Consider the following 72,089-nt stretch of genomic DNA (forward strand, 5'->3'; position numbering starts at 1 on the left):
CGTAGAATCATTGGTAGTTATTGCCAAACTTTATAAAAATGAATGCAAAATTAAGAAATGAGTATTAGGAGATAGTGACAATCATGACTAGATGTTAGCATATTAACAATCCATGTGACACTTTAAACACCATTGCAAAATGTGTTATGTTTCCTTTTTCGGCACAATGGTGAATTGGCAAGTAATAAGAGCAAACAAACTTCCTTTAATGCTCCTATAGTGGTGAATTGGCAAGTAATAAGAGCAAACAAACTTCCTTTAATGCTCCTATAGTGTTGGTGATTGGTTAATGATCTATTTGTATTAAACAAGACCTTACCATCTTCTGAAAACTACTTGAGAATTCATGATTCTCAAGTAGGTTTAATAGAATCCTTTTTGTTAAAATTATCATTGTTCTTATCTTAATTAAGGAAGACAATTTAATATATAAAACTTAGATGTCTCTAATATGGGGCTAATAATGATAATAACATATTTATTAGAGTATTAAAGAACCATTATATGATAATATAAATAAGTTCAAGTTTTGTCTCTTTATATGTGTTGTATGTGAATAGTAATTAGATTATTTACTTGTATCCAAGTTCTTTAGTAGTTAACGCCCAATGCTTCTATTTTGTGGAAGCAAGGCCCATTCAATAGAATAATATTGTCATCTTAAATTTCTTTTTCATGTTTGTCCATAGGATTCCTTGATTAATACATGGCTATTTGTTTTATTAGAAAATAACCTTCATATTATAAAAGAGCCTTCAATTCAAATTGCACTAGTGCAATTGTGGATAAGAGTAAATTTCGTTGAAGCATGGATTGTTCTTTGATTTGGAATTTCATTTAGGTTTGTAGGTGTGAATTGTCATTTTTCAAGTTTTCTTTTAGTTGAACCTTTAAAAGTGTGGTTATAATTGATTATGTAAGTTGAATTGCATGTAGAAATGTCATCTCAATTCCAACCCGTTTGAAATTAGTTTGCAATACGATTTTCTTTCTAGTTAAAAGTACAATTTCTTTCCATAGATTCCATGAATAAAAATGCTACACAAGAACCTATAATGTGCATGATATTTCATTAAACTTCTAAATCTCAAATTAATATTTAAATGTACAATTAATTTAATCATTTTTTCTATAATATGGAGGTGATTAAAATAACTCACATCCTCCTTTTTCTTGTTAAATTATAAAGGTATTGATGTTAAAATTTAGCAAAAGGATTAAGGATGGACTATGACAGGGAAGAGAGAAATCCCCTTTCCCAAAAGCCATAAATCTAAAAAAAATCTACATATGGTAAGAATAATTAAGGATGGACTATGAAAGGGAGGAGAGAAATCCTCTTTCCCAAAATCCATAAATCTAAAAAAATCTAGATATGGTAAGAATAATGAGTTTGTTGAAGTTTATAAGTAGAATGATTTTTTTGGAAACATGAAGAAATTCTTGATAACCATTTATCTTCAAACTTTATTAAAGAATTAAAAAAATCACATGCATACCTTAGTATTGAAATTTATGATATTAAAGCAATTTTACTACACTATACTAGAACGGATATCCAAGCATGGAGACTTATCAAATTTCATAAAGGTAATTCTCCAACATATAAGCTACCTACCAACCCTTACATTTTAATAGAATAATGATATATGTTTTATAATCTCCCTCCAAATTGAATATTTTGATTATCTTTCTGGACATATTATCAACGAGGGCACGTCCTTTCATTGGTCTATTTATGGAGGATAGGAGGAGCCATATATTTGTATTTTTTCGATATAATGAAAGTATAAAAAATACAATGAAAGCCTTTATAGATTCTTTGTGTTAAAAATATGCAACTATGGTCAAATTCCACTTTTGACAAGTCATTTGATGGATATGATTATGGAATTGAATTCCTCTTTTCGAGAGGACCAAAATCGACCTAAATATCACTCAAATCGGATAAGAGAAAGTATACTTATGAAGGAAAGCCCACATATGCACATTTGAACAAGGTTAGCCCCAAAGACAATTGGATACCCATGGAAGGATATAAATACAAGTGACCTCAAGCTCATTTCGACATTACCAAGCATATTCTTCTTCTCTTCTTCATTTATTGTCTTGCATAGGTATAAGGCAGGGACGACAAAAGAAGTTCGCAAAGGTTTGAAATTACAGGGTTCGAGGCTCGCATTTGTTTTAGGGTTTTGGTTATAGTCGTTGGTTTCCACAGGTAAAATTAGACCATAGTTGCAGGCATCATAGGCTCAAGGGAGTTAATGGAAGCCTTCAGTCACATGCATATCTCCTCATCCATGAGACCGGGAAGTTTGACTCAGATTTGACCGAGGACTGAAGTTGACCGCAATTGACTGCATACGGGAAAAGTTATCTTTGATATATTTTTATGTTGGAAACATATTTTTGAATATTCTTGGGTTATTTTTCTAGATGATATTGTATTGGGCTCATTGTACTCTATGTTTGACATTTTATGACAATCTAATAGAAGAATATTTTTCAAAGGGTTTCCCCCTAATGAGTTTTTTTCCCTGGTCTTTGACCAAATCTAGTGTCTCTTGTTGTGTGTTGATTGTCTCCTTTGTCATTGCATTTATTGTTCTATATTCAATTATTGTTGATGAATGGAAAGACTAATTGTATTTGGAAATATTTTTAATTGAAGTATTAAATTGGGCTAAAGTAATTAACACAACATAGAACAATCTGAAACATTAACATGGTATCAGAGCTAAGGTGGAGGACGAGCCCAAAAGGAGACATGCATTGAATAAATCATCTTTGGAAAGTTGAAGGATCTAATCTAGTCAAGTCAATATGTCTTATTACTTCAAGTAAAATGAAAAGTTGGGTGACTCATCTAATTTTTTTGCATGGAAAGTGTTGGAGATCATAGCTTATAACAATGATGTTCTGGATTACATTCAAGGAAAAGTGCTCGAGCCTCTGGAGAATGCTTCCGCTGTTGCCAAGAAGAAGCACAAGAAAGGTGAGTTAAAAGCAAAGCAAATTATAGCTTATGATTTACAATATATTCTACTTACATATGTTGGAAATTTTAGAAGATATAAAGACATGTATGATAAGATAGTTGGCATGTATGAAGTCAACAAGTTGAATGAAATCATATCCTTGAAAGATAAACTCAAAAACATGAAAATGAACAAGGGAGAATCTATGAAATCCTACATTATGAGGATATCTTGTTGTAGAGATCAATTACAAAGAGTTGTGGAAACTATGTCTGACAGGGAATTTGTGATCGTAACTCTAGGAGGTCTCCCTCTTGTTTTGGAAACCTTCATCACTACCATAAGCAACAACAATGTCCTCCCATCATTTGATGAAATTGTTGGAAAGCTTACTCAAGAAGAATCAAGGATGATATCAAGAGGAAGGATTCAAAATCATGAAGAAGGAGAACCCGCTACATTCATCACACAAAATAAGAAGAAGAAAGGAAAATGAGGTCCATCAAGAAAGCCTCCACCTCAAGATACAAAAACAAGGAATGATAGGACATCATCTCACATTGAATGCTACAATTGTCACAAGAAGGGTAATTATGCCTGAGATTTCCCTGAAAAGAACAATGGTCCACACTACAACACTATAAGCAACAATAAGTTTGATGATCAAAGAAGAAGAGATGATTGAAGGAATGACCGCAATGGAAGATATTGAAGAAGAATAAGAGTTGCTCCAAGTGACCATGAAGAAGATCGTCATCCTCAATAGAAGTTAAGATACTCCAGGTATGAAAGTAATCTTGGAAAAAAGTTTGAATATATTCTTATTTCATCTCCTCCGAATTCGTGGGATAATTGGTTGGTTGATAGTGGGGCCACTAATCACTTCTCTAGTTATAAGGAAGTTCTCTATAATTTGGTGGAGATGGATTCAAATTTCAAAATCATTCTTGGAGAAAACTCAACTCATCCTGTTAAAGGTTTTGGGTCTTTCAAATTTCATTTGAATTTGGGAGAATCTATTTTTCTCCATGATGTGATGTATGTGCTAGGGTTAAATAAGAATTTTGTATCAATATCCATTTTGATAAAAGGATGAGGGTTTCCTTCATCATGGGAAAGGTTCTTACTTGGCCTATTGGATCACCTACGAGAGATGCATTCACTTTAGGATCAAGATATGAAGGACTCTACGGGGTTACTGGAAGACCACTTCTAGCATCGGTCCATGATATTAATCATTTGAGCAAGCTATGGAACTGAAGATTAGCCCATCTACATTATGATTCTCTTCCGAAATTGGAGTAATTGGTCTCATGGATTCCCAAGGTTCAAGACCAACATGATGGAGTATGTCCAAGATGTGTGAGTGGGAAGAAAACAAGGGGACCATTTCCCTCTAGTGAGAATAAGACAAATGACATCCTCCATCTCATTCACTCTGACTTGGGAGGTCCAATGCCTTTACACTCTCTTGGTGGCCATCTCTATTATATCACCTTCATTCATGACTCTTCAAGAAAAAAGTGGGTATATTATTTGAAGCACAAGGATGAAGCCTTCGAAATGTTCAAGGAGTTCAAATCTTTGATCGAAAATCAACATATTCAAGCCCGACAATGGTGAAGGGTACACTTCGAATGAATTCATTGATTTTTGCAAGAAGGAAGGTATCAAGAAGGAAACGACGGGAAGAACAAAATGGAGTAGATGAAAGGAATAACAGGTCTATTGTAGAAGCCGCTTGTGCCATGCTCCACGATCAAAAGTTTCTAAGTTCCTTTGGGGAGAAGAAACATATTGATGTCATCCTAAGCTGCAAATACCCACAGTATGCAAATAACATTTCATGTCACAATAGGTGTGTCCCCGGAATTCCAAAGTATTCCTTACTTAGGAAAATTTCTCTTACATTAAGGTTTTAGGCTTCTTAATTAAACTTCATGCGGAAACGTTTCATATGACTAACCCAAAGTCTAAACTTTAATAACCCTTTGATTAATTTCACCTATGCGCTTATTAACCATACCCTGGTCTTAGACTTTGGTTAATTCTTATTACCCTGAATTCACCAATCCTGCTTATTTCTGTTATAACTCTCGTATAATAGAAATATTACATAAACCACTTAAACCTTACCTTTTCACCATTCCACAGACTTTTTCACATTTATCGATGCTCCCTTTATCGCGTTCAACCTCCACCATCGATATCACTCCTTCAGATCAACGGCTATCGCGTGATCTCCAACCTTAACCCATTCACCTGACGGAACTCAGAGAAGTTAAATTTATTTGAATAACTCATCAGGTGCACCCGAAATGTTAACCTGTGTGCTCTTTTCTACTTGATTACCATCCGATTAGTCAACGAATGAATGGTCTGGATGGCTGGAACTCAACAAGGTTTTAACCATTTTGTATAACCCTCATCGCGTATGTTTCCTGAATTAAGGTCAGCGCTTGTTTGCATGTGATATCCGTCCGATCAATCACCCAACAGGCGGCTGTGATCTATCCGAACTTCAACTGGATTTAGTAACATTTCATAACTTTCTCGAGTCAGTTTTTTAATTACCGCTTACGACTTTTAGACCGCGCGAGAAACAGCTTCCTACCTAAGAAAACCGCCTTTCCATTTTGATTAACGCCCATGCATATTCACCATGCGATGACCATGGATCTCTTTCCATCGGACAGCTACGATATTTTCTCCACCTTTCCTCGTTCATCATTATTATCTGTCGATCTAGACGATCCGAAGGTTTCCGCTATGCTAGTCAATCAACCCCATTCTCGATTGAAACTCTCCTCCGTTCGCTTATTGGTGGAATTTCGATAAACACACATTTACCTCTACGCTCTATCCCTCTCGATTTCGTTTGCACACACATATCTTATGCAACAACACTTTGTTTATAAATAATTACAATCTAGTCACATATGTACTCTACACAAGGTTGAAATTGAATTTATGTATTTGTAAACAAGTATTACACATGTTCTTCTCTAAGGCCTGATTTCCAATATCAGTGGCCTCTGTTTCCCTATCTGCCCATAGGCTTACAATCAAGCTATATCTAATCTCAGAATTCTAATTCACGCTCTAACTAACTAACTCTTCCTATGCCTTTTAGGCCTACATTTATACAAAAGGTTCTATGAACCAATTCTGGTTCATATCCTTGATAATTTCAACTAAATCCTAAGAATCTTCTCAATCCCAAAAATTATGAACTAATTCCTAATTTAAAATATACAATTAATTTCCAATCTATCAATCCCTATGAACTCTCAACTATCCTAATTCTCTCATGTTCCCCTTCATTCGAGAACATTTACAATATGCCTCTCAATACTTAATTAGATCCTATTCTCATAAAATCACTCAAAAACATTAAAATTACATTAATTTGATGCATAGGAAACCAACTTCCTTAAAACACAAGACCCTCTATGTCTACTAAAATACAATGATAATTCTAAGTCGAATGCTCCTGCATCAGACTCCCAAGGTTGAAAACATTCATGATCTCCTGATCATGTGTTCTCATGTGTTAATAAAAAAACCTCCAGGGTCCCAAACTTTAGCTTGTAACTGCCCAAATGCCTTGCACCTTTGTTGTTGTTGTATATCTATTGTCTTCTGGTTCATCTTCCTCTCTTCAATCAGTTTCAAATTCTAATTGATCACTCCTCCTGCTGTCATTTTCCTCAACCATGATTGTTTCATCATCAACTTGCATAATTATTCAATCTCCATCTCCAGCACATCCTTGAGCTGGTAACAAATCTTGCTTTTATTACTCTTCCACTTGTTGTTGTACTCTATCCACTCATCTTCAACCTGTTGTTTACTTTCTTCAACTTTTTCTACTTCAACTTCTGCTATTACTCTTGAGATTTCTCTAGGTACTGTTGTAGATATTTCTTCTACCCAAACTTCCTAAATATCCTTGAAGATATATCCCTCTGCAACATTTATTTTCTGCTCCTTGTCTGCAAATTCACTTTCCAATGATTTAATGTTTTTGTTCCATGGGCTAAGTACTATCATGGAATCTTCCTTTTCCTCCTTCATATCCTCAACAACTAATTATTCTGACTATCTGTCAGTCTCCTCATTAACCAAATGTGCATGTGCTCCCCCTTAGTTGTCCTCATGAGACAACATAGTCTCATTCTCCATCAGAATGTAATTCTGATCTTGCCTCTTTGAAATGTCTTTGTACATTTCCTTCATCTTCATGTCAACTTCAAGTGACTTCCTATCACCTGATTCTCCTTTATCCATATCACAATCTCTGTGTTTAACTTCATCTCTTTGGTCTTCATGCTGAACTTGTCCTCTATTAAGCAGTGCATCTATATATGTCTTTTGTATCAGTTCAAAATTGTCTTCTTCTGAGAAGTACTCATCATCATATATGGGCTTACAATCTTCTTCAATTTCTATGATACCTATAGAAGATTTTCCATATTTATCTACTTCAAAACCTACCTGCTTACACCAATTGTGAGAAACATGATATCCTTTTACTAGCATCATTTTTAACTTATCATTACACATGGGACATTTATTAGGCTTCTCATCTTCCTTAACATGTATAATAGTTTGCAATAATTGTTCTTCATTTGCTAAATATGCAACCACACACAAAATGTCATAAATAAAAACATTAGGCATGTCAGCCTTACTTATCATCATATCCATTTATTGATCTAAACTCTTCAAAGAGCTCATGAGACTTCCTACAAATCTCTCTTCCTCCTCATTCTCCAAACAACTTATAAGATCCTCAATAGATCTCTTCTCAACATCATCTGCTTCAATGATGTCTTCCTGCTCTTGTCCACTATAGTGAACTTCTTCATTCTCATTCAATTCTGATTTTACAACCTGAACACTTACTCTTTGGTTTTCTAGCCTTTTCTCCAAAAGACTTAACTCATGCCATAAATTTTCCATCTCACTTGGGATTCCTCCTAAAAGCTTTGTACAATCCTCACTATCTTCTTCTTTTTCACAAGTATAATTTCTTGGTGACACTACTTCTTCATTCTCGATCAGAATAAAATTCTGACCCTCCATCTCTGTGATAGTTTTAGATGTCTGTCCATCACTCTTCCTTTGGCCATCTAAGAAAATCAATTCCTCTTTGCCCTTACCAATAACAAATTCTTTATCATAAGATATAACTATCTCATCTCTACTGGAGATATTTCCTTTACTAATCAAGGAATTTATGAACTCCTACTATAATAACTCAACTTGATCTTCATTTAAAAGACAGTCATCATCATACTTTTCTTGGCAACTTTCAGCTTCACTCAAGGCAGTTCCATAGGATGGTTTGTCTTCTGCAATACCTGCATTCACACACAACTTGCCAATTTTAAAACCACCAGACCTCATGATCTCACTTGATGATTCAATCACCAAGTCCTCCTGTTGTTCCAAGTCCTTTACATGACTCAGAAATATTTCGATGGTCTGCTCTTCAATCTCATCAAGTCCTTCACTTGGTTGCTTGATATCCTTCCCTACTTCTTCTTGCTTTTGGCAATCATCGTGAGTCAAACTTCCTCTGCATTCATTCTTTGCAATATTCTTAAAAGTAAAACTTTTTCCCAACTGCGTACAGGCATTTACATGAGACCTATCGATCTCATCCTCTTTCATAACAGAATTTAGATTTTTCCTGTCTTCTTCCTCCTTTATGAAAATATCAGCAAATTTTCCTTTTTCACATGTTTCACCTACAAACATACACAAATTATCAGATTTAAAATCATGTGTCCTTTTGGTCTCACTTGAAGTTTCAGTCTTCAAGTCTTCATCTCCACCCAGAACTTCACCTTGTTCTGCTTCACAAATGGAAACTTCCATTTCCAACTCAACTTCTCTGAGTTCTTCCACCAGCCACTTCACTTGCCTCTGTTGTAGCCTTCTCTGTAACTTAGGCCATTTCACTGCCTTTTTCCTCAAGACCCAACCTTGTCTTTGGTTTTCCTCTAGTATCATCCTTAATACATTGAGTTGTTCTTTTAACTCAGCAATCTCCTTGTCAATCTCCTCTTGACTCATCCTCTTTCCATTTGCCTTGGCATCCTCCTTCTTCACTTTTCTTCTGTTGTGGTCTTCCTTAGAACCTATGCTATGACTATCAATAGTCATCTTCTTCTCCATCTCTATGAGTTCTTCAATCACTCACTATGAGTTTCACAAGTCTCTGTAACAGTAAGTCCTCCCTGTTGCATGATACCTCACTAAGCTTCTCTCCTCTAAGCTCAGTCTTTTGGCATCTTTATGGTTGTCTCTTCTAGAACCATATGAGCACTCCATGCTCTAGACTTCAACTCATCTGCACTTTTGAGAACACAATTGTCCTCTTGTATTTCAAACACAAATGAAATACTAGGTTCTGCCACTCTCTCTCAAAAACTCTTATTGGCTTCCTTCATCACTGCTCTTCAGGTTGTGATCTTCTTGCTGAGGTGCTTCACTAATTACTGCTACTTGCATATCAATGATATTTAAACAAAGATCATTCCAAGCTTTCAAAAGTTTGTTGCTGCCAAATTTCTATGGCCATTTTAAAATGCTTATGTTCAGCGTTCTTCTGAGAACACTCTTGTCCTCTCTGTCCAACCTTCAATCGGATTCTTTAGGTTCACTGCCACTTGTTTTTCTAGTCTTTCATTCACTTTGTTCTTTAGAACACATACAGCTTTCCTTGTCTATCTGCTTCTATCAATCTTTACTCTGTCTTTAACCTGCAAAAGTCAAACTAGAGTTAAATAAAACAATACATGTATGATTTCAAAAGCAGTCTCCATCCACTCTTCACATTTGAGTGAACCTCCATTTTCCTAAAGAAAACAAACATCACTGGGTTTTCTGTATGCTTTTGAAATCTCTTCTTAAGTGTATCACTTACTCTCATCTTATGTCATGCATTTTACCTATCAGATTCAAATAACCTGATCTCCTCTTCCTTTCGCAATCACACTTTCATTTTGCACAATTTTGCTTTCGTTAAAAATAGCTTTAACCAGCTCTTATACCAAATGATGCCAGCCTAAGCTAAAAATACCCACAGTATGAAAATAACATTGCATGTCACACTAGGTGTGTCCCCGAAATTCCAAAATATTCCTTCCTTAGGAAAATTTCTCTTACATTAAGGTTTTAGGCTTCTTAATTAAACTTCATGCAGAAACGTTTCATATGACTAACCCAAACTCTAAACTTTAATAACTCTTTGATTAATTTCACCTCTGCACTTATTAACCATACCCTGGTCTTAGACTTTGGTTAATTCTTATTAACCCGAATTCACCAATCCTGCTTATTTCTATTATAACTCTCGTATAATAGAAATATTACATAAACCACTTAAACCTTACCTTCCGCCATTCCACGGACTTTTTCACATTTATCGATGCTCCCTTTATCGTGTTCAACCTCCACCGTTGATTTCACTCCTTCATATCAACGGCTACCACATGATCTCCAACCTTAACCCATTCACCCGCCGGAACTCAAAGAAGTTAAATTTCTTTGAATAAATCATCGATTCTGCCCAAAATGTTAACTTGCGTGCACTTTTCCACGCGATTACCATCCGATTAGTCACCGAATGAACAGTCTGGATGGAAGGAACTCAACAAGGTTTTAACCTTGTTGTATAACCCTCATCGCATTCGTTTCCTGAACTAAGGTCTGCGCTTGTTTGCACGGATATCCGTCCGATCAATCACCCAACGGACAGTTGTGATCTATCCAGACTTCAACTAGATTTAGTAACAGTTCATAACTTTCTCGGGTCTGTTTTTTAATTATCGCTTACGAATTTTAGAACGCGCGAGAAACAGCTTCCCGCCTACGAAACCCACCTTTCCATTTTGATTAATGCCCATGCATCTTCACCATGCAATGACCGTGGATCTCTTTCCATCAGACGGCTACAATATTTTCTCCACCTTTCCTCATTCGCCGTTATTATCCATCGATATAGACGATCCGACAGTTTCTATTGTGCTAGTCAATCGTGTAGAAATTCCCATTGTAGATCACCTGGTAATGCAATGTACTAAAGCAAAACACTTGATCTACTTCTACAAACAATTTAGCAGAAGCTTAATCGAACATGAGCAACATCAAGCATGACCAGATATAACTGAAAATGAGAAGTAATCAACCATAACACAGAAGATATATCACTGGGGAAAGCACCAGCCTAAAACCCCAACTCTGTATTATCATACAAGTGGAAATCTTGTTCAAGTTACAAAAAGAATCAGCTCTCAAGCTATCCTACTCTCTCTGTAATCAAACAATATAGCTCACAGACTCAATAGACATAGAATATATCTTCCTCAAGCCCTCCAAGCCTCCTATTTCCTTGCGCAGTTTTGATTGGGGTCCAATGATATCACATGTGTGAATTGGCATCATCACATTCACTGTAACCTCAAGTCCAACTGCGCAATCCATAAGGAATAATATTCCTTCTGCATGCAAGGAATATTCATAAAGGAATATCCTAGCAACTGATAGTACACTTTCCCTCCATTTGATCTCAACTGGGTCTCTGATTGAACTGACATGCATGAGTTATCTATGAGTGAATACTCAGTTATCTGAAATATAGTAGTTACATGCATGCGAGCATAATATAACTGAACTCTCATTAATTTAACAAACTATTAAATTAATCTAACTGGACTTGACTCAGTTAAACTAAGTCAATTGATTACAACTCAATATTACAAATCATCCTTATCTCTTTAACTGAAGGTTAAATTCCTCAATTAATAGAGAAACTGTTGCATGTCCTCACATAGACTTCAAGTTTGATTTTCCTTAACTAATTAACTCAAGATGAATTAATTAATTAATTTACAAACTGCTATTAATATCAAATTCAAATTTTACTTCCTATGTTTAGTCCAGGGACTGACTAAAGTAAGAAGGGATCCCAAAATGCTATTTTTAGAAAAGTTATTTTTAGCACTTTCACTTTTCACCCATTGTTGCGAAGATCACCAATGGCTGAACTGCTATTTATAGTCGGGCTATTTATAGCAGTGCTATTTTTAGCATTTCTTGTTGCACACTTTTCAACACTCCCTCTCAACAAGAAAGGGATTATTAGTAACCCTGATCCTGTCTCTGTGTAACTTGAACTTGCATTTTGACAATGCCTTAGTCAAAATATTCAAGCATCCTACTCCTCAGTCGAAACATACTACAACATCATGATCCTCTTGACCACACAGTCTCGTAGATGATGGTAATGGATATCTATATGCTTTCACCTGTCATGAAACACTGGATTCTCAAAGAGTTTTATGCAACTCTGATTATCACAGTATAGCACTGTAGGATCCATCATCTGACCAAATAATCCCACTAGAATCTTCCACATCCAAATGGCCTCGCATGCTGCCTGACTGGCAGCCATGTATTCAACCTCTGCTAAGCTAAGTGCAATTGATCTCTATTTCCTACTATACCAAGAAACTGCAGTTGAACCAAGGTTGAAGATTCCTCCAGAAGTGCTCTTCCTGTCTGATGGACTACCAGCCCAATCCGCATCCATGAAGCCTTGTAGCTTCACTCCCTCTGTCTGTCTATACCATAATCTATACTATGTAGTGCCTCTGAGATATCTCAGCACATGCTTCGCTACCTTCCAAAACAGCTTGGTAGGCTGAACCATAGCTTGACTCAGTTAGTTCACCGCAAATCATAAGTTGGGTCGAGTGTTCACCAGATATATAAGTGAACACACCAGCTGCTGATAAATAGTAGCAGCTACTACCTCACCTAAAGTAGCATCCTCCTTCCTCCAGATCCCAGCTAGAGGAGTTTGCATGGGCTTGCACTTCTCCATGTGAAAGCACCTAAGTATCTCATTTGCATACTTGCCTTGAGACACAAATACTTCCCCATCTTTCTGCCACACTTCCATGCCTAGAAAGTAGTGCATGAGGCCCATGTCCTTCATCTCAAACTCTCTTCCAAGGTCCTCCTTGCAAGATTTGATCAGTTGATCATCACCTGTCAAAATCAGATCATTGACATAAAGTACAATAATCAATGGCTTACCTTCTACCATGATGTGGTAAAGATTCACATCTGCTTCACTCTTGGTGAAGCCCAACCCGGTGAAATAGTTGTTGATCTTGGTATACCAAGCACGGGGTGCTTGCTTCAGCCCATACAGTGCTCGCTTGAGTCGGAAAACATGTGACTCGCGATCGAAGGTCTCAAATCCTTTGAGCTGCTCAATGTATACCTCTTCCTCAATCTTCCCATTGAGGAACGTCGTCTTCACATCCATCTAATGGATCTTCCAACCCATCTGAGCTGATAGAGCTAGCATCGATCTGATAGATGAGTACCTTGCTACGGGAGCAAAGGTCTCATCGTAGTCGATCCCCTCAACCTATGAGAAACCTCGAGCAACAAACCTTGCCTTGTGTTTCTCAACACTACCATCAGCTGCCTACTTTACCTTGTAAAGCCATCGGGAACTAACCACTGACTTGTCCCCAGGTCTAGGGACAACATCCCACACACTGTTCCATATGATAGAATCGTACTCTTCTACCATTGCATCAACCCAGACTGGTTGCTGCACTGCCTCCTGAAAAGAAGAAGGTTTGGTCGCTACACACTCCCCAACCAGGGCAATGTAGCTAGTGTATCTCTCAGGAGATCTCCTCTGTCTGCGCTGAGAGGATGGCTACCCCACATTCTCTCTCGCATCTAGCATCAATCTGTCAGCTTCCTGCGATCATTTCCGCCTGTCTCTGGAAGACTCTCCAGGAGTGGTGGATCCTCTGCATGTGGTTGATCCACATCATCAAGAGGCTCCTCCTCCTTTGGAACTAAAATTTCCTCATTACCATGCAACTTGAGCTCCCTCTCAAGTGACACTCGCATGGCTCTCTTCTTGTTGAACTTTAGATCCCTGGGCACTACGGTCCTCTGACTGGCAGGCAGAAACACACGATAGTTGTGGGGTGTATTTGTGTACCCCACAAGCATCCACAACTCAGTTGTTGGGTCTAGCTTCTTCCAAGAATCATTGGTCACATGATAGAAAATTGGTGATCCAAAGATGTGGAAGTGACTCACATCTAGTCACTTCCCCGAAAAAGCCTCCATACGTGTCTTCATCCCCAAGATACGATGAGGACTTCTGTTCTGAAGGTACACTGTTATATTGCATGCCTCATGATCCAGATTTAAACAGGAATGCAACAAATTACAGAGATAACCATAAACACAAAGATGCAATGGAAATAATACTTCATTTCATTAATGTAAAATACTGAAATATGCTTACAAACAGAAATGGAAATAACCCAGCTAGGGCAATGGTAGCTTATCTCTGGGGAGAGATGTGGCGGCTACATGCCTCTGAATTCTATTCAAATGAGGCTTGAAGGCCTATTTATTGTTGAGAAATAGTGGAAAACCCTTAACATCCCAAAACCTAACCCTAGAAGATGAAACGCCAAATTGTGGGCCCCGTTTGGGTAAATTGGTACATCAATTTCCCGGGGTCGTAACTTTGGCACCCGATCTCCATTTAACGCGTACAATAGCTCGTTAGAAAGGTCTATCCAAGAAATATAACTTTGGGAGAGCAACATGGGTCCATGGACCCATGTTGCTTCCAAATTTCCCAAAAAACCTAGTTTAGGGCCTCAAAACGACTCCGGAAGTTCAGGGCCCGAAAAAACTGCTAAAAATAGTAAATTGTGCTACAATTACGGAAACTGAAAAACTGAAAGAGATAGTCGTGGGGGTCCAAATGGGATAGGTGGGTGGCCACCAACATCCACCTAGATCATTCCTCCCCCCTTAGGAAGCAATGTTCCCCATTGTGTTGAGTTCCTCCATCTGCTGAACTTGGCCCTTCATGAGTTATTCTGCAATCTCGGATGTGTCCAGTAATGGTGGGAATCATGGTCGAGGCCAGTACACATTGAACACTTGGTTCAGGTGAAGGAATGGAGGAATGTTGTGCTCCAAATCATTATTTCCCACAGCCTTAGTAATGGTGTAAGGACCATGTCGACGTGGTTGGAGCTTCTGATGGGCTCTTATAAGGTGTTCTTTCTGCAGATGCAACCAGACTTTGTTGCCCACCTGAAACTTGTGTGGTACCCCTGTGGGTGAGGAGAAGTTGTTCCTGTGTTCTTTCATGGCCGTATCCCTCTGTTGTTGCTGCTGCATGGTGTTATAGACATTTTTGTGCCTTACAGCATAGAGCATGAAATGTCAATAATCTAAGGGATCCAAAGTCCCTAAACATGTTGTTCTTACCCTTAGAGGAACAAGGTCAGCGAACCACAGCACTGCAAATCAGTTCTCCACTGAAAAACACTCAAAAACAGGTCAATTTTGGATCAAAGCAGCTGCTCCAAAGGCTACCTGCGCTGCATAGCAGGTACAACAAAGGCTACCTGCGTTGCATAGCAAGTAGGACAAAGGCTACCTGCGCTGGGCGTACTTGGACATGTGGAGGAATCTTTTTCTCAAAGTGCCAGTGTCCAAGAAGCTTCCAAAAAGACACTTGATCATAAGATTCGCCTAATGATGAGTTAAGAGCTTCTAAAACTCCAAGTGGAAGGCAGAAACTCTGAGTGAAGGACTGAAGAACAACTGGAGTTGAAGAGGACAACAAGTCACACATCAAGCTGACTTATCTTCACTCCAAAACTCTATATAAGGATCTCATCCCATGGGATCTAGGAGGCCGGAATTTTGTGCAAAGAATTGCTGTTGGTTTACAGTTGTGAGTATTGGGTGATTGCTTGAGGGAGGTGAAGAAGAGATTTCTCTCCATCGGGAAGGTGATGCTGGATTGGACCTCTCATGGTTGTGTCACCGCCTGAACCTTACTTCCATATATTAATAAAGCATTTGAGGTTCTTCTATTCGCATGTGTTTCAATGGTGTATTGTCTTACTTGCGTCTTTGATTTATGCTAATCCTTGAATCAGTTATGAATGCATGCTTCTTGTAGTTTCCTTTCTTTGTCTTGTTTGCAGGATCTCGTGTAGCTGGGCCCGTGAAAAGACTTGGATCTGGGAGCAAGCGGCAAACGAAGGAGATTGGATCGACCATTTGCGCAAGACATCGGTAAGTGGATCTCTTCCTTCTATCTCTTGCATGTCATAAAGAAGAAACTTTAGATAGCTTTGCTTTCAGCTGTTGCTAAGGAACTGTCACCCTTAGAGTGGGTTAGGGTCATTCCGAGTTGGATACTTTCCCCCACAACAGACTGGTGACTCCGCTGGGGAATCGTGTCTTGTTGGTAGCTTGTGTTTATTGCTATTCATTTCTTAAACAAAAAGAGTACCGAATCGAACTGCATGCGAGTCCTTCGAATGCAAAGTAGAGGGCAGCTACTCTAGCCCAGTGCTGGGCATGTTTATGATTTGAAGAGCTCATCCACAAGGACTCTTTTTAGCTCTTTGTGATAGTGTTCATCTTCCTTTAATCATCCTCTAGAGTATACTTGACTGATAGCAACTGATTTGGCCAAAAACCGTTCATTTTTTAGCAAACTGTGAGCCGGAATCTGAGAGAGACGAGAGTTGTCTCATCAGTGCAGCTGCAACAAAGGCTACCTGCACTGCAACGCAGGTCCCGAAGGGGCTACCTGCGCTGCATCTCAGATTGACAGTGCAGCACCTGCGCTGATCCAGTTTTGCCTTGTGCAACTTGGATTCTCCACTGTCTGTTGCCCAGTTTTCAGTATTGTTTTTTGCAGCTTGTTGTCAACCTGTATACCCAGCTGAAACCACTTCTCTTTGCCTTCATTCTGCCTCAGTTGTATGAAGAAACCGTGATTGTTCTTATTGTATTTCTTGCTGTCATTCACAGTTTCCCATAGCGAAAGTGAACTAGTCTTGCTATGACCTCTTGGATCTAGACCTGTGAGAAAGTGTCGTTGTGATTCTAAGAGCTAGTTTATTGTTGTTCATAGCTGCTTGAGCATTTGCTTTCGTTATATGGTTCGAATTTCCGTATTTCTTGTGTTGAAACGAGTGAATCTTAAGGTGTTCTTTTGATTATTGGACAAAAACTTGTTTTCTTTCACTTGAAATTGAATTCGAAATTATACAACAGCTTTCTTTTTGTAATACATCAACATTAAGGAAGAAGAAAAGAAATACTTGCATTGTGCATGTGCATTTTGATAGTTTGCATGTCGATTTAGGAAAAGTGCATCAGTGAGTGCTCTATGATCTGTTTGAAAAGATGATGTCTTTCTTTTCCTTCAGTAGTTAAGGTTTTCATAAGTTAAAAGAATTGAAAAAGCTTGCTTATCATTCTTAGACTGCATTTAGGAGTTGTATCATACATCACGTGGTGATCCGTAAAGGCAAACTGCTAAGCAAGATCAACCTAAAAAGAACTGAATTTATCTAACAACGCTTTGAAACATAACGAAACACAGTAGAGGTCTAGGTAGAGACGTGAACCGGCGTCGTTAAACATAGTGACTGTTGATCTCTACGAAGGTGGGTGATTCCTCCTGAGGGACGATAGCACTAATACGGACTTGTGCCCCCGCGTACCATCGCGTATATTGGGGGACCCCTATAGGAACAAAGCCTTTATCCATAGGAAGCTGTGTCGGCCGCCCTACTGATCGCGATGCAGTGAACACAGCATTCACAAAGATCGACCACTCGTACCGTAAAACGTATTATGTGGTTTCGCGAAAGGTTTGGCACACCCTTGCCTAGAACTCCAGAGTAGTTTCTTTTGGCCTTTTTCAAACTCTATAACTGAAAAAGTCCATCCGAGCATTTGTCACTTCGGGCTCGTTAATACATCGAAGGAGACTAGAGTCATCTTTAGCTTTTTCTCGACTCTTAAAAAGTGAAAAAGCAAGTTGTGTCTTAAAAAGCGTCGTCATATAAAATTCATTCTAAACGGAACATAATCACCCCTTATTCCTACGTTGATCTTAAGGTTGAGAACATGGAACACACCAACCAAGGGATTCCACAGCATGGGACCCCTAGCCCTTTCTCCTCTTGGGGAGAAGTTGGTGTGCCCCACATGGCCACATTGTCGCTTCCAGGACTGACAATTGGCCTGCCAGTTTGGCTATTCTCAACCGCTGTAGTTCAGACCACCACGATTCCTGAACAGTCGAGTCAACAGTTAGACCAGTCTAGAGCTACCCTCCAGCCTTCCACTTCTTATGAGCCTTCCTCCGATCCTTCTTCTTCGAAAGGTCAAGCCGCCAAAAGCGGAGCTCCCATAGAAAAGAAGAAGGAAAAGAAGAAGAAACAAAAGAAGCAAAAGGAGCCAAAGGCGCCTGGGGGCAAGCAAAAGGCATCTAACGAAAACCCACACACAGCACGGACCGGGCCCAAATCGTCATGTGTCATATGTAGAGGAGACCACTTCCACAGTGATTGTCCCAGTATTCCCCGGATACTAAGGGACTGGTCCCCTCGTTTGCACGATTCGGAAGCGTCAACCTCTGACAACCAGGTTGAATGCTTACCGTCGACCAACGAAAGTGAAGGTCGCAGACGACGAAAGGGAACGAGATTCCCCTGCGAACTGTGTGAAGGCAATCACACCCTCCACCGTTGTCCCTTTTTAGACGAAGCAAAGAGAGTTTTGGAAGATCAACCGGTTGCACCGGTGCTACTTCCTCCTGGATATCAAAAACTCGCGCCAAGTCCTTCGTTGGTCGAAAATACAGCTGTCCCGCTCATAGGGCCAGCTGAAGTGTCAGTCACTGAAAGTGAACCTACTGAATCCGGACCGAACAAAAGTCCAAAGGTCGAAACGGCAGTTGACCCGGTTCTCCCTTCAGAAGTTTCATCTTCAAATACCACAGTCACTGAGGATTCATCTTCAGTTGACACCCTCACCGAAGAGAGTAAGGATGACACCGTCCAGGTTCTCTTCATCAACACCGATTCTGATGAACATCAGGGCAATGTGCCCACTCCTTTATCGCAGGAAGGAGCGTCGTCAAGATCATATCCGGCCGTATATTCGGTCCCACCACCAAGCAACCTAGTTGTGTCCTTTGATTGGAACCAACTAGGCAGACCTCGGTTACCAGCCAGCATACCATTTAGAATTATAGTCCAAATATACAAAATGGTGATGGCTGGAACTATCATTGATGAAGGGGCATCTGTGAGTATCCTATCCTCTATTGCTTGGAAAGCACTGGGTTGCCCGGCGCTTTTGCCCGAGACAAGGCATCTCTCGGGTTTCGACAAAGGAACCAGTCGACCATTAGGGATTCTACCTAATGTGCCTATTACACTGAAAGGGAAGGCTATCAAGATAAATTTGATGGTCGTCCAAGGACCCTTGGATTATAACCTACTCCTTGGACGAGACTACATATATTGCATGGAAGCAATAGTCTCCTCACTCTTTCGAATAATGTGTTTTCCATACGAAGGAAGAATGGTCAAGCTCGTAGACCAACTTTCATTTCCGGGATCACGCATCGCAAATAGTCACATGCCTATCCTGAATGGTTTATTTGATCAAGAAAGGTCTCTACCTCCGGTTCTTCTTCCTGATGAATGCGAGTAATTCGGGAAAGTAGGGCCGGAACCCAGGGGGCATGCATCCTGGTCTGCTTAGGTCAGAGAAAACCTTGGGTGTAAAGTAGAATTTCCGCGGGAGAATATGACTAGTCCGTACCCCGTCCCCTCCTTCATCCTCGTAAAACAGAAGGGCCGGTAAGAGCTCTCATGCGGAAGAAGGGGCTGTTAGGAATGGGGTTGTTCTGGAAAAAGATTCTTTTGTTAAAGTTAAGTGTGTGGCAGAAGCGCCGTCATTCACCTTTGTCTAAATAAGTAGGCTCTGCCAAAGAAGGGGATCCGTTTGCGGCAGCAAGTAGTAACCATCTTTGGGTAAAAGGCAAGCCTCACCCATTAAAACAAATGTTTTGGAGGATAAGTAGGGGCAGCCTCCAAAGAAAGAGATTCTATTGCTGCAACAAATTGTAACCATCTTTGTGTATCCTAATGATAGACATCGCCGAAGAAAGAGTTTCCTTTGCGCCAGCAAATAAAACCAATCTTTGGGTAACCTGAAAGAGGTAAGCCTCCCTCAAACCCACCAATGTTTTGTCTATTGAGAAGTGTTCTTCTCTTGTCGCAAAGATCCGTTGAAAACTGGGCTGACGAGAAGACAAGTACCGCGTAAGACCCGCTAAAAATAACGAGAAGACAAGTATCGTTAACATTAGGACTGACAAGACGACAAGTAGATGAGAACACCCAAAGAAAAACAGAAGTGGAGGAGAGGAGGGGCAACCTTGAAATTATACTTTATACCTGGGGGCATGCAAACCTCTTGGAAGGCAAGCACGGGCGGCTTTTTAGTTTTAGGTAGGACTAACCCCTCTAACCCGTAGGATAGGCTGATACCCAGCTTGCATGAAGAGAGGATATGGAGCAAAGCGTAGGAAGATGAAGCTCCTTAAAAAATAGGAATCTTCCATGAGACCTTACTACTTTATGACTGGTAAAAATGAGGAGTTTTGGCAAAGTTCATGCTCGTTAAAAAATAAACGCAAGATCCGAGCAGTTTTAATGCGGAAATTCATGCTCGTTAAAAAATAAACATAAGCTTGTGAGCAGGCTTCCCCCAGTGTTCAAGCTCATTCAGAAAAAATGAACCGGTAAATAACCATTTGAGACCGTAAATTCATCAGCCATAAAAGCCTTGGTCGTGTTTGTGCACCGTCACCTCCACTTTTCATTTGGCCGATCATTCACATCCACTTGATTGTTTACCTATTTTGAGGAACAGCTGCGAAGAGTGATCCCACTTAGCCATCCTTGTAATACTGCCGTGATTGGAAAATTCCAACCTGTACCTGGAATCTGCTGCTATCCCTGTTTATCACTCGTTCCTCAAAATACGAGTCTTCTTTGAGCTCTTTTCACTGACTCGTAAAAAATGAAAAGTTTGCCGAGTTTTGGCCTTCCAGCTCATTAAAAGGACCGGAAGAGCTATCCCTCCTCTAGATTTTAATCTTTTTGGACCTGAGGGATTAGTGCACAAAAAGATCGAGCGCTTGTCTAGTTCGGCTCGATAAAGATATCGAGCATTCATCCCTTCTGTATTGTTTTATACTTTTTCGGACTTAAGGGATTAGATGACAAAAAAGGACGCCTGGAGTCTACTTTATGTACCCTTTTCAGACTCTCTAAAAATGAAAAGGACCGAGTTGTCTTTGTCGCTGGGCTCGTTAAAAATATTAGATAGCGACAAACTTGTCTTTAGACAAGAACGAGTTTCCCTATCGCTAGGCTCGTTAAAACATAGCGATGGGCTTGCCCGAAGGGCAGGTTATAGATCAAGCATATGTTATCCTCCTCAAGCTTGACAAAAATAAAGAGGTACTGGTCAGAAATGACTGGGGAAAAATTGGGAAGAACCTCAAAGCTTAATGGTAGCAAGTCGCTCTTGAACATGACACTTTTGCCTCCGTAAATATCGGGTTGGGTTATTATCATTCACCGGTCCCTTCACCATGGTCTCGCCATACCATCCATACATGGGGTAATGCTACCGATCCATCACATCAGTGTCGTTATATGTTCAAGAGGTGTCATTCAGAAAGTGTCAACCGGGTCCCATCCACTACCATACATCATCTTTCATCCTTCCATGACTGCCACCCTGAATCATATTTCACAGATCGTTTTCACCATCATCACTAGCTCCGTTCCGTGTCACTGATGTGGGATTCATTAAGGCCCTCCTTTGACGGATCACTTCTTGTCGACATCAGCTCATTATCCAAGAAGTTGATCTAGGAACACCCCCTCAGTACTTTGAAGCTTGCATTCCTCAATGGCAAGTTTCTCACTTCCGGCGATAGGTATACATTAATGACCTTCGACCGGGAGACTTTGCGTGGTGTTCGACGTCAGATCCTATATTCACGCCACGTGAATTGTGCTGCAGTACCTTGAGGGTCATCATCATTATCGGTGATTCCTCTCGCGCTTGTTAACAGTTTACATTATTGACTGGTAATCAAGCGATGTCTTTCCATGTTCGACTTCAAGAAATTCTCACATGGATCGACTTGTACTAGAGTGAAGATCGGACAAGTTTGAAGACCCCGGATCTAGTTTCATCCATCCGGGCTGCGATATATATTCAAGAGATAAAAACATAGACATGTGCAGCAGATGAGCATCCTACTAAAAGGATGATAATTAAAAGCAGAGAATTATCCGTCTCTTATCAGACGATCGTCTATTTATGTACGGCAAATGTATTTATAAAGCTGATCATGGGAAATGCCCGCATCAGCTAGATCATGAAAAGAAAGTATGAAGAGATAATGTATTGTATTGTATTTTGTTACAGGTCACCTCCCGGCGATTGAATGAACTTCGGATCCTCCTAATAAAGCATTTCACCCGATAAACGACCTCATACTTTAGGGGGCAACTGTTATAGACATTTTTGTGCCTTACAGCATAGAGCATGAAATGTCAATAATCTAAGGGATCCAAAGTCCCTAAACATGTTGTTCTTACCCTTAGAGGAACAAGGTCAGCGAACCACAGCACTGCAAATCAGTTCTCCACTGAAAAACACTCAAAAACAGGTCAATTTTGGATCAAAGCAGCTGCTCCAAAGGCTACCTGCGCTGCATAGCAGGTACAACAGAGGCTACCTGCGTTGCATAGCAAGTAGGACAAAGGCTACCTGCGCTGGGCATACTTGGACATGTGGAGGAATCTTTTTCTCAAAGTGCCAGTGTCCAAGAAGCTTCCAAAAAGACACTTGATCATAAGATTTGCCTAATGATGAGTTAAGAGCTTCTAAAACTCCAAGTGGAAGGCAGAAACTCTGAGTGAAGGACTGAAGAACAACTGGAGTTGAAGAGGACAACAAGTCACACATCAAGCTGACTTATCTTCACTCCAAAACTCTATATAAGGATCTCATCCCATGGGATCTAGGAGGCCGGAATTTTGTGCAAAGAATTGTTGTTGGTTTACAGTTGTGAGTATTGGGTGATTGCTTGAGGGAGGTGAAAAAGAGATTTCTCTCCGTCGGGAAGGTGATGCTGGATTGGACCTCTCATGGTTGTGTCACCGCCTGAACCTTACTTCCATATATTAATAAAGCATTTGAGGTTCTTCTATTCGCATGTATTTCAATGGTGTATTGTCTTACTTGCGTCTTTGATTTATGCTAATCCTTGAATCAGTTATGAATGCATGCTTCTTGTAGTTTCCTTTCTTTGTCTTGTTTGCAGGATCTCGTGTAGCTGGGCCCGTGAAAAGACTTGGATCTGGGAGCAAGCGGCAAACGAAGGAGATTGGATCGACCATTTGCGCAAGACATCGGTAAGTGGATCTCTTCCTTCTATCTCTTGCATGTCATAAAGAAGAAACTTTAGATAGCTTTGCTTTCAGTTGTTGCTAAGGAACTGTCACCCTTAGAGTGGGTTAGGGTCATTCCGAGTTGGATACTTTCCCCCACAACACATGGGGGAACCCTTCACGGGGATCATGGATGTGGTGATGATCTTCCCCTTATCTTGGGAGCAAACCAGACAGAAAATGAATTTCCTAGTCTGGGAGATGAGCTTGCTACCTTTCTTCGCAGTGATCAAAGAGGTGGCAGTAGGTGGGGCTACCTCTAGTATCTTGTATGATGAATTATTCAAAGAAATAATGACAGCGAGAGGCCTTTACTCATACAAAACATGTCGCCTCCACAAGTATGGTTGGCCTAATAGTACATCACAAACATCCAGAGGTGTAACATCACATAATAACTCGTCTGTGAAGGGCTTGATGCTGTAGGGAAGGTGGAATTGCTGGTGAACTTTGAGATCTCTTCCTTCATGAAGCCACCCAATACTATACGGTTGTGGGTGTGGTGTAGTCGTTAGGCCCAACCGCTTCACGACTTCTGCCGAAATGAGGTTCTTTTGGCTGCCACTGTCGACAATGAATTGTAGCGGCAAATCCTTCACCCACATTTGTGAGTGGAAAAGACGCTCCCCCTCCCCTGGGTCTTCAGGTTCATTCTTCTGGATCTTAGCAGTGGCAACAATGGCATTGGGCTCCGCATCAATGATCTGCTTCCCTTTGCCATTCCCCTTGTTGGGTTCTGAATCAGGGTCGAAACATGCACTTGATTCGGAAGCCTTCAACTCTGCCACCAACGACTGCTTGGTTCGTCACTCACTTGTGTTGTGAGTGGGGCTCTTATGGAACTCACACCACTTTCCTGTGTCCTTATTCGACTTCGTGGTGTTGTTATTTTCTTGTGGCTTCAACGTGTTGTCTTGGGTCACCCCACCTTGGCTTTGTCCTTTGGTCTTCGGATTCGTAGATCCAAAGTCTCTCTTCTTCTGTTTGAACTTTTGCTCGATTTTGACAGCGTATTGGTATGCTATGTCGAGCGAGGAGATGTTCAGGAACTCCATCTCTTCCTAGATGTATCTGTGTAGGCAGCCGTGGTATTTGAGTACCAGATGCAGCTCAGAATCTTTGATACCCAACTGTGTGCGAAGGGTATGAAAAATGTTGGTGAATTCCAACACATCTTGGTCCCTTCCCTGTCGCAGCGTGGTCCAATTTATGTATTTGTCCTCGTAGCTTTTGATAGGGTAGTACTGCTCCTTGAAGGCATCCCGGAATGAATCCCAAGTGTGTGCGGATGAGAACAGTGAGCCCGTACTTTCATCCTTCTACTCGCAGTAGGTTTCCCACCAGTGCTTGACGTGGGGGGCTGCTTTGAGAAGAGCGAAAACAATCTTTTCCCGACTTGAAAATTCATGAACAGAAAAATACCCTTCTAGCATATTTAACCATTTATCTACAGCATCTGCATCTATCTGACCCTCGAATATGGCTATCTCAAAATTAACTTGTACCTTAAATGGTGTGGCATTTCCAGAGTAGCTGTTGGGAGCCGATGTGTCGCCTCTAGGTAGCCACTGAAGGATCTGTGCAAAGTTGTCCATCATTGCGTTCCATTCTCACTTGAGGGCTTCTTCGAGCAAGATTTTGATAGGATCCCCTACCCCCTCATCTTTCTTTTCATCCACCATGGGAGGCCGTCAGGATTTGTGAGGTTGGTCTTGCAAAGGTTTGACCAATTCAATCCCTAACTCCTTATATCCTGACCTCGTCGGGGACATGCAAAGAAAAACAGAGAAAAAAATGCAGACCGCTCTGATAACACTAATCCGGATTTAAACAGGAATGCAAAAAATTATAGAGATAACCATAAACACAAAGATGCAGCGGAAATAATACTTCATTTCATTAATGTAAAATACTGAAATATGCTTACAAACATAAAAGGAAATAAACCAGCTAGGGTGATGGTAGCTTATCTCTGAGGAGATATGTGGCGGCTACATGCCTCTGAACTATGTTAGAATGAGGCTTGAAGGCCTATTTATTGTTGAGAAAAAATGGAAAACCCTTAACATCCAAAAACCTAACCCTAGAAGATGAAACACCAAATTGCGGGCCCCGTTTGGGTAAATTGGTACGTCAATTTCCCGGGGTCGTAACTTTGGCACCCGATCTCCATTTGATGCGTACAATAGCTCGTTAGAAAGGTCTATCTGAAAAATATAACTTTTTGAAGAGAAAGATCCGCCCATTGACCCATGTTTCTCACAAATTTCCCAAAAAATGTCGTTTAGGGCCTCAAAACAGCTCTGAAAGTTCAGGACCCAAAAAAACTGCTAAAAATAGTAAATTGTGCTACAATTATGGAAACTGAAAAACTGAAAGAGACAGTTGTGGGGGTCCAAAAGGGATAGGTGGGTGGCCACCAACATCCACCTGGATCACCTCAGAGCACAGATGAAGTGGTAGGCTTTAGTCATGCAACATCGCTCGAGTCGCTCCCACAATAGATCTGTTCTTCCTTTCGACCACCCCATTCTGTTGTGGGTTATGAGGTGTCGTCAGTTCCCGTTTAATTCCTTCTGCAGCACAGAATTCTTTAAACTGCTGGGAAACATACTCTCCACCATTGTCGCTACACAAGGCTTTTACTTTCTTTCCAGATTCTTTCTTTGTCAAGGCTCTAAACTCACAAAAACTCAAGAAGGTTTGATCCTTATTTTTCATAAAGTAGATCCAACATCTACGAGAAAAATCATCAATAAAAATAACATAGTACCTTTGTTTAGTGGTGGAGGCTGTAGAGAATGGTCCACATACATCTGAGTGAACTCGCTCCAGGATTTCTCTAGCTCTACTATCCCAATCCTGAAAGGAAGATTTCGCATACTAACCCAGGGTGCATCCTTTGCATGTATTTGTTTGCTCCAGTTTTCCCTCGAGTAAGCCGGTAGAAATTTGTTGCATGATCTTCACCGTGATGCAAGTGGCCTAGTCTTATATGCCATAGCTCGCTAACATCTTGGCTTTGCACCACCTCTGATTTGGAACTCAGTGCAGCACAGTCTTCTACCTCCAACTTGTAGAGATTCTTTACTCGAATCCCAATTCGTTTGGTCTGTCCGATGTCGATATGCCTCAGGAAAGCTTTTCCTTTACTAAAGACTACATCATAGCCTTTATCTTCTAGCATAGCAATAGACACAAGATTCTTTTTCAAACCTGGTACATACTTAATAGTAGATAGGGTGAGAGGAGCACCATACTCCCTCTGAAACACAATTGTACCTTCACCTGAGACACAGTACTTTCCATCATCGCCCATCTCGATCTGCATCTGGAGATCCTTCTCCTCCAATGTACTAAAAATATTCTTATCACCCGACATGTGGAAAGAAGCTCCACTGTCTAGGTACCAAACACATCCCACCATGGATGAAACCATGCATGCGATAAGCGATAAATCCAACTCAAAATATGAAGCTAGTGCATCACCATCAAATCCCTTTGAGGAACCCTTCTTGGATTTCTTCTGTGGACAATTCATAGCATAATGGCCCACTTCATGCCAGTGAAAGCATCACATCTTCGACTTGCCAACCTTATTCCCACCATGAGAAGAATTGTATTGGGACGCCTTCCCTTTCCCTTTCTTAGCTTTACTCGCTAAAGCTAGATTTTCTTCATCATCTTGTTTTGATGAAGATCCATCCCTGGTGCTCCGCCTTATCTCCTCCTGCATTAGGTCCAACCAAAGTCATTCCCAATCTGGTAGTTTCTCTCTTCCATTAACCGAGTCCTGGTAGCTATGCCAACTCTTTAGAAGACCTAGTAGTGATAGACTCACCATGTCATCATCAGCTGTCACAACCCCTAGGCTTGCAAGCTCATCCCTACAGGTGGTGAGCTTGTTCAGGAACATAGAGATTGCGTCGCCCTTTTCGCACTTTATCTTTCGAAGTTTCTCTTTCAGCGCCAGCTTCCTCTGATCACTGCTATTCTGATAAATATATTTCAATGTTTTCCACATCGAAAACGGAGTCTCCTTCCCACGGAGGCTCGAGACAATGTGATCTCGAACTCCCTCTAGGAGGATTCTCCTTGCTCTAGCCACACACTTTTTCCATTCTCCCAATTGAGTAGCATCATTCAGCTTTTGGACTTCTTGATCAGTGAAGTCCTTGAGACCGTTATCTTCCAATACTGCCTCCATGCGATCCTTCCAGGCTATATAATTCAAACTGCCATCAAGGGCATATTCGAGTCTTAAACCACTGAACGCCATAAGTGAAATAGATGTGATAAGAACACAATTCAATATTCAGAAACCAAACTTCGTACTTCTCCTGCATGTATATTGTTCTTCCTTGATCACCTTTTCTCTAATACAATGTAGAAATTCCCACTGTAAATCACTTAGTAATGTAATGTACTAAAGCAAAACACTTGATCTACTTCTACAAAAAATTTAGTGGAAGCTTAATCGAACATGAGCAACATCAAGCATGAACAGATATAACTGAGAATGAGAAGTAATCAACCATAACACAGAAGATATATCACTGGGGAAAGCACTAGCTTAAAACCCCAACTCTATATTATCATACAAGTCTTGTTCAAGTTACAAAAATAATCAGCTCTCAAGCTATCCTGCTCTCTCTGTTATCAAACAATACAGCTCACAAACTCAATAGACATAGAATATATCTTCCTCAAGCCCTCCAAGCCTCCTATTTCCTTGCGCAGTTTTGATTGGGGTCCAATGATATCACTTGTGTGAATTTGCCTCATCACACTCACTGTAACCTCAGGTCCAACTGCGCAATCCATAAGGAATAATATTCCTTCTGCATGCAAGGAATATTCACAAAGGAATATCTTAGCAACTAATAGTACAATGTCCCTCCATCTGATCTCAACTAGGTCTCTGATTGAACTGACATGCATGAGTTATCCATGAGTGAATACTCAGTTATCTGAAATACAATAGTTACATGCATGCAAGCATTAACTAACTGAACTCTCATTAATTTAACAAACTGTTAAATTAATCTAACTAGACGTGACTCAGTTAAACTAAGTCAATTGATTACAACTCAATATTACAACTCATCCTTTTCTCTTTAACTGAAGGTTAAATTCCTCAATTAATAGAGAAACTGTTGCATGTCCTCACATAGACTTCAAGTTTGATTTTCCTTATCTAATTAACTCAAGATGAATTAATTAATTAATTTACAAACTGTTGTTAATATCAAATTCGAATTTTACTTCCTATGTTTAGTCCAGGGACTAACTAAAATAGGAAGGGATCCCGAAATTCTATTTTTAGAAAAGCTATTTTTAGCACTTTCACTTTTCACCCATTGTTGCTAAGATCACCAATGGCTGAACTTCTATTTATAGCCGAGCTATTTATAGCAGTGCTATTTTTAGCATTTTCTATTTTTAGCATTTATTTTTGCACACTTTTCAACAAATTGACCCCAATCTCGATTGAAACTCCCCTCCATTCGCTTATTGGTGGAATTGCATTAAACACACATTTATCTCTGCACTCTGTCCTTCTCGATTTCGTTTGCACACACATATCTTATGCAACAACACTTCATTTAAAAAGAATTACAATCTAGTCACATATGTACTCTACACAGGATTGAAATCGAATTTCTGTATTCATAAACAAGTATTTACACAAGTTCTTCTCTCAGGCCTAATTTCCAATATCAGTGGCCTCTGTTTCCCTATCTGCCTGTAGGCTTACAATCAAGCTCTATCTAATCTCTGAATTCTAATTCACACTCTAACTAACTAACTCTTCCTATGCCTTTTAGGTCTACATTTATACAAAAGGTTCTTTGAACCAATTCTGGTTCAGATCCTTAATAATTTCAACTAAATCCTAAGAATTCTCTCAATCCCAGAAGTTATGAACTAAATCCTAATTTAAGATCTACAATCAATTTCCAATCTATCAATCCCTGTGAACTCTCAACTATCCTAATTCTCTCATGTTCCCCTTCATTCAAGAACATTTACAATATGCCTCTCAATACTTAATTAGATCCTATTCTCATAAAATCACTCAAAAACATTAAAATTACATTAATTTGATGCATAGGAAACCAACTTCCTTAAAACACAAGACCCCCTATGTCTACTAAAATACAATGATATTTCTGAGCCAAATGCTCATGCATCACAAATGTTGTTGTATATGTTCAAAACAGGGTGCCTCATAAAGCATTGGAAAACAAGACCCTCGAAGACGTGTTCACAGGTGTTAAGCCTGATGTTAGCCATCTCCGTATTTTTGGCTGCCCCATATACTTTCATGTGTCGAATGAAAAAAGAAACAATTTGGAAGCCACGGGAAGAAAAGGAACTTTTTTTGGATATTGTGAAAATTCTAAGGCATTTAGAATATATATTCCTAGTCAAAGGAAGGTTGAAATTAGCAGGGATGTTACATTCGATGAAAATGTTGCCCTTGGAAAATAAAGAGACATTCCTTTGTCTCCTCCTCCTGAGAAGAATGATGATATGATATTTTGGATGGTTCTTTTGTGCTTGAATCTGAGACAAATATTGTTGATTATCCCTTGGAGCCCATGGATCCCTTAGGTCCTCCCCCAGGTGATCCTCCCTCCAATAAGAGGCCACTTTGGCTTCGAGACACATTATGGGATTATGAGAGATGAGATCTCATTCGAAGATCATTTAGAGAAAAGAAGAAGCCATGAAGGTATCAAGGATATGTTGCAGCCATGAGCACTATGATTCAAGTTGAACCTCCCACATTAGAAGAATCAATAAAAGAACAAGTTTGGAAAGATGTTATGGTTGAAGAATATGAATCAATTATGAAGAATGATGTATGGGATGCCGTGTCGAGACCGAAGGGGAAATTTGTGGTGACTTTGAAATGGCTATTCAAGATCAAGCATGGAGTTGATGGTAGAATTGATAAATACAAGGCAAGGTTCATGGCTAAAGGATTCTCCCAAAAGGAGGGAGAAGATTATGATGATATATTTGAACTTGTGGCTCTATATGCAATCATTCGTTCGATAGTTTCCCTTGTTGCAAGTCAAGGATGGACCCTTCATCAAATGGACATGAAGACTGCATTCCTCCATGGAATGTTACAAGAAGAGATATACGTTTAGCAGCCACAAGGATTTGAAGTATAGGATCGAAAGACACATGTTTATAGATTGAAAAAGGAATTATATGGTTTGAAGAAAGCCCCCAAATCATGGTAAGCACGCATAGACAGATATTTGGTGAAGCTAGGATTCACAAGAAGCAATGTCGATCCCAACCTCTACTTCAAGGTAGTCCAAGGTATGTCATTGATTTTGGTTTTATATGTTGACAATCTATTCTTGATAGGAAGTGAGCCTCTTATGATCAATTGTAAGAGGGAGCTAGCCTCTGAATTTGAGATGAAGGACCTTGGAATCATGCACTACTTTCTAGGCCTTGAGGTGTGGCAAAGGCCTGGAGAGATTTTCCTTTCACAAGGAAAATATGTTGTGAAGTTGTTGGAAATATTTGGAATGACAAAATGCAAGTCACTACCCACACCAATGGAAATGAACTTCAAGAAGTTATGTGGAGAAGTTGTAGGACCCGATTTGGCGAATCCATCTGAGTATAGATAGTTGATTGGGGCTCTAATGTTCCTAGTGAACACCCATCTAGACATATGTTATTCAATGAATCTGTTGAGTCAATTCATGACTGAGCCTCTCCATGCACACTAGATTGTTGCCAAACACATTTTGAGATATTTTCATGGGACTATCACACTTGGTCTGAGATATTCTACCGGATATGTTCACCTTCATGGATACATCGATGCTGACTAGGCAGGCAATGTTGTTGATAGGAAGAGTATGTATGGATTTTGTTTCAACCTTGGATATTCCATGATATCATGGATGAGCACGAAGCAAAAGTTCATAGGATTGAGTACCGTCAAGGCAGAGTATATTTCCGCATGGCTAGCTATGAAGTAGTTTCATTGAGGAATCTCTTTGGAGATATATTTGAGTAGGTCCTAGATACTATAGTGATATATTTTTACAACAAGATTGGGATCTGTCTCATAGAGAATCTTGTATTTCATGACAAGTCCAAGCACATAGAGATTCAATATCACTTCATTCGAGACATGGTGCAAAGAGGAGCCATTCGACTCCATGACATATCGACAAATGAGCATACTACATATATTCTCACCAAGGATTTGTCAAAAAAGAATTTCTTGGTCTTGAGAGAGCTACTTGGACTGATGGATGTGACCCCTCCTAACAAGGGGCATCATTGATCGAGAACATTGAGTCAACTCATCCCCCCCTATCTGAGCTCCTAGGGTGAGGAATTGAGATATAGGGCTCCTGGGGTTGAGGGATCTCTATACAATATGATCGTAGATGTTTCTCCCCTATCTGTTACCCATAGGGATGGAGATGTTTCTCCCCTATCTTGGTCTTTGCAAAGTATACCCTAGTTTGAATCATACCCACAATTTCTACCACATGACTCTTGACGGTCATCATTGGGAAGATCAGTAAGCAATATGATGGGTTGATATTCTTAAAAATATGAAACTACGGCCAAAATCCACTTTGGACAGCTCACTTGATGGAGATAATGATTTCATTGAATTCCTCTTTTCGAGAGGACCAAAATCGACCTAAAGATCACTCAAATCGGATAAGGGAAAGTGTACTTATGAAGAAAATCTCACATGTGAATATTTGATAAGGTCGGCCCTAAAGCAAAGTGGAACACCTTCAAAGGTTATAACTACAAGTTCCCTCTACCTCATTTATACACAACTCTGAAACACTCTTCTATTTTGTTTTTGGATCGCACAGGTCTAAGGCTCATCCATGGAGGAACAAGTTCGCTCTGAGGTGCAATTGCAGGGTCTGAAGCTTGCATCTTTGATTTAGGGTTTTGCACCCCAGTCGTAGGCACAACACGAGATGAAGTTGACCCCAGTGGCTCACACAAAATCTCATTCATGTAACTGTAGCCTTCCAGTCGCACAAACAACTCTCCATCCATGTGACTAGGGGTTTAGGGTTTCTGCAGTCCAGATCTGACCCCAGTTGCTCGCATGTCAGCCTTAAGGGAGCGATTGGGAAGCTATAGTCGTTCACATATCTCCTCTTCCATGCAACCAAGAACTAAAAGATGAAATCTTAGTCTTCTGAATATTTCTCTCAATCACCGTAGGGCTCGGTTGTTGACTGTAGATAATGAAAGTTCATTACAGACTTCAGATTCAGATTTTTGAGTATAAGCATTGATGGGTTCATTTCATGGATGTTGTAGTTGTTTTGTTAAAGAGTTTCCTAGATGAAGATATGGATCATTGTACTCTCTTTTATTGAATCATTTGATGACTATCTAAGAATAATAATTTAAAATGGTTTTCCCCATAGTGGGTTTTTCCCTGGTCTTCAACCAATCCTGGTGTCTCTGTGTGAATGTTTTTCTTTTATTGTTCCTTTATGTTCTGCTGCATTGATGATGATGATATTTTGATTTCTACATAGTTGCATATGATGATGAATAGTGATGTAAATCTTAATAAGATTATGATGTTATGGGGTGAACTTAATGTGTTAATGAAGAAATGAAATTATCAAATCAAAGAACAATATATCCCTATGAAAAATTAACATGGTTTTAGAGTCGGGATGAAGAAAAGGCATGGAGATACCTTTGATGGAAGCAAGAGAAGATAGGTAAGACCTAAAATAATTCTAAAGTTTGAAGAAAATCTTAGGCAATTTGTGTATTAGGGTTTGATGGATATTATGAGGTTAGGGTTTGAGAGAAACCCTAGTTTATGGAAAAGATTTGAGATATGAAACCTTGCATAGTCAATGTAAAGATGCTCAAGAACTTGTGATAGATTTGATGAAGCCTTAGATGGGATAGTCTCTAGTAGGATTGGTTGTTGATAAACTTGATTGAAGAAAACATTGTCATATGGACAATGCAGAGTTATGGATCTTGAGGGTTGGTTCAAGAGGGAGAGGATCACCTCTCATTGAAGATAAGTATTTCTTGACTTATGATTCTCCTTGTTTTGATCATTACTTATACTTCCTGCATGTATATTTGAGTATATGGATGTTTCTAACCTCCTTAATGAGATGTGATAAGTGGATCCTGCTTGAGGATCATTTGAGATGTAGGAAAGAAAATCTAGAGATGGAAAAAGTTAACAGGCACCTAATGAAAACATGACTAAGTGCTACAAGCTACCAATGTCAAATGAAAAGTTTCATAGGTATTTTAATACTACAAGTTATGCATGGTATATTATTTCAATGTTATGTTTTAGCTTTAATGGCAAGATAAGCCCTAAGGTATGATGAGAATGTCTCGTTCTCAAATGGTTCATGCATGCATATGAAAGTGATTTGGATTCATGGTTCATGAATGCATATGAAAGTGATTTGGATTCATGGTTCTTATGATGAAATGGTGTACTTGATATCGAACAAGTATCTTACCTTCTAGACATAATGAATTTCTTGATTCTATGAACTTGCTTGGAAATATTGATTTCTAATATAGTGGTATACTTGATGTTTGGCTAACATATATCATTTTGGATATATTGATCCCATAAAGAAAGTTAGCACCTTGATTCTAGTAGATGGTAACTTGAAACTACTTGTTTGTGAAAAGCATGGCAGCCATGGTGATAGAAGTATAACTATGAGACTGATACTCGTGATCTTTTGTTGACCATGGTTATGTTTTGATGTGTTTAGTAATTATGGAATTTGGTAAAACTGAATGCCCAAACTTGATGGATTGAGTTATGTGACAAATAAGTAATGTGTGTGTTCATGATTCTTGAATTCTACTCCTATTAGCTATTTGACACTAACCCCTTATGATAATTGGTGTCATGATGAAATAGTTGATGATAACATCATATAACCATGATAAATATATGATATGGTGTGACTTTATGATCTAATAGATATGTTGATGCATGATAACATTATAGATAGGTTGATGGCATGAATGAAGATGTCTGAAGTAGATTCCCATTTAGAGGGAGAACCTCTCCATAAGATCCCTTCTCCTATTGTCATTTTCATTATATACTCTTTACTGTTGAAGTATTATTTATGGGCAGGAATAGATAAATATCTGACATTGTTGATCTGCAGCAAAGTTCTAATAGTTTTGGGCAGATCTGACTATAGTCGCTCACTTACAGTTCTTTAGAGAGCGACGGGGAAGCCTCGGTTGCTCACACAACATCTTGGAGGGTGTGACTATATTCTCCCAACCGCACAGAGGAAGGTCTATGAGTGCAACTATGCATGCAAGACACAAATGAAGTTTTTGCATGAAATCAAATGTTCACCTGAAGGAAGTCAATCCTACAGACATAAAGCAAACAACATGAAGTTCTATGAATAGGGAAGTTTGAATGACTTTCTATAATGTGAAATGTTGACTGAACTTGTGTTTTTTAGGTGATCGGGATATGCATATGTCATTATGATTTAACCAGTGAGGTTTGTGTTGCAAAATTTTTGGTTGTGTTATATTCTTTCCACGTAGTTAACAGGGGGTTTGAGGGGCACCTGTAACCCCACTTTATGGGGTCCGGGGCAGTGCCCTAGAAAATTTTCGTTTTGGACCCTATGTTAGGTTGGGCGGACCCACCTATGGTTTTGTGCATGATTTTCGCACATGTTTTTTGGACGCGATGGTTTTTGGTCCATGGTATTGGATGCTTCAACATGTATAAATATGTATTATAACATTGAAAGGAACATAATGAAAAATCAAGCTAGTAGTCTCGGTTTTGGGATCCAGGAGAAAATCTTTGTGTATATGTGTTTTATGTGTTCTGCTCTCGCATTATTTATTTTCTGTGTTTTAGAATTCGTATGCAGGTAATTTTTGTACGGGGTTAAAACCTACATTTGGTATCGGAGAAAATTTGGCTTCAAGGGGATGCCTTTGTTGCTGAGGGGTTTCGCTTGGGCCTGTGGTAGACCCTGTTTAGTGGGAGATCTGCGAGATCGATTCTAGTGGTGAAAGAAGATGGCGAGTAGTGGAAAGATAGAGATTGAGAAATTTAATGGTTAGAGTTTTGAGTTGTGGAAACTCAAGATGGAGGATCTGTTGGTGGATAAAGATCGGTAGATCCGGGTACTAAACCAACGGGAGTGTCTGATGAAGAATGGAAGAAGTTGAATCAGAAGGCAAAGAGCACAATACGATTGTGTGTATCAGATTCAGTATTGTTGAATGTATCAGGGGAAGCTACAGCAAAGGCTTTGTGGGACAAGTTAGGGACTTTGTACCAATCTAAGTCTTTGGTGAATAAACTGTTCCTGCGGAAAAATCTATATAACATAAGGATAAAAGATGGAGACTCGGTGACACAGCATCTAAACGCATTTAATACTGTGGTAAGTCAGTTAGCATCTGTTGATATTAAAATTTCAGATGAAGATAAGTGCATTAGTTTGTTGTGTTCTCTACCAAATTCGTGGGATAATCTGGTTATTGCAATAGGTAGCAATGCAACTGCCTTGCAGTTTGATGAAATAGTCTCAGCCTTGTTGACTGAGGAGATGAGACGGAAAAATATGGAGAGCCAAAATGGTGATTCCTTGTCTGTACGAGGACGGTCCCAGAACAGAAACAAAAATAAGTCATCGAGTGGGAGATCTAAATCTAGAGGGAGATCTAAATCTCCAGGAAAACCTGAAAAGGTGGTGTGCTGGAAATGCGGAAAGGAAGGCCACTTCAAAAGGGACTGTAAATCTAAAGTTGCTGACAAAGGAAAGGTATCTGATGAGGCTCCTTCTGCAGAGATGAAAACCACCTCAGATGAAGGTGGGGATGTGTACTTGGCTTCTTCAAGTACACATGTAGATCATGAGGCGTGGTTGATTGACTCAGGTGCATCCTTTCACTTCACTCCCCATAGAGAGTGGTTCTCTGAGTATGAGAAATATGATGGTGGTGATGTCTTCTTGGGGGATGACAAGAAGGCTAGAATCGTTGGTCACGAAAAAGTAAAGTTAAAGTTGCAAGGTGGAAGGGTTAGAACACTTTCGGGTGTTCTGCATATTCCTACATTAGCCAGAAATCTCATTTCTATAAGCAAGCCAGATGATGCAAGTGTAAAAATAGTGTTCGAGAAGGATACCTGCAAGATGGTTCGGGGAGCACTAATATTGATGCGGGGAGTTCGGATTGGAACTCTGTACAAGCTGCAAGGTAGCACGGTTGTTGATGGGTGCAACAGTTTTGTTGTTCCTGAAAGTGGAGCAGAAATCTAGTGGTCTCTGGAGAGAAGACCATGCTGTGGCGTCAAAGGCTTGGACATATTGGAGAGAAAGGCCTTCGAATACTTCATGGTAAAGGTATGGTAGAAGGTATGAGTAATATCTCTCTGGATTTTGATTTCTGTGAAAATTGTGTATATGGGAAGCAGAATCAGGTGAGTTTCCCCTCTGGCGGTAAGAGGGCGAAACAGATACTAGAGCTTGTGCACAGTGATGTGTTTGGACCTGTGAAGGTTCCATCACTGGGTAATTCTATGTACTATGTATCATTTATAGATGACTTCTCAAGGAATACATGGATATATTTCCTTAAGAAGAAATCTGAAGTCTTGGATAGGTTTAAAGAATTTAAGGCTCTAGTGGAAAACCAGACAGAGATGAAGATAAAGGTGCTGAGGACAGATAATGGTGGAGAGTTTTGCAGTAAGGAATTTGAAGAATTCTGCAAGAAGTGTGGTATAGCAACGGAAGAAGACTACTCCATATACACCTCAGCAAAATGGAGTTGCAGAAAGAATGAACAAGACGTTGATGGAAAGGGCAAGAAGCATGCTCAGTGGTGACGGGTTAGGACAGGAATTCTGGGCAGAAGCGGTGGATACTGCATGTTACTTGGTCAACAAGTCACCTTCATCAGCGTTGGAGGTTAAGACTCCACAAGAGATATGGACTGGTAAGAAACCCTCTCTTTCACATCTGAGGGTATTTGGATGTGATGCATATGTACATGTTCCAAAGGAGAAAAGAACAAAGTTGGATAGTAAATCTGAAAAGTGCATCTTTATTGGGTATAAGGATGGTTTAAAGGGTTATAAACTTTGGAACCCAGTAACAAGGAAGGTTATGTACAATCGAGATGTGGTGTTCAGAGAGGTGAAAAAGATGTTATTAAACATGAAGTCCAACCAAAGGAACCTGAGAAGATAGAGTTTGAGCTAAAGGAGGAAGAATCAGACTTTACAACAGAAGAGGAATCAAAAGATGAAGAGCCACAAACTCCAGCTGTGAGAAGATCAGTTCGAGAAAGAAGGTAGCCCGAAAGGTATAGTCTACTTTCTGTTCAAATTTTGCTTTGTCTGTTACTGATGATGATCCAAAAACTGTGAAGGAAGCAATAGATTCAGAGGATGGAAAACTCTAGAAAGATGCCATGGTTGATGAAATGGCATCTTTACACAAAAATGATGCTTGGGATCTGGTGGAGTTGCCGGCTGGAAGGAAACCCATTGGCAGCAAATGGGTGTTCAAAAAGAAGACAAATGCAGAAGGAAAAGTGGAGAAATACAAAGCTTGGTTGGTAGCAAATGGTTATTCCTAGGTGCCGGGAATTGATTTTGGTGATATTTTTTCTTCTTTTGCCAAGGTAACTTCTATTAGATTACTTTTATCTGTTGTTGTTGCTTTTGATTTTGAGGTAGAACAGATGGATGTGAAGACAGCATTTCTTCACGGGGATCTGGAAGAGGAGATCTACATGAAGCAACCTGAAGGCTTTGTGGTGAAGGGTAAGAAAGAACTGGTATGTAAGTTAAAGAAGTCTCTATATGGGTTAAAACAGTCACCAAGGATGTGGTATCAGAAATTTGATACATTTATACGGGGACTTGGCTTCACCAGAAGCAAAGCAGGTCACTGTGTGTATTTTAAATTAATTAGTGACCGTGTTATTTATCTGGTCTTGTATGTGGATGATATGTTGTTGGTTGGAAATGACAAAGAAGTTATCCAGGATTTTAAGACCCAATTGTCCTCCAAATTCGACATGAAAGATCTTGGTGCTGCAAACTATATTTTGGGCATGGAAATTAAAAGAGATCAGGAAAAGAGTAAGCTCTGGTTAAACCAGAGGAAGTATGTCGAGACAATATTGCAAAGGTTTAATATGCAGGATCGTAAACCGGTGAAGGTTCCTATTCCTGTATGTGTGAGGTTATCTGCTGAACAGTGTCCGAAGACACAAGAAGAGGAAGAGGACATGTCCCGTGTTCCATATGCAAGTGCAGTCGATAGCCTGATGTATGCAATGGTCTGTACTAGACCAGACATTGCACATGCAGTGGGAGTATTGAGCAGGTTTATGTCAAAACCAGGGAAGGAGCATTGGACAGCAGTGAAGCGGGTTTTCAGGTATTTTCGTGGCACTAATGATTATGGTTTGTACTACCAAGAAAGACCAAGATTGGACAGAGTGTTGGATATTCATGGATTTGTTGATGTAGACTGGGCTGGAGATTTGCATCAGAGAAGATCTACAAGTGGGTATGTGTTTAACCTATTTGGAGGTGCAGTCAGTTGGATGAGTAAGAAACAATCTGTAGTGGCACTATCAACTACAGAGGCAAAATACATGGTAGCCACTCATGCAAGCAAGGAAGCAGTTTGGTTGTAGAGATTGTGTTCAAGTATGGGGTTAGTACAGGAAGCTATAAGGATAGACTGTGACAACCAAAGTGAAATTTTCTCGGCAAAGAACCCCACATATCATTCAAAGACAAAGCACATTGATGTTTAGTATCACTTTGTGAGGGATATGATAGAAGACAAAAAGGTGTTGCTGGTAAAGGTGGACACTTTGAAGAATACTACAGATGCATTAACAAAATCTATGAGCTCTGAGAAGTTCTCTTGGTGTAGAGAGACAATGGGCATTTCAGGGCTGGAAAAATGACTAAGCTCTCTTGTGGCCCCCTGTGGAAAGAAAACAACAAGTGGGAGAATGTTGGGTTGTGTTATATTCTTTCCACGTAGTTAACAGGGGGTTTGAGGGGCACCCGTAACCCCACTTTATGGGGTCCGAGGCAGCGCCCCGGAAAATTTTGGTTTTGGACCCTATGTTAGGTTGGGGGGACCCACCTATGGTTTTGTGCATGACTTTCGCACATGTTTTCTGGATGCGATGGTTTTCGGTCCATGGTATTGGACGCAATGGTTTTCGGTCCATGGTATTGGATGATTCGGCATGTATAAATATGTATTATAACATTGAAAGGAACATAATGAAAAATCAAGTTGGTAGTCCCAGTTTTGGGATCCAGTGGAAAATCTCTGTGTATATGTGTTTTATGTGTTCTGCTCTCGCATTATTTATTTTCTATGTTTTAGAATTCGTATGCAGGTAATTTCTATGCGGGGTTAAAACCTACACAAAAGTATGACTAGATTTGGTTGATTGATATAGATGAGCAATGTTTGGAGTTTTTGACATGATTTTTTATAATGATTTATAACATTGACTTGATGTCGAGATATGTTTTGGACTATAGATCTCACTATGATAGCAAAATTGAGATTTGACCTGATGACTCATGATTTGACTTGACGATTGATGATTTGCCTTAATGACAATACTATGTGGTCATAGTGACTTTTAGTGACTAATATTGGTATTCGATAATGGTTTCGTATTGGCCTACTCATTCTTAGCACATTGGTTGAAGTATTGACAATTGTAATTCATCTGACAGTGAATGGATGGAACCTGCATAACTTGTTCTTGGTGTACACTTGCATCTAGTGACTTATATTATGATCGTATTGTTTGGGAAATGACAACTTGTTGACATAGATAAAGTCATAACTTGAAATTTGGATGAAGTTTGGTTTGATATTGCTTATGGAAACTTGCTGACATGATAATAGATGAATTCATGACTTGATGAGAGCTCTACTTTTCACTTGGTCTAAAGAATATGATACTGTGATATTGTGATGATTTTGATATTGGTTTTGATCTGACATCTAAACTTTGATAAGCTCATTTAGCTTATTTGATTGTACTATATTGTGAGTCTGAGCATATTGGTTTGGAAAAGTATTATGTTAGTAGAGAGCACTATATGAAGCAAGTTCCTCGATCTCAATATCTCTGCATTGACAGTTATCTGATGATGTATGGATGATGTGTTGATCCAAACCTCTACTTCAAAAGTGTTCCAAGGTATCACTTTGATTTTGGTTTTGGTTTTATATACTAATAGTCTACTATTGACAGGTAATGAGCTTCTGATGATCTAAGTAAGAGGGAGATGGCTTCTGAACCTCCAAAGGATCAATAATGGCGTTTCTGAAGTTTGGAAAAGAAAATCTATATTGTGAAACTATTGAAATGTTTTTGGAAAGTGAAAATTCAAATCCTTGCACACTCTGATTGAATTTTATGATGTTGTGAAAAATATTGTTAAACTCATCTTGGCAACCAACAATTGATTGAAGCATTGATGTTCTTTTAGAACACCAGTTCGTATATATATCTGTGTGTGTGTGTGTGTGATGTACATAGAACCTGAATGAGTTCATGATTGAGCCGCTTCACTCACATAGAGTTGCCACTGAGCATCTTTCAAAATATTTGCATAGGATGATCATTTTTTATCTCAGATATTCATTCTATGATATGTGACTGCATGGGTGTTTTGTTGATATTTGGGATTATTATTTATGAGAACATTTGGATGTTGTCTTAATATGATATCTTAATGAGAGTTCTGTAGCACAACCAAGGTTGAATACAATGTTGCTAGCATGGCTAGCTATGTGGTAGGATGAAGAAGCTCCTTGGAGAGTCGTCTGAGTAGGATCTGGATATGACATGGATACATTATAATGAAAAATAGAGGGAAAAAATTGGTAGAGAATCTGTTAGGCCCCTATAATACTAGTGATTCCCCTATTACTATTGTCATTGTATCCCTTATTGTTATTATTGTGCCCCTATTGTCCCCATATAGTTATTAGTATGCCCCATAGAAACCCACTATTATTATTTGTGTGCCCTTATGTTATTACTATTATGTCAGCTTGATTATATTATGACCCCTTAGACTCCTATATATAGAAGGGAGGTTTAGTCATTTGTATTATCAGAGAATTGTTCATTGTGTAATGTAATGGAGGTTTCCCCCTCGAAGAGGCTGAATTCTAAGGCGTTGATCTATCTTGTCTATCTTTTTGTGAGTTGGTTTCCTAACATTTGGTATCAGAGATTTGGATTCTAGGGTTTCGTTGCTCCAAACAGGTGATCGTGGAATTTTCACTATGACGTTTTTTCTGGGATGTTTACGAATCTACAAAAAAAAACCCATTTGATCCAAAATCGTTTTGAACTTTGGGTCCAAATTTCAGAGCTTGTCTCGTTATATTTGTAGAGATATGATCTAAGGAAGTTATGGTTTTTAAAGACTCCCGAATTACATTACAAAGAGGTGACGTGAGGAAAATCGTCATAACTTTTGTTTTGAGCATCAAATTGAAATTTCGCAAGGTGTTTCAGAAAGAGGATGGCCTGTAGTTTTCTTTGTATCAGTTTCAGGTACTAAGTTCGAAATAGTGATACGTGGAACGTCGTACAAGTTCTCTCTACTGAACTAGTGTATAATCAGGTCACCATGGGAGATTTAGCATAACTCTTCCTTGGAGAATCCAATCTTGATCATACTTGCGGGGTTAGAAAGAGGACTCAAAGAGCTACCGCAGGACAAGATTTTAGATATTTGAGGTCCACAGTTACAGAGATACAACATATTCAATATCGAGCTCTTACAAAGGGAATAGTGAAGGATTATTAGCATTATTAATGCCCCGAAGAAAGAAAATGGAAACACCTAGTAAGCAACCTGAAATCTCTAGCATGACTCATGAAGAAGAGGAAGAAATGCAACATGATATCTCAAAATTACAAGACCAAGTACAACAAATTTCACTCTCACTAAAGGTAAATGAAGCCAATATGAATGGTGTGGAAGCTAATATGAATGGCATGCAAGTTACAATGGATATGAGGAAGTTTGATGGAAAGGATCCCAGAACATGGATACTACAGATGGAGAAATTTTTCGATCTCCATAATGTGCAAAACACACAAAAGGTATGTATTGCAACTCTATATTTGGAACCAAATCAGTTTGTATGGTATCGATGGCTTTGCTCTCGTAAACAAATTTTCACTTGGACAATTTTTACGAAAGAAATGATAGCACATTATGAGGATACAAAAAGCAACACCTTTTTTAGCCAATTGATAAATCTCAAACAAAAGGGTTCAATGATGGAGCACATTGAGGACTTCCAAAAATTGAACATAAGGGTAAAAGATATTCCAGAGGAGCATAGGATTCATGTGTTCATAGGGACTTTAAAGGATAATATCCAACATGAGGTTCACCTTTGGGAACCTGATTCATTGGAGAAGGATTCAGGTTAGCAAGAAAAATGAAAAGCAAAATTATGGAAACCAGGAAGCCTACCACTCACAACTATAAAGATGGAAGTGTTTTTTCCCCTAGCCTTCCACAGCCTTCAAGGTTGACACCACAACAATTGGAAGAAAAAAGAGCAAAAGGGCTTTGTTACAGTTGTGATAGCAAATACACTAAAGGTCATAAGTGTGTTGAGAAGAAATTATTCTACATAGATTGTGAAGAGGAGGAAGAAAAGGAACAATAAATGTCAAAGAAGAGGATATACTCCAGGAACAAACCCCAGATAAAGGAGAAATGAAACTGACCAAATCTTGTAATGCATTGGCTAGAATTACCACTGCTCAAACTATCAAGATAGGACATATCAAGAAGAAAAAGGTAATAGTGTTGATTGATTCGCGAAGTACCCATAATTTCATTCATTGTAAGATAGCAAAGGAATTGAATTACTTCCTATATCCAGCACCAGAGTGTCAAGTGATGGTTGCAAGTGGAGGAACCATAAATTGCTATGGAAAGTGCCATAATATCAAGCTATCCATAGGAGAATATGTATTGAATAGCCCAATGCTTTCCATTCCAATGGGTGGTGTTGATGTTGTACTAGGAGTCCAATGGCTATAATCCTTGGGTATAATAGCTTTTAATTTTCAAGAAATTTTCATGAAATTTTGTGTGGAAGGAAAGGAAGTTGAATTAAGGGGTATTGTAGGGAAACCGGGAAAGATAATCAGCTCTAACGGTATGACAAAGCTTCTAAAGAAGGAACAACGAGGTGTAATTGCACAATTATGTTTGCTAGAGGTTCCCGCATCGAAATCATCTATTTCTCCAGATCTCCAAAAATTCTTGGACAATCATTCCAAGGTATTTGAGACTCCCAAATCTCTCTCACCTATTCTTGATCATGATCATGTTATTCATTTGATTCCAGGAAGTATTCCTCCAAACATCAGGCCGTACAGATATCCCTATGCCCAAAAGAGTGAAATTGAACGTATGGTTGCAGCAATGCTACATGCTGGTATAACGCAACCTAGTCAAAGTTCTTTCTCTGCTCCAGTAGTATTGGTGCATAAGAAGGATGGATCATGGCGCATGTGTCCAGATTATAGGGATGTCAAGAAGCTCACTATTAAAGATAAATTTCCCATTCCTATCATTGATGAATTGCATGTATCAATTTACTTCACCAATTTGGATCTTCATTCAGGATATCATCAAATCATAATGAAGACTGGAGACATTCTGAAAACATCATTTACAACTCATGAGGGTCATTATGAATTTTTGGTCATGCCTTTTGGCCTTACCAATGCACCTTCTACATTTCAAGGTTTGATGAATTCCATTTTCAAACCCTTCCTTAGAAAATTTGTGTTAGTATTTTTTGATGATATACTAATCTACAGCATATCTTGGAAGGATCATGTTGAACATGTTGACAAGGTGCTCAAACTATTGGAGGAGAAACAATTATATGCAAAAAGCTCTAAATGTTTCTTTGGAGTACAAGAGATGGAATATTTGGGTCATATTGTATCTCATGAAGGTGTTAAGGTAGACCCTAGCAAAATTAAAGCCATTAAGGAATGGAAAATCCCCACATCCATAAAGCACCTGCGAGGATTTCTCAAGTTGACAGGGTATTATCGCAAGTTTGTTAAGAATTATGGGAGAATAACAGCACCTCTAACAACAATATTGAAGAAAGATGCATTTCCATGGACTCCAGAAGCAACAAAGGCCTTCAAACATCTTAAAGAGGCAATGTGCCAAGCACCGGTTGTAGCTACACTGGACTTCACTAAAACCTTTATTGTGGAATGTGATGCTTCAGGAAATGGAATTTGTGTTGTTTTAATGCAAGATGAAAGACCCATTTCTTTCGAAAGTCATCCAATCAAGGGAAAGTATTTACACAAAGCTATCTATGAGAAGGAAATGTTGGCAATACTACATGCACTTAAGAAATGGTGACCCTACCTAATGGGAAGATACTTCAAGTTAAAAAAGGACTATGATAGTCTTAAATACTTTTTAGAACAAAGATTATTCTCTGAAGAACAACAAAAATGGGTCACAAATATGTGGGGTCATGACTTTGAAATCAACTACAAAAAAGGGAAGAAAAATTTTGTAGCAGATGCACTCTCAAGAAAGGATGAGGATGTGGAAGCATTGTTGTGCGCCATTTCTATTATCCAACCAGATTGGATAAATGAAGCAAGGGAGGAATGGAAGAATGACGAAGAAGTGTGGGCACTCATTCGAAAGTTACATCAAGATCCCAATACATCTGTTACATTTAGCTGGAAAAATGATTCGTTATGGCATAAAGCTCGCTTATACCTATGTAAGAATTCCCAACTCAAACAAAATATTCTTATGGAATTGCACACTTCTCCCTTAGGAGGGCACTTGGGATTTTTAACAACTTACCACAGGGTTAAGAAGGAATTTTTTTGGGATGGCCTTAAATCAGATATTCAAAAGTTTGTGGTGTAGTTTGGTTTGCCAACAAAATAAAGTTGAAACAATTAAGACCCCAGGTCTATTACAACCTTTATCCATTCCAAGCCAACGTTGGGAGGAGGTTTCAATGGATTTAATCACAGGTTTACCCAAGTCCGAAGGAATGAGTGTCATCATGGTAGTAGTTGACAGACTTACCAAGTATGCACACTTTTGTGCATTATCACATCCATTTATAGCCAGTACAGTTTCTACTACATTTATGGAAACAATTCAAAATCTACATGGAAACCCAAAGATTATTGTAAGCGACAGAGATCCCATTTTCACTGGAAATTTTTGGACAGAATTATTTTCTTGTCTCAGTACTCAGTTAGCTCATAGCTCATCTTATCATCCTCAATCTGATGGGCAAACTGAGATAGTAAACAAATGTTTGGAAGGATATCTTCGTTGCTTTGTATCTGATAAACAAACACAATGGGTCAAATGGTTGCCTCTGGCTGAATGGTGGTATAACACTTCCTTCCATACTTCAGCAAAAATGACCCCATTTATGGCACTTTATGAATATCATCCACCATCCATCACATCATATTTAAGAGAAAATTCTAAGTTTCAAGCAGTGGAACATCACATCGAGCATCAAAAACAAGTTCTCCAACTCTTAAAGGATAACCTCACATAAGCGCAGAATAGAATGAAACAACAGGCAGATCAACATTGCAATGAAAGAAGTTTTGATGTAGGTGACTGGGTATTCCTACGGCTACAACCATATAAACAAATGTCCCTCAACTAAGATAAGAACGATAATAAATTATCACCAAAGTATTATGGTCCATACAAGGTGTTGCAAAAGATTGGTACTATGGCATACAAATTGGAGCTTCCTACAGCTTCCTGAGTGCACCCAGTTTTCCATGTTTCATGTTTAAAGAAGGTTATAGGTGACAAGCTCCTAGTTCAAACAATATTGCTAGAACTTGATGAGGAATGAAAAATCATATTAGAACCGGAATCAGTCACAGAAACAAGAACTCGATAGCTACAAAATCGATCAATTTAGGAGTATCTCATCAAGTGGAAGAACTTATCTACTGAAGATTCCACATGAGAGGATGAGAATTTTATACAAAAGAATCCAGAACTACTCAAGCATTGAGGACAACACTTTTCGGAAGGATAGGGGCATGTTAGGCCCCTATAATACTAGTGATTCCCCTATTACTATTTTCATTGTATCCCTTATTGTTATAATTGTGCCCCTATTGTCCCCATATTGTTATTAGTATGCCCCATAGAAACCCACTATTGTTGTTTTTGTGCCCTTATGTTATTACTGTTATGTCGGCTTGATTATATTGTGACCCCTTAGACTCCTAAATATAGAAGGGAGGTTTAGTCATTTGTATCATCCAATAATTGTTCGTTTGTGTAATGTAAAGGAGGTTGCCCCCTCAAAGAGGCTAAATTCTAAGGTGTTGATCTATCTTTTCTATCTTTTTGTGAGCTGGTTTCCTAACAGAATCCCTCATACAATTAGGACCGAGATACCTTCATATATTGAGACAAGCTCAGGCTTGTGGTTGGAAACTCCTTAAGAGGGAGGATGAATATGGTATCTTTTTGTGATTTATACGATTATTTATGTTCTAATATTATATTTTATTTGATGACTTGCATGAAAAGGAGGCTGCTACTATTGGTCCATAATGATCGTGCTTATACCAGATATGAGTATGATGAGAGCAGCGTTGATCGAGGACACTAAGCCAGATCTTCCTCCCCTATTTGATCTCCCATGGTGTCGAATTGAGATAGAGGGCTCCTGGGGTTGAGGGAACTCAAGAAAATAGGGTATCACCCCTATCTATTACCCATAGGATTGGAGATGTTGCTTCCCTATCTTCATAGGGTCGGAGATGATGCTCCCCTATCTTGTCTATGCAAAGTATACTCCAGTTGGCATCATACCTACAAGCTGGGCTTCTTGGGCATATCACTCCTTGTTTGGCCAATAGTTGAGAGTGTACTTGGGTGTAAAACCCAAGTCGATTATGATGCAGTTGTTCTACCAGATGACTACTTAGATTCATCGATGGGAAGATCGACATGAAATAGGATTGGGTTGAGATTTTCTCCCATATGTGATTATGGGTTGAGAATGAGCTCCCCGATGTGATTCCAGGGTTGAGATGTGCTCCCCTTGTGTGTTTGGATATCCTATTGCTCAATATGGGGTCATAGTAGTAGCTCCCCCATGAGATTATAGGTTGAGATTGAACTCCCTGCTGTGGTTCCAGGTTGAGATGTTCTCCTTTGATGGTATTCTCTCTGATGATGATACAGATTGTAGATTCATCGCCCCGCCGATATCCCCAAGTAGTAGCCCACTGGAAAAATTATCGGGTAGTAGCTTGATGGACAGAAGTGGTAGATTGAGCTCCCCTCTGATGTCAAAATTATTCCTTTTAGGTTCAATAATGTTCAACACATGAGTAGGAACAATCAAGAGATAAGTAGGAATAAACAAGAGATGAATCAAGATGAATAGTGATTATATGGGATAATGATATACTTGAGATTGGATGGGATATGATGACATTATGGCATGATGATCGATAGTGTGATATTGGTAGGTGGAATTATCCCTAGTTGAGAGGGAGTGTTAAAAATATGCAACTGAGGTCAAATTTCACTTTGGACAGCACACTTGATGGATATAATTATTGCATTGAATTACTCTTTTTTAGAGGGCCAAAATCAACCTAAAGATCACTCAAATCGGATAAGGGAAAGTGTACTTATGAAGAAAATCCCACATGAGCATATTTGATAAGGTTGACCCTAAATCAAAGTGGACCACCTTGAAAGGCTATAAATACAAGTTCCCTATACCTAATTTAGACACAACTATCAGACATTATTCTATCTTGTTTTTCGCTCGCACAAGTTTGAGGCTCGTCCACAGAGGAACAAGTTCGCTCTGAGCTGAAATTGTAGGGTTTGAAGCTTGCATGTTTGGTTTATGGTTTTTGTCCCTAGTCGCAGGAACATCACAAGACAAATTTGACCCCACTCACTCGCACAGAAGCTCATCCATGTGACTGGAGCCTTCCAATCACACGAACAACTCTCCATCCATGAAACTGGGGGCTTAGGGCTTTGCAGTCCGGTTTTGACCCCAGTCACTCGCATGTCAAGCTTAAGGGAGAAACTGGGAAATCTATAGTTGCTCGCATATCTCCTCCTCCATGCGACTAGGAACTAAAATATGAAACCTTATTCTTCCGAATATTTTGCTCAGTGACCGCAGGGTTCGGTTGTTGACTGCAGACGGTGAAAGTTCATTACAGACTTTAGATTCATATTTTTTAGTATAAGCATCGTTGGGTTGATTTCATGGATGTTTTAGTGGTTTTGTTGAATAGTTTCCTAAATGAAGATATGGATCATTGTACTCTCTTTTGCTAAATCATTTGGTGACAATCTAAGAAGAAGAAGAATTTGAAAGGGTTTTCCCCATAGTGGGTTTTTCCCTGGTCTCCGACCAATCCTGGTGTCTTTATGTGTGAATTTTTTTCTTCTATGATTCCTTTATGTTTCGCTGCATTGAAGATGATGATATTATTATTCTACATATTTTCATATGATGATGAAAAATTATATAAATCTAAATAATGTTATGATGTTATGGAGTGAACTTAATGTGTTAATGAAGAAATGCAATTATCAAAGGAAAGAACAATATAGCCCTATGAAAAAATAACAGAGATGCGCTCCCCTATATCACCTATTGCTCTATATGGGGTTGTAGATGTTTATCTCCCCCATGAGATTCTGGGTTGAGATGTGCTCCCCAATGTAGATTCAAGTTGAGATGTGCTCGTTGATATTATTTTCAGATTAAGATATGCTCTTCAATTTTATAGAGGGTGGAAGCTATTGCTCCTTGATTCTTCTTATTTAGATTAGAGAATGTTTCAGCAAATAGAGTTGAGCAGAGATGGGACACATGATGAAAGGATGACATGTTGATCAATGGACAAATATTGACAACTGGAATTCTCCCTAATTGAGAGGCAATGTTAAAAATATGCAACTACGGTCAAACTCAACTTTAGACAGCTCATTTGATGGAGATGTTGATGGCATTGAATTCATCTTTTTGAGAGGACCAAAATCGACCTAAAGACCACTCAAATTGTATAAGGGAAAGTATAGTTATGAAGGAAAGCCCACATATGCACATTTGAACAAGGTTGGTCCCAAAGAAAATTGGACACCCATGGAAGCCTATAAATACAAGTGACCTCAAGCTCATTTGGACATCACCAATAATATTCTTCTTCTCTTCTTCATTGATTAGCTCAGACAAGTCTAAGGCAAGGACGACAAAAGAATTTCACAAAGGTCTAAAATTACAGGGTTTGAGGCTCGCATTTGTTTTAGGGTTTTTGTTACAGCCGTTGTCTTGCCACATGGAAAATTCAATCACGGTCGCAGGCATCACAGGCTCAAGGTAGCGACTAGAAGCCTTCAGTCGCATGCACAACTCTTCATCCATGCGACTAGGAAGTTTGACTCAGTTTTGATTGAGGATTGAAGTTGATCGCAATTGACCGTAAACGGGGAAAGTTGTCTTTGATATATTTTGATGCTAGAAACATATTTTTTAATATTGTTGGGTTGTTTTGTTGGATGATATTGTATTGGGTTCATTGTACTCTCTACTAAACATTTTATTATAATCTAATATGAGAAGATTTTTCAAAGGGTTTTCCCTGTAGTGGGGTTTTTTCCTTAGTATTTGACCAAATTTAGTGTCTCTTGTTGATGTGTTGATTGTCTCCTTTGTAAATGCATTTATTATTCTATATTCAATTATTGTTTATGAATGGAAAGACTAATTGTATTTGGAAATATTTCTAATTGAAGTATTGAATTTGGCTAAAGTAATTGATACATCATAGAACAATCTGAAAAATTAACACTTTGTGCTCCAAGAAGGAATAAATAATTGATTTGAAACTAAAATATGAGGGTTTCACATTGTCATTATAGAATACAATCATACATTTTCCTTTTTATGTTACATATAAAGGAATTCATGTTAAAGCTTGGCAAAAAGTTAAAGGAAGGACCATGAAAGGAAAGGGAGAAATATTCCTTAGCTTACATTTTCCTTTTTTTGGTTAAAATCTAAAGGCATTCATATTAAAGTTTGGAAAAGAGTTAAAGGAAGGACCATGAAAGGAATGAGAGAAATTTCCTTCCCAAGAGCCATAGATTTCAAATTTTGTTATGAATAGTAAGAAGAGTAAGTTTGATAAATTATATTAGAAGAATAGAATTTTTCTTGATAGTGAGAAGAAACTCTTGGTAACCATTGATCCTAAAACTTTAAAAAACTTAAACAAACACTCCTTAGTATGTGAATTTATGAGAGTAAATTAAATTTAGTGGATTATACTTGCATGGATACTAAAGAATTGAAACTTGCCAAATTTCATAAAAGTAATACTCTAATCTACAAGCTATTCATATCATTTTTTTCTCATAAATATAATTAGGTCGAGTTAATATTTTGAGGGACAAAAACATGACACAAAATATTGGAAATTAACTAAAATCGGTGGGCAATGGTTTCTTGTCCATATTTTGTACCATATGTTGTTAATTTTTGTATAAAATTTGGTGGGTAATGGTTTCTTAGTTGTAATTTTCACCATACATTATCAATTCCCCACTAAAATTGGGTGGGTAATGGTTTGTTGTCTATCTTTTGCATCATATGTTGTCAATTTCCCTTTGCATAAAATTCTTATCCTGAGAATGATGAAATTTCTAATAAACTCTACCCCACTTGATTCCATGGTAACTTTCCATAAAATTGTGTGCATAATTTTATCCATACCTTCATCTAATCAAGGATATTTGTAATGTATAAATGTGGCGCATCCCACTCTCAACCGCGTGCATGAAAGAAGAAAAATTGAATAAATAGGTTCAATTAAAGCTTAAGAAACTATTGAGGAACAAGAAGAAAACAAATACAATGAAAAAAATTAATATATTAAACTATTATATCTCTCTACCATTTCACATTTATTTTTCCTCATTTTACCTTTCGTCGAGAAAACCTCCCTTTCAAGTTTGTTGATGGAATTGACATCTATTAATATTTTTTTCTACTTCGGGAAGATACTCTCTAATATACACCAAGGATTGATAGATCATAGAGCACTAAGAACATTATTTTTGTATAACAAAAGTCTTCAACATCTTCAAATGCTTCTCCACCATCCACATTCACCTTGTGTCCATAGATTCATGTATTTTAATCTCCTAATTGGTATATGAGCTAGTATTCATGTGCATTGAAAGAGGTTGAGGAATAATACTTTTGCATTTCATAGATTAATTAAGGTATATCTCTCCTCCAATGATTTATATCTTCTTTATGATTTTTTTAGATGACAACCAACTACACATGATGCAAGTGAATCATAGTCTACAACAAAATAATAATTATACAATGCAAGTAAACCACATGTTGACAAGTTTTGCGATTAACATTTTAAATATAAATCATTACTTGCTTCATGTGCTTGTCAAAATCATATATAACTTGTTTTATGTTTTTATCAAAGTTTGGGAGGGATAGAGGTACAACATACTATAACACAAAATAATCATTTTTTTCCACAGAGAAAAGAAAAAAGAGAGAGAGAGAGAGAGAGAGAGAGAGAGAAGAAGATATACCAATATTAGAATATACAAATTACCTTAACAAAGGTATGCCAACTAGGAACATTCATCCTGCCAAATTTGCCATTCTTCATTAATATATTGTTTATGTTTAAAACAAAACCAACAGAAAATTTAATTTTCCAAATGATTTCTTTTAAAGCATTGCTTTCTTGGTTTATAGATAACCATGAAAGTTTTTCAACTTATCCATCACCCAAAGAGAATAAAATTTCAAACTACATGATTGGTTTCTTGAATGCCACTACAAACTTTTATGATTTTATCTTTGTTACTCTTTTCATTTAATAGTTTTTATAATGATTTTGTAGCATTCTTCCTGATACACAATGTATCAAATGAATGAGCTACTTGTAGGTGCTCATAATAGGGAAACCTATTGAATTGGATGAAATATCTTTTCATTCCTTGTGGAAACTAATTAATGTGTTGACAACCTTTACAACCTTTATGAAACAAAAGTAATTGTTAGATATAATTGAATATAAAACTTGTATAACATTACATATAATATGGAAAATTATTTATCTTGATGATTCTTATTATATTTCAATTTATGTAATTGAGGTTTCATTATTTATGGTCTTATTCTAGTCTATTATTTTGCATTAAAACCCCATCTTTTCATAGTTCATTTACCTATGGTTCTTAGGGACGAAGTTCTTATACTCATTCAACACTTCATTTCCCTAACCTTTTGAATGTCATTGTATCATTTTGGAACTACAAATTTTGTACATGCAAATTCACCCTTTATTTAAATATGTGCAAGATATTGAAAATTGGCAATACTATTATACCAAGCAATTATCATAAAAAAATGTTCGATATTTTGTTAAAATTATATATTATTAAAGTGAGGAGCTTTCTATATTAAAAAAATGTGTTAGCCATGGGGAATCATGAATTGTCCATGTAAGTATTCCATGGAATTGAATATATTTTTGTCCTAGTAGTTTGGAGATGTCATACATAGTGATCCCAACCCATAACTTTAAAAGTTCATTTACAAGAATCTCTCTCTCTCTCTCTCTCTCTCTCTCTCTCTCTCTCTCTATATATATATATATATATATATATATATATATATATATATATATATATAACTTGCTACTTACTTGATTATTTGAATACATATATTTATTACATTGTAAGTATAATAAATTGTGTAACAAGAAAGACAAATGAAATGTTATGTCAAAAAGATATTGTAAACAAATACTTGGAACAATCATTTCCAACATTATGTGCTCTTTCTTTATTAACATAGTCAACACTTAGTCAATAGACTTAAGCTCTCCGAATAGATTGACACCATTAGTTGCCAATGAAAGCCTAACATTATGAGGTTATTCTTTAAAAAATAACCATATTTCCTCAATACTCCTAAATATAGTGGCATCTAGAATTGTTCACATAACACCATCTTCACTTTTTGTGCATGATATTCCATAAATATTGATATGTTTTTGCACCTAAATGATTGTTGAAAGTGTGGAATTATGTGAATATGATGAAGAATTTTGTAGGGCACTTATTTGTTATGTAATCAGTTTGATATCGATGAATTCCACATTAAGGAAATTCCAACTTCATTGCATGTTTTCCATATCATTAGGACATGCACTAATGGCTTGATACTCCATTTCTATGTCTTTCATAATAAGAAGCAATTCTCAATGTGTGTGAGGTAATGTATTCAATGATTATAAGAGGAAATCACTTAGCAACAAACAATATTCAAAAATAAGTTATTGCAATGAATGGTCACTAATAATGCATCATTTATACAATTAATACCTAAAAAAGATGTTATTCATATATGAATAATTATATTGCATACCTTAAGATTTGTATGAGATAAAAGTTTGACAAATTGTTCAATCCCTTTAAGTTGGCTAGAAAAGATGCATCCTTGAGCTTTCATATAAAGGTTTTCATGTTGTATCAATTAAAGGTGTATAAGGAATAACATCAAAATTATTATCCATTGAAATAAAGGTGTCATGGATAAATATATTTATTTTATCCTTCTCAATGACACCAATATCATTTTCTTCCATAAAACTCACTTCACCTCCAACCATTCCATCCCCATTAGCTTGTTTACCAATATTTCTACTAAAATTTAATTTGGCACATCTTTACTAGTTGAAGCCTAGGATGATTTGTCTTTATAATTGAAAATTGTTAAACACAAAGGAAATGATACACAACCGATTTAAGATAAATCATTCAGTGCATTATTCTTTACAAATATACACAGAAAAATGCATTTTCATGACTGTTGGATTCATTTTCGAAGGTCTCTTGGAATCCATTGACCTTTCACATTCCACACCTTAACCCTTAGTGGATTAGGTGTCCAACATTCCCCCCCCCCCTTAATATGAAGGGGTATAAACAAGCCCAAGAAGAGAGCTCCAATAAAAAAATACAACAATGCATGACAACAATAAGTTGAATGTGCTCTTTGAGATGATGTTATAAGGTGGGATAACTCGAGGTCTCAAGCAATGATGGTTTAGGGATGACCACCAACACTAGAATGCTTAATACAGTTCCTAGAACTCTTCCAAATATAGCAAGAAGCTGAAGTATTCTACTAGAGTAAGTGCTCCCTATTGTTTTGAAAAAGGGAGACCATTGGGGTCTCAACCTAGAACCCTTAGCGCAATTCTTGGAACTCTTCCAAAACTAGAAATAAGTTGAAGTCTTCTGCTAGAGGAAGTGCTCTTTAATGCTTTGAAGAGGGAGACCATCAACCTAGAAAAAAGAGGTCTTCAACTTGTGAAAAAAATGGAAAACCTCAACCTAAAAAGGGAGGTCTCAACCTATAGTGGTTTAAGTAAGGTCGCCAACCAAAGGCATGCTCATGGGCTTCTTTGTCTCTGGATACAACTCTGAATTTGGGTATGTTTGTATGTAGGCCTAGGGAGCACGTTAAGGTTGTGGCTCAATCTCACTTGATTTATCTTTGAAACTTGTATATGACCACCAATTCCCTCGTGTCAAATACAAGGTGAGAAGATGAAGAAAACTCAACTTCAAGACTTTTCAGTACTCGTGAACAAATTTTGTGATATGAGTAAAATATCTTCTTGGTTGTTGAAGCCCATTTCCAAGAAGTGATCCATGCAAGGTGAATCTTGGTTCTTGCAAGAGGCTTGTTTTTTAAGCATTTGTTTGAAGAATGAGTGTGTTGATCACAATGCTTACATGGGCGAAGATCAAAACAATGATCTTTCGCATGGCCAACTTTGTCACAATGTTGACATTTGACAACTTTTGGTTGTTGTGGAAGAGGAGCAAGATCTGAAACAAGTGAAGATGAACTACCAGCTGAACTACCATGAAGAACCGTGACAATTTGGAATTGATTTGGCTTTGAGTAATATGGAGTATGAAAGGATACCTCCTTGTCATATCCAAGACATGTTGTGTTCTTGTTACTAACAATCTCTTCTCAAGGTATGATGATGGGCTTGGGAAGTGCAGACTGTATGCATCTGCAAGCAACTCTGGTCTTTTAATGACTTGATTATTTTTTAGCAGTTGATGGGATTTTGTCTCAATCTCAAAGAGAGGATTGTTTTGAACAAAAACAAGTTCAAAAAGATGTTGTAATTGTGACTCAAGTTGCAAAAATTCAATGTTTTCTTGTGCATATTGTAGATAGGTCCGAATTTTAGAGATAAAGTCTTCATTGATTTGGATTGTGTTTTCAGCAGTAAACATGATTAGAGTTCTCAATAACTCTAATATATTTTCAATTTTAGCCATTTAAACTTTCAATTTCCAACATAATCAAAATCTTACTCTATATGTCTTTTTGTTATTGTAATTATCCAGCAACATAAAATATGTCTTTACAAACTTGTATAACAACCAACCAACCAATTCAATGTGCAAACCCTTAAACAAGCATGTACTTCAAAGTTTAATACACATAACATATAATAAGGTAGATTTAAACCAATTCAACGTTGTGATGTTTTAAAGCAAGGTGCACATACCAAGACTTCAATTAATGGACTTCAACGCATTTATGCAACCAATGCACAGATGTAAACTCAATGCATATGACATAGTTTTGACTAGAGATAAGACTACTCAAAGCAGGCACCATTCCAATCTCACCTCATCACAGAGAAATAATGCAACACCAATTCAACGTATTCATCTCACAGCTCACTTCATTCAAAGCAGAGATTCAACTCACATTCAATTGCAGGACTCCAATCAATGCGGAATAGAGATGCTTCAACGCATAGAAATGTCAGAGATTATTCAACGTTGGAGCTTGGTAAGGCGGAAGTGTATGCATATAAACCAACAATATTCCATCGCACAAACCATATAACTCATGATTCATATATACCATAGATTCGAAGAGCACAAGTGTTTTAACACTCTGCACAGAGAATTATATATTTAACAACGCACCAGAAATAAACCAATGCACAGAACTCTGGAGAGAATAAAGTTGTGGTGTTAATCAATTTCTGAATGTATATATGAATTTCTTTTATAATTCTACAATGTTTCAATCATTTCAAACTGGAGGCGGATTACGAGCGTGCTTTCTCACGTAAATCTGGCGGTTTGTCAACCTGTGATATCACTGCAATCGATGTCATGGAGTGTCAGATTGATTATAGAGGCCAAACTCGGAATCTCTTCAGTGGTGCTACTCAACTCTTTTATCAAAAGATCAACTAAATACAATGCATATTTGATCAACTAAATTCAACATTGTAATCATTTTTCTCATAACTCTTCTGCGTCAAAATAGATGTGCTATAGCTTTACCCTTTAATTACAGCAAGCTCTACCTTCCATCACGAGATAAAAACCAGGAAAATTTCGACGAAGTTCCCATACCAAAAAGACCACATTCAAGGGCTTCTGGTTTTTAGTAGTATCCTTGGTTGAAAACTTGGATTACACAAACAACGCAATGCAAGGTTAGATACAATGTTGAAGCTCCCCATGTCGTTTTTATTTTATTTTTGAAATCCTATTGCTCTATCGTCTCTCAGGTAGGTTGGTAATGTAACACATTCGAATAGCCATCCGTTTGGTATCACAAGGTCAAATGTTAGAAGAAGCATAGAATGGAACAAACTCTTCCGAGGAGGACCTGTAGACAGCTAAACATTTCCTTTTTTTAACAACTGTTAGGTGCAGTGTTGTTAGGGATGGCAGATAATAGGTAGCACGATAGGTTGAAGCGACAGATCCGTTGTGCAAAGGTGGGTCTGAACGCCTGACAAGCCAGAATGGTAGAAAGACTCAGCTGAGAATGCCTGTCTATTTTATTTATTTATTTTTTCTGAGGACGGAGAATTCAGGTAGAATTTAGCTCACAAGACATTCATGAAATGCATACCTGATAGCAGAACTGACATTCATAGAGAGGCTACATAACCAGTTGCTCAAATTATTAAAACAAGGAAGGTAGACGCCTGCTCGGATACACAAAGGAAATAATACACAATAAATTTAAGATAATATTATGTTAAACACAAAAGAAATAATAGACAATAAATTTAAGATAAATTGTTCAATGTATTATTTTTTACAAATGTACACGTAAATACATTTTCATTTTTCATTATTATTAGATTTATTTTCAAAAAAATGGACTGCAATCACTTTTCACATTCTGCACCATAACCTTTAACGAATTAAGTATCCAACAAAACAATAAAATACGCTAACGAATTAAGTATCCAACAAAACAATAAAATAAGCTAGTATTATATCAAATAATAAAATGATAGAAAGTTTTACGATACTAATAAAAAAAATATAAAATAAATAAATAACCCATGGAAATATTTGTTTTCCCTTCATAGCGTTCAAACTCCCAACGATGTTTTATATTTCTTCTTGCTACTTTAACTCTCAAGCTATAAATAGATTTTATAATAATGTTAAAAATTTAATATTTGTTTCATTTAATTAAGGTTGACAAAGTCAAATTTGTTGAGTATGTTAATGAATTATTAATATTTTTTGGACGAAGATTATTGGTATTGCAATTATGAGTAAATAACATCAACATGTTAAAATTCCATTGATAGCAATGTTCACATGAAGTCAAAAGAAGATCAATAATAATTACTTAACATAGTCAACATATTTGACATTTTAAAGTTTAGCTATGTCAAACAAGCATCAGAAATACAACATCATCGTAATATATTTATATCCCAAAAGACAAGGTGACAAATATGCGATATTTTTTATGGTTTTAATAGAGTTTTTTTAATAGCTTCGATGATTGCAACAACATTTGACGTGTCATAAAAATTCCATTGACATTAATTATTGTCACTCATATATTATAGGGAAGAATGAAGAAAACACCAATCTTTAGTAATTTTACAAAATTTCGAACATCACAAACCATTTTTGGCATCAATATAAAAAAGTTCAAATTTTGATCCCAAATGTAGTAGTGGTTGCTTCCAAAACTTTATTCATTTTGAAACATTTAGATTCCATTTGAACATCTTACCTTTAAGAATTACAATATTTCTTAGCATTCTTTCCTTTGCATTGGCTTCTTTTATCACCATTGAGAGTAGGAGTTGGCCGATAGGGTTTGGAACTATGGTTTTGTTTGTTGTTGTGAGGTGGTTGCTTCTTTGCTATGCCACTAAGGTTTTGTTGGATGTGCAAGTAATGTTGAATCCCCAACGAAAAAGCTTATCTTGTTGTCTAATTAATCACAAAATGCTTCAAAGTAGGTCATTTTGTAAGTAGTCACTCGACTAATAGAACTTCTCCAATGGAGTGAAAAGTAGATAGAAAACTAGAAAAGACATTTCCAAGCTTAGGAAGAGTTGCATATGAGTTGATAATCATTATTTTGTATGCCACATTCCACAAGTAAAAGTCTAAGTATCTTGAACTTGCACATGAAATCCTCAATGCAAGAGAAAACATTAGGATTCAAGGAAATAAGTTGTTTTTAAGCTAATGGGTTGGAATTTCATTGTGTTTACTAAACATGGTTTCCATTTTTTTCCAAAAAACATTTAGGATGTGAATTCCTTGAAGGTAAAATTATACATTTCTAGAAATCGACATCCCTATCAATCCACATTAGAAAATTGATCTTTCTATCTAGTTAGAGAATCACAAAATGCTTCAAAGGAGGTCATTTTGTAAGTGATCATTTGATTAATAAGAACTTCCCCAATGGAGTGAAAAGTAGATAGATAACTAGAAAAGACATTTACAACCTTAGCAAGAGTTGCATATATGAGTTGATCATCATTCTTTTGTATGCCACTTCCTACAAGTAAAAGTCTAAGTATCTTGAACTTAGACATAAAATCCTCAATGCAAGAGAAATAACTAGGATTTAAGGAAATAAGCCAATTTTTAAGCTAATGGGCTAGAATTTGGTTGTGATTACTAACCATGGTTTCCAGTTTTTACCAAACTACATTTGGGATTTCAATCCCTTTAATGCAAAATTATAAATTGCTAAAAATTGGCATCCCTAATAATCCAAAAATTGTATTACTTTTATTGTTTTTTCTAGTTCTCTTTAACTGTTCAAATGGGACAACTTTTGTTCCCAAGGTAGCCCGATAAATCCTTTTTAATAAATCTTTCATACATGATTTTCTTGACAAGTAGTTCAAACTGGTATGATCTCATTTGGACTAGCCCTATTGTAATATGAAAGTAAGATGACTCTAAAAGAAGAACTAAGATAGAGAGAGCCCAAAAAAACTTAACGATTTAAAAAAATAACACTCAAGACTATGGATGACAACTTATAATCGAGTGCATATAGGAACAAAAAAAAGGAAAAATGTTTACCAAGATGCCACATGGTAGGTGGATGTTGGCCCACATGGTGATGAGTGCATGGTGAGGTCACCAACTCTAAAAAAAATAAAATATAAAATAAATAAATTACTTCTCTAACTAATTGTTATTAGCTCTATTACAAATAATTTGCTTTTATAACTTAAGGAACTCACTTTTATAAAATGATTGTGAATAATTTTTACAATAAATTTAATTTATAACTTAAGTTGCATGCAAAAAGTAACTTTTAAAAAATAACAAAAAAGCCTTAGAACTTTAACTCATTCACTTTTATAAAATTTTAAAAAAATAATTGTAACAAAGGAATCTACCACTGCGTCACGCTCATACTCGCGTGACATGGGGTCAATTTTGATTGCTACCACTATACCTCTCAGTGGTTACAATAGTCCTTCTCTCTATAGACCAGGTATTGAACCTTGTATCTCTTAGTTTACACAATACTTCATATTGATGCACGAGCATCCAGCTCAGGGTGAACAGAAAGCGGACGTGTTTGTTTCACAGGTTTACATGTAGACAGGTTGACAGGTCATTGTACCTGAGTCTTTTAAATTCCTTTAATTCCTAGCATTTAGGACTTAACAGCACGTTATGTTTTTTTAAATTTCATTTTAATTTCCTTTAGTTACTATTTTGAATTAATCATAGAATTTAGGTGAACAGAAATTAACAGTTATCCGATGTAACTTCTTGTAACTGTTGACAGTTTCTAAAACTGTTCAGCAACTCATACAAAAAAAAAAAAATGAGACATTGGAAGGATTGATTCTATTATAGCAGAAAATTGAAATACAAATCATACAAGAAATTATTTCAAGATCATTCGATTCCATTCGCAACTGAGTATACTTTCTTTTTTTCATTACATGATAATATTGGATGCATTATAAATAGTGGTAGGAACTGGTAAACAGTTGTTTTCTACAAGCACCAGAGGAACAACAGAGTCGAAGGGGCCGAGAGCAAGTGGGCATGAGTACAACAAACCCACGAACGGAGTTACAACAAAGTAACAAAAAAAATTCCAGAAACGCTACACGTCTACAGCTACCAGAATACACTGATCGTTTTTGACAAAGGCAATCACCAGAATAACTAGAGGGTTCCACACAAGCACAAAATCATTACAATAACCATCAGGTATCATTCCCACTGAAGCACTGTAAATTGTTTTCACGAAAAATCGCACAGTAGCATTTATATAAATATCTAAAACAGTAAAATTCCAAGGTAGATAAATTACATTGCGTATTCAAAAAACAAACTGGACTCAAAACCCCAGCGTTGAAAATATAAGAAACCTAACTGTAAGTGTCAAGACTAGAACCCAGAAAATGCTCGTTTGACAGGCTAAGAGTTGTGACTGCACACAGTACCAGAACAATTACAAGCAGAGAGCTTTCATGCCAAAACCTATTGACAGAATCGACCTAGTAGACAACAGAAAGGAGAGTTGAAGCTCTAACTAGAAACCCTAAGTGCTAACAAGTAAAAGCAGGACAAGACCCTACCCGTTTGGGCCAGCAGCAACAGAACCATAGACCACACCTGAAGCGTCGACGAGCCACCTGCAAGAACAACCACAAAATGTATTAAAGACCTGAAAGAATTGAAGCCTGAAAAGGAGTTAAACAAAGCGAGGGTTTGCAAACACAAAACTTACCAGGAAGGTAGCGTTGGACTGGAGAAGAGTCTCGACCGATCACCAACCAGCAAGGGAACCCTGCTCACACAGGAGCAAGTCCCTTAGTACCATAGAAAAATTGACAGAGCAGATAAAACATGGAGGGAGGACTTACCATCGTTTTGTTGAAGAGTTGAGGTAGAACGTTGAGACCCCTGACAGCGGCAACCTGGTACATTGCAAACAAATAGCAACTAAACAATAGAGAAATTCAGTGAAGGAAGAAAGCAGCATAACAACAAATGCATTTAGGAAATAGTGACCACGAACAGCATCCATGGAAACCAGAAAGCCGAGAATCCCAGTAGCAGACCACAGAGGACTAAATTCCGAGCCCCTCGAACCCATTGACGGAGCGAAAAGCATACACAGAGCCATTGTATTAACAGAACCCAAATAGCGGAGCTAGGTTGGGCTCAGAACTACCAACAGAACCAGTGAACGGAGCAGAGACCGAGGCCAAAATGCCTTTGAACCAAACCACCCACAGTCATAGAAGAACAGTCGAGAAACCCTCTCGGTTACCAGAGAACAAGCAAAATGCCAAATGAACGAAGAACAGAAGAGTAAACCAAAGGCGGGAATGCGCATCTCGAGGACGAGACAGGTGTTCCCCTCACCACAGTTGCCAAGTACCAAGTAATAAATTTGACAATCAAAATATCTACCATTAAATCACCGAGAGTCCTATCCTTACAATCACCACATTAATCATCGTTTTAATCGGTTGATAAATCGCGAAGTTTCAAAGGGTTGGTCCCATCAAATTTTGGTATCAGAGCAGGTTTGAGTTTTCATAAGAAATGGAAGTTGGAAGACGAGGTCGTGGGAGAGGTATTCGGAGAGTAGCAGAGGAAGGATTACAGGAAGAGATTAGGATCCTGAACGCTCGTTTGGCGGCAGTAGAGGCAGGAAGGAGAAGGGATCTGGAAGTAGGGGATGACAGTGAAGAAGAAGTTGTAGTTACGATAGATGGATCGGATGAGGAAGGACCTGAAATCAGGTTATTGAGGTCAGTCTTGTTGGCTAGTAGTAAGCCAAAGCCTGAAATTCCGAACTATGATGGCAGTTTGTCCACAAAAGTGTTGTTGGATTGGATTAGTGAGCTGGACAAATATTTCGAATGTGAGGAGGTCAACGAAGATAGGAGAGTTAAATTCGCTGCTACCAAGCTGAAAGGACACGCAACCCTGTGGTGGGACAATGTCCAAGCAGAGAGAAGAAGGATGAATAAGTTACCAATTAGGAAGTGGCCTAGAATGGTCGCCAAGATGAAGGGCAGGTTTTTGCCCAAAGACTACCAGATTGCTCTGCATCAACAGGTACAGAATTTGAAGCAGAGAGGAATGACGATGAAAGAATATACTGAAGAATTCTACTGGGTGAATCTAAGAGCTAGTTATACGGAAGATACCCCGGAAAAGACAGCCAGGTTTGTGAATGGCCTAAGGCTAGAGATATTGGATGAGACAAATATTCTTTCCCCCATGAACATAGAAGAAGCATACCAGAGTGCCTTGAAGGTAGAAGAAAAGATTACAAGAAAGCAGAATGCCAGGAGAGGATGAGGAACTGGCAGAGGGAAAGGACAATATTTTGGCAGAGGAAGAGTTGCCAACAATAGTGAAGAGGGCAGCAATTCCAAAACTTCAGGGACAGCAGAGAAAGGGGGCAGCACTAGAGGAGGAAGACCATATCAGAGAGGAAGGGGAAATGGACGAGGCAGAGGAGTTGTCTATCAGTGCTACAAGTGCCACAAGTGGGGGCACAGGTCCTTTGAATGTCTTGAAGGAGAGCAGGATGGTCCAAGAGGAGTGTATGTTGCACAACCAGAGGAAGCAGAGGCACCACCCCAGGAAGTATAGAATGTGTCAGAGACAGGGGAGGCCTTAATTTTGAATAAGGTACTGCTGAAACCAGCAAAGGAGACAGCTAAACAAACTCAAAGAAAGGCATTTTTCCAGACAGTTTGTAAGTCACACGAAAAATGCTGCAAGCTAATTATCGATAGTGGGAGCATGGATAATCTAGTTGCCACAAAGATGGTGGAGAAGTTGCGTTTGAAATGGTTGAAGCACCCCACCCCCTATAAGGTGTCGTGGTTGCAAAAAGGGCATCAACTATTGGTTGATGAATAGTGTGAAGTTGAGTTCCATATTGGCAAATATAAGGACAAAGTTATTTGTGATATTATGCCTATGGACGTATGTCACACACTGCTAGGAAGGCCATGGTAGTATGACAGAAAGGTAGTTCATGATGGAAATACAAACTGTTACAAGTTTGTCAAGGATGGGATTAAACACACGCTTGTACCCATCAAGGAGGAAGAAGCAGCAGAAACTAGTGGAACCAAAGCATTGCTGGTGGGAGGAAAGGAATTTTTGAAACAGATCGAAGACAACGAGATAAAATATGCTATTGTGAGGAGGCCAAAAACAGTGTTGTTACACACTGAGATTGCATGTTTTCCTGAAGAAATTGAGGACATGTTGCAGGAGTTCAATGACATTGTGGTGGATGATTTGTCGGATAAATTGCCTCCTAAGAGAAGTATCAGTCATCACATAGACTTTATACCCGGAGCTAGTTTACCGAACAAGGCAGTGTACCGAATGAGTCCTAAGGACAATGAGGAGATCAGGAAACAAGTACAGGAATTGTTGGATAAGGGGTTGATAAGGGAGAGTTTAAGTCCATGTGAAGTTCCGACAGTTTTAGCTCCCAAGAAAGGAGGAGAGTGGCGAATGTGCACAGATTCGAGAACCATCAATAAGGTTACCATCAGGTCCAGGTTCCCATTGCCATGGATGGATGACATGATGCACTGTTTGAGCGGGTCAGCATATTTCTCGAAAATCGATCTGAAGAGTGGATACCACCAGATCCGAATCAGAGAAGGGGACAAATGGAAGACAGCTTTCAAAACCAATGAAGGGCTGTATGGGTGGCTGGTGATGCCATTCAGGTTAAGCAACGCCCCTAGTACTTTTATGCGATTGATGAATGAGATGTTGAAAGAATTCATTAGAAAGTTCATGACTATATATCTTGATAATATACTGATTTTCAGTAAGACCAGAGAACATTTTCGACACGTTCGAAGTGTGCTAGAGAAGTTACAGCAAAACAAGTTGTTGATAAATCTGAAAAAATGTTCTTTTCTTTAGAAGGAATGGACTTATTTGGGTTCTGTGATCATAGAAAATGAGCTAAAAATGGACCCAGAAAAAATTGCAGCTATCATTAGCTGGCCATCCCCAAAAAGTCTGTTCGAGGTATGTAGCTTTCATGGGTTGGCAAGTTTTTATCGTAAGTTTATAAGAAATTTCAATGAGATCTGCGCACCTATGTTGGACACAATCAAAAAGGCAAGTCAACCTTTCTGTTGGACTGAAGCGGCAGAGAAAAGCTTCCAGACCTTGAAGAAGAAGATCACTGAAAGACTGATTTTGAGGTTACCTGATTTTAACAAACTGTTCCAAGTTCGTTGTGATGCAAGCGGTACAGCTATTGGGGCCGTACTCAGCCAGGAAGACAAACCGGTTGCTTATTTCAGTGAAAAGTTGAATGAAAGCAGGCAAAAGTACTCGTCTTACGACAAGGAGTTCTATGCTATCGTCCAAGCATTGAAGCATTGGAGACACTATTTGCTCGGTAATGAATTTGTTTTGTTTTCAGATAATTCTGCATTGCAGTACATTATGCAGTAGCATAAGCTGAACCACAAGCATGCAAAGTGGGTTGAGTATTTGCAGAGCTTCACGTTCGTATTGAAGCATATTAGTGGAAAGGCCAACAACGTAGCGGATGCGTTGAGCAGGAAAGCTTTGCTCTTGCAGAGGAGCACGATACAAGTGCTAGGTTTTGAACACCTGAAATACTTGTATCAGACAGATGCGGATTTCAAGGAGCCTTATGAAGCCTACCAGAATCCTTTGTTGAGGAACAATAGTCCATGGCTGGACTATAACTTATAGGAGAAATTGTTGTTTAAAGGGGGACAACTATGTATTCCCGATTGTTCGATGAGGGAGAACATCCTTCGGGAGAAGCACAACGGAGGTCTTGTCGGACATTTCGACATTGATAAGACCTTAGATCAGCTCAGTCACTTTTATTACTGGCCAAAGATGCGAAGGGATGTGCAGCGATTTGTAACTAGGTGTAAAGTGTGTCAGTTGGCAAAAGGACACAGTCAGAATGCGGGACTCTATACACCACTACCTATTCCAAGTAGACCGTGGGACTCAGTCAGCTTGGATTTTGTCTTGGGTCTACCAAGAATGCAGCGAGGTTACGAATCTGTGATGGTGGTAGTGGATCGATTCTCAAAAATGGCACATTTCATCCCTTGTAAGAAAACCAGTGATGCCACTCACGTAGCACACTTGTTTTTCACAGAGATAGTCAGGCTGCACGGCCTACCTAAGTCCATTGTTTCCGACAGGGACATGAAATTTACAGGGCACTTCTGGCGCACCTTGTGGAAGAAGTTGGACACACAGTTGAGTTTCAACTCCGCTTATCACCCACAGACGGAAGTGGCGAACAGGAGCTTGGGAAACTTGCTACGAATCTTGATCAGAGAAAATTCACGGATGTGGGATCGTGTACTTGCCCAAGCAGAGTTCACTTACAACGACTCACCGAGCCGCAACACCGGATATAGTCCTTTTCAGATCTTGTATGGCATGCATCCTCGTGGAGTGCATGAGTTACGGGATCTAGGACAGCTAGAAAGATGGAGTGCTGATGGGGAAGATTTCACCAAGGCAATGAATGACTTACATGAGCAAGTAAAATCTAATTTGCAGGATAGCAGTCAGCGATATAAACAGCAAGCAGATTTAAAATGGCGAGAGGTGCAATTCAATGTGGGAGATGACGTTCTCGCACATTTACGCAAAGAAAGGTTCCCTAGGGGTGAGTACAACAAGCTGAAGTTTAAAAAGATTGGCCCTTGAAAAATTCTGTGTAAATTCTCTGCGAATGCCTATGAATTACAACTGCCCCCAGGAATAGGCATATCACCTATCTTCAACGTGGCAGATCTGTTTCCATACACTGCCAGTCCTGAAGACGACAGCACGGCACGGCCAAAATGGGATACCCAAATGAAAGCGGTTCTTGGATGAAGCAAATGCCTTCGGCTTAGCCCCTTCAGATCAAGAGAATTCTCGACACACAAGTGGTCAAGCGAACTCGCAGAAAAGAGTATCTTCAATACCTTGTCAAGTGGAAGAACCGTCCCATTGAGGACAGTTCGTGGCTTGACGCAGCCCAGATACAGTGTGCAGGATATTCTGTCGAGGAGCTCATGGAGCAGAGCCATGAATTTTTGTTACCCCGAGAGCCTGATGTAGGAGCATCTAGCTCAGGGTGAACAGAAAACGAACGTGTTTGTTTCACAGGTTTACATGTAGATAGGTTGATAGGTCATTGTACCTGAGTCTTTTAAATTCCTTTAATTCCTAGCATTTAGGACTTAACAACACGTTATGTTTTTTTCAATTTCATTTTAATTTCCTTTAGTTACTGTTTTGAATTAATCATAGAATTTAGGTGAACAGAAATTAACAGTTATCCGATGTAACTTCTTGTAACTATTGACAGTTTCTAAAACTGTTCATACAAAAAACAAAAAATGAGACATTGGAAGGATTGATTCCATCATAGTAGAAAACTGAAATACAAATCATACAAGAAATTATTTCAAGATCATCCGAGTCCATTCTTAACTGAGTATACTTTCTTTTTTTCGTTACATGATAATATTGGATGCATTATAAATAGTGGTAGGAACTGGTAAACAGATGTTTTCTACAGGCACCAAAGGAACGACAGAGTCGACGGGGCCGAGAGAAAGTGGGCGTGAGTACAACAAACCCACGGATGGAGTTACAGCCAAGTAACAAAAAAAATTCCAGAAACGCTACAGGTCTACAGCTACCAGAATACATTGATCGTTTTTTACAAAGGCAATCACCAGAATAACCAGAGGGTTCCACACAAGCACAAAATCATTACAATAACCATCAGGTATCATTCCCACTGAAGCACTGTAAATTGTTTTCACGAAAAATCTCATAATAGCATTTATATAAATATCTGAAACAGTAAAATTCCAAGGTAGATAAATTACAATGCATATTCGACAAACAAACTGGACTCAAAACCCTAGTGTTGAAAATATAAGCAACCTAACAGTAAGTACCAAGACTAGAACCCAGAAAATGCTCATTTGACAGGCTAAGAGTTGTGACCGCACACAATACCAGAACCATTACAAGTAGAGAGCTTTCATGCCAAAACCTATTGACAGAGTTGACCTAGTAGACAACAGAAAGGAGAGCCAAAGCTCTAACTAGAAACCCTAAGTGCTAACAAGTAAAAGCAGGACAAGACCCTACCCGTTTGGGCCAGCAGCAACAGAACTGTAGACCACACCTGAAGCGCCGATGAGCCACCTGCAAGAACAACCACAAAATGTATTAAAGACCTGAAAGAATTGAAGCCTGAAAAGGAGTTAAACAGAGCAAGGGTTTGCAAACACAAAACTTACCAGGAAGGCAGCGTCGAATGGAGAAGAGTCTCGACTGGTCGCCAACCAGCAAGGGAACCCTGCTCACACAGGAGCAAGTCCCTTAGTACCATAGAAAAATCAACAGAACAGATAAAACATGGAGGGAGGACTTACCATCGTTTTGCTGAAGATTTGAGGTAGAACGCTGAGACCCCTGGCGGCGGCAACTTGGTACATTGCAGAAAAATAGCAATTAAACAATAGATAAATTCGGTGAAGGAAGAAAGCAGCATAACAACAAATGCATTTAGGAAACAGTGACCACGAACAGCATCCACGGAAACCAGAAAGCCGAGAAGCCCAGTAGCAGACCATAGAGGACTAATTTCCAAGCCCCTCGAACCCATTGACGGAGCGAAAGGCATACACAGAGCCACTGTATTAACAGAACCCAGATAGCGGAGCCAGGTTGGGCTCAGAACTACCAACAGAACTAGTGAAAGGAGCAGAGATGGAGGCCATAGCGCCTTTGAACCAAACCACCCATAGTCACAGAAGAATAGTCGAGAAACCCTCTCGGTTACCAGAGAACGAGCAAAATGCCAAATGAATGGAGAACGGAAGAGTAAACCAAAGGCGAGAATGTGCATCTCGAGGACGAGACAAGTGTTCCCCTCACCACAGTTGCCAAGTACCAAGTAATAAATTTGACAATCAAAATATCTACCATTAAATCACCAAGAGTCCTATCCTTACAATCACCACATTAATCATTGTTTTAATTGGTTGATAAATCCGAAGTTTCAAAGGGCTGGTCCCATCAAATATCATGGTGATCACCAATTAAGCTACCCCGTGGGACGATTCAATTTTATAACTTAAACGAGATTTGCTTTACAATAAAATAACTTAAGAAATGAAAAATTGAACTCAATCCCTTTATTTTTAAAAAGTAATTTTTAAACAACTAAACTATAACAAAATTATATAAAATATTATAAAAAAGACAAGGGTGTTTGTAATTTTTAAACTTTATACAATAATGAAATACATTCACATATTTTTTATAGGGTTAATGAATTAAAGGTTTTGGATGTTAATGAAAATCACATATTAGATGAAATTTACCCTAGAAACGCAAACTAGGAAAACCAACTAATCATTTAGAGTTGCACCTCTTATCATCAACCAACTTCATTGTTTACAATACAATACATATGATCCTGCAACATCCAAAACCCCAAATTTATTAAACTAGGCTAGATTACAACCATAATACCTTAACTAAAATTGTAAAAGCATGGGATAGATCGTCATGCACCACAAACTGTTAAAAGAAAAATTCTTGGGTTGAAAACCACCAAAAACATATGCAAAAACAACCCAAAGAAAAATTGGGCGTTATGCCCCCTCTTTGACCCCCTTGCTATGTTTGGCGCATTCAAATCATGCATGGTGCTAGTTGTATATAGAATATAACACATATCGAACATTCCCCTACTTGTTTTTTTTTTTTTGCATACAGGAGATCACATGAGTACATGATCAAAAATCCATGGTAGTAATGCCCATTATTTCTCTACACCAAGGGCACTTCTCAGTATTGACAAATGTTGTTAATGAATCTACCACATTCTTCAAAGTGTCTATCTTTGATAGTAGCACCTTCTTGTGTTTAACCATGTTTCTCACAAAGTGATATTGAACATCTATACTTTGTCTTAGAATGATAAAAGGGTTCTTTAACAAAAAGATTGCACTTTCACTGTCACAATCTAACCTTAGATATTCATGTACAAACTCAATACTTGAACACAATATGTGTAACTTTACTACTTCATTATTTGCATGAGTGGTTATCATGTATTCACCTTCTATAGTTGAGAGTGTTAGTACATATTGTCTCTTGATCCTCCAAATAATTTAAACATATACCCACTTGTATATCCTTTGGGATTCATATCTCCAACCCAATTTACATTAACAAAGCCATGTATGTCTAACACTATGTCTAATATTTTCCTTCCTTGGTAACATAATCCATTACCAATGGTGCCATATACATACTTGAAAACCCTCTTCACTGCCACCCAATGCTCCTTCTTTGATTTCGACATATACCTACTCAAAAATCCACCCCACGTCTAATGCCAGGTATAGTGCAGATCAATTGCATACATCAAACTTCCAATCACACTAACATATGGAACATAAGACATGTCCTCCTCTTCTTCCAGTCTCTTAGGACATCGATTTGCAGATAATTTTACACCTACAGGAATTGGGACATCTACCATTTTACATTCCTAAATATTAAACCTCTACAATATTATCTCAACATATTTCCTATTATTTAACTTAAGTATCTTGTTTGTGTGATCTCTTTTAATTTCCATGCCCAAAATGAAATTTGTAGCACCAAGATCCTTAATGTAAAATTTAGAGGACAATTGAGTTTTCATTTTCTTGATGATTTCCATGTTGTTTCCAATTAAAAAAATTTCATCCTCATATAAGACCACAAAAATACAATAATCACCTACTAATTTAAAATACATACATTGATCAACTTTACTCCTTGTAAAACCAACTCCTAATACATAAGTATCAAAATTTTTATATCAAATCCTTGTAGATTACCTAAACCCTTATAGGGACATTTTTAACCTACAAAACAACTTTTTCTTACTTTTCATTTTAAAACCATCTAGTTGTTTCATATGGATTTCTTCTTCCTTATCCCCTTGTAGGAATGTTGTTTTCACATCCATTTATTTTACATCAAGGTCAAAATAAACAATAATAGATAAAAGAAATATAACTGAATTTAACTTAGCAACTATAGAAAAAATTCACCAAAGTCAATTCCTTCTACTTAGGAATAACCTTTTGCTAGTAACTGAGCTTTATATTTCTCCTCTTTACCTTATGCATTCAACTTCTTCTTAAACACCCATTTGTTTCCAATGGGCATTCTTCTAATTGGAAACACAACTAGATCCCAAGCCTCATTATTGTCCAGGGCTGTCGTTTCCTAGCAAAGGCCTTTTTCAAAAGTTTGCCATCCTCTAAATTTGTTGCCTCCCTAACAATGTAGAGATCATCATCAGTAATAGACAAAGAAAAACTAGAACGAAAATCAAGTGGAGTATACCTATTTGGTTCCCTTCTTTCCTGAACTAACCTCCTCAATATCGAAGTATGTGATTTTTATTCTTCTAAGTCATGTACCTTTATTATGTCAAATTCTTCATATTGCAACTCGAATTCCACTCCCTAAAGTTCCCTTTCCCTTGGTGGGACTTCATGTTTGACAACATCCTTAACCTATCTATAGGCAATATCTTGGTTGTAAACTACCTTTCTATTTTTTGGATTCCAAGATTATTATTAACCTTTTAAACTATCTTTATATCCAATAAAGTTGCACTTTTCAACTCGATTTTCCATCTTACTCCTATTTCCTTTTATATGTGTACATAAACATCGTAGCCAAAAACTTTTAGATGTTTAAGAGAGTTTCTTACTAGTGCATGCCTTGTGCGAAGTCTTGTCAACTAATGTTGAAAAGGGTGATCGATTTACCAGGTAACATGTAGTGACCCACTGCCTGCACCCAAAATTCTTATCCTAACCTAACATCACTTAAGTATGCTCCTTGATTTTTCAATCAGTGTCATGTTCATCATTTTTGTAACCCCATTCTTTTGAGGTGTTGGTGTAGATTAATACCTTGCTATATTGCACTGCTTATAGAACTATTTGAACTCATTCCCACAAAATTCCCCACCAT

This window comes from Pinus tabuliformis, chromosome 9 (assembly GCF_031772625.1).
Source record: "Pinus tabuliformis cultivar Carrire ecotype Pingquan chromosome 9, CPIR1, whole genome shotgun sequence".
NCBI classification, from domain to species: domain Eukaryota; kingdom Viridiplantae; phylum Streptophyta; class Pinopsida; order Pinales; family Pinaceae; genus Pinus; species Pinus tabuliformis.